This window comes from Hemicordylus capensis, chromosome 6, assembly GCF_027244095.1.
Source record: "Hemicordylus capensis ecotype Gifberg chromosome 6, rHemCap1.1.pri, whole genome shotgun sequence".
NCBI classification, from domain to species: domain Eukaryota; kingdom Metazoa; phylum Chordata; class Lepidosauria; order Squamata; family Cordylidae; genus Hemicordylus; species Hemicordylus capensis.
The window spans coordinates 123,240,990-123,312,807 of record NC_069662.1 but is presented as its reverse complement, the minus strand read 5'-3'; the positions used below and the strand labels follow the sequence as shown (position 1 = coordinate 123,312,807).

General features: G+C 44.9%; 2 protein-coding genes across 3 annotated transcripts in view; one reads left to right on the top strand and one right to left on the bottom strand.

Moving 5' to 3' along the window:
* The first annotated feature begins 25,790 nt into the window (after nucleotides 1-25,790).
* TSPAN13 (tetraspanin 13) lies at nucleotides 25,791-57,196 on the top strand. The gene is made up of 8 exons (XM_053266085.1): nucleotides 25,791-26,073; nucleotides 26,763-27,074; nucleotides 27,763-28,122; nucleotides 34,212-34,379; nucleotides 43,131-43,211; nucleotides 45,515-45,628; nucleotides 46,632-46,742; nucleotides 55,919-57,196. Exons 3-8 carry the CDS (start codon nucleotides 28,060-28,062, stop codon nucleotides 55,991-55,993), a joined length of 612 nt encoding a protein of 203 aa, XP_053122060.1. The 5' UTR covers nucleotides 25,791-26,073; nucleotides 26,763-27,074; nucleotides 27,763-28,059; the 3' UTR covers nucleotides 55,994-57,196.
* Nucleotides 57,197-66,509: 9,313 nt separating this feature from the next.
* The window catches only part of AGR2 (anterior gradient 2, protein disulphide isomerase family member), a 17,004-nt gene continuing 11,695 nt past the window's right edge, over nucleotides 66,510-71,818 (bottom strand). For both annotated transcript variants that reach the window (XM_053264006.1, XM_053264004.1), the window contains exons 6-8: nucleotides 70,765-70,828; nucleotides 68,506-68,589; nucleotides 66,510-66,808 (exon numbers count right to left, since the gene is read on the bottom strand). In XM_053264006.1, the coding sequence (XP_053119981.1) occupies nucleotides 66,759-66,808; nucleotides 68,506-68,589; nucleotides 70,765-70,828 (198 nt within the window). In that variant the 3' untranslated portion in view covers nucleotides 66,510-66,758. The remainder of the gene's footprint in view (nucleotides 66,809-68,505; nucleotides 68,590-70,764; nucleotides 70,829-71,818) is intronic.

Genomic DNA, 71,818 nt, shown 5'->3' with positions numbered 1-71,818 from the left:
CAGCAGCACCCTTACTTAGCAGCAAGCATAGCCATAAACTCAACTAGAGCAACTTCAGTCACATTTTTACTGATACAGCATGCAATGCAGATTGCAGAGCTGATGCACAAGTTAGTCTCAAATCCAGACATGGATCTCTTCATAGGAATCACCAAGAAATATTACACACTCACGGGAAGAGAGCTGCCACTGTCAATTTCTCACCACAACACTATCTCTCAAACAAACCCAACCACAACTCAAGGGTGGTTCTCACTTTGAGATCCAGCAAAACTAGGTAGTTATAGCAGCACTAGCACAGCATATTATACTCAGTGCTAACAAAAGAAAACCACAAAAATCAACTCTTCTTTCCTCCTGTCCTGATCTCTGCTTCCTGGTCCCTTTGAATACATTTTGAGGCTATTCTCATGATGGGGGGGGGGACCGGGCTAAGGGAGCCCAGCCTGCTTTTCCCCCATCATGAGAACCACTGGGTTCACAGGTGCGCCTGGTGGTTCAACGGTGGCTAGCCCGCCAAAATAGCCCTCCCCTAAAATGGGGTTAGTAGAGTGAGCACTCCGCTAACCCTGTTTTACCGATCATGGGATGCTGTGGTGATTTGCGAGAAGCCTCCTGGCTGGGAGGCTCCCCAAAATGCCCTATGCACTCGCACAGGGCATTCTGGGACTTCCAGGGACCAGGAGGCCCCTGATCCCCACCACCCCTACCAGTTCTGTGATGGAGCTGGTAATCATGTGGGTGGACAATCTGGCCACCCAGGGCTTGCCTCCTGATCGTCTACAGGGAGAGTGGGCTTTATCTGCTCTCCCCACAGAACTGTATTAGGCTCTACACATCGATCATGGGTAGAACCTCATTGAATTTGAAAGCCCCTTTTATGTTCCCTCTCCCTTGAAACAGGCCGTTTATTTAAAGAGTGTTCTGTTCTGAGCTCAAAATGCTTGAAACAGCTTGTTTTGAGTCAGTGTTTTGCCGATGAAATGTTCTGCACACCCCTAGATTTTAGTAGGCTTTTTCATGGCCCTGAATTGACATGATTTTGTTTCATAAGGTGCAAAGCTGTATTATTATTTTAAAAATATTTAAGTACCTCTTTTCAACAATAACAAAAGTTCTCAAAGTGGTTTATCTTACAAAAGATATAAGACAAATTGGAATCAATTGCTCTTTGATTAAAAATTATGAAATTGAAATTAAAAATTATGAAATTAAATTTTCCATTCAAGTTCAATGATGACATGGCACCAGCATGGTCACTGAGGAGCACTCTGGTAAAGTAATGGCCTCTGCCATTATTACTACCCAAGGTAGATCTCCTCCAAACCTGTCTGGGAATGTGCCTTAGCAGTGGCAACAGTTTATAATGCAACGTCGCTGCTGTTGCATGCAGTGACACAACATCAGGGGAACATAGGAAGCTGCCATATACTGAGTCAGACCATTGGTCTATCTAGCTCAATATTGTCTTCATGGACTGACAGTGGCTTCTCCAAGGTTGCAGGCAGGAATCTCTCTCAGCCCTATCTTGGAGAAGCCAGAGAGGGAACTTGAAACCTTCTGCTCTTTCCAGAGTGGCTCCACCCCCTGAAGGGAATACCTTACAGTGCTCACACCTAGTCTCCCTTTCATATGCAACTAGGGTGGACCCTGCTTAGCTAAGGGGACAAGTCATGCTTTCTACCACAAGACCAGCTCTCCATGGCATGGACACTGCATAATTTGGTTGTCTTTGTTAAAGATGACAATTACCAATGCAGTTACTGAAGAGTGCTCTGAACCACCACTGCTAAGGTAAACCACCATACACACAGAAGTGTGGGGAGTCTTACCATGGCAGTACTAGCTTGGATTACCTTTTGGCAGTCACGCTGGTGCTTGGCTTCTTTCTTTGCCTAAAATGCAATTCATCTACTCCGGCAGGAGACACTGCTTCATAGGTAGGAAGAAAAATGGCTGACAGCAGCATATCTGCTGCCACAGCTAAACAAGCTTAGGAAGGTCCTTGACTTAAGAGCCCTCACAAACCCAGTGGCAGCACTACAAATTCCCATGCTCAAGTTTGTTTCTTGGAGTGCAGAAAGTAGAGTGCAACCAGCCCGCCTTGCCAGAAGTACAAAGAGGGCTGTGTAGACACCAAAAGCCTTCTGGCTGTGCCATAGTGCCCCTTGCAAAAGTGCCCAAGTGTGAGACTAATGTGGTCTGAAGCTACCAGGTAGTGCAGACTCTAGAAGGTTCATGTCCCTTTCTGAAGACTCTGGAATGGCCACCATTGTGCATGGTCTGATAACTCCTCAATGCCTGCAGCAGGGCTACTATAAAACTAACTTGTAGTTGAAGCTGTTCAAAATGCATCAACCCAACTACAGATGCATACAGTACCAACTTATTTCCAAGGTGCTGGTTTTTATCTTAAACCAAGGATCCCTAATGAAACATTTTCTCACATGCAAGCAGTTCGTTCAGGTTTGGTTTGACTCTGTTGTCTTTGATGAAATGATGATAATAAAATAATGTAAGAATGGATTTTAGTTTCATTCAGTTTGAATTGGATACCTATTTTGTCTAGATTCCACGCTTCTAAACTTCAACAACATGCATGAAACTCTACCTAAGAAATGTCTTGCTTTCATTCTAGACTCTTTGTGCCCTCTAGTGTACGCTATGAGGTGGTACATGCAGATCACATATTGTGACAAACCACCTGAATCTCAAATGCATCACAATTGTTTTTCTATGTTGGTCTTTGCTATCAAACTAAAATAGAAGCAGCAGTTTTTGCATAGTGTATCATACTGTTGTGTTTGGCCCGTCTACCACTGTTGTTCTTAGCCAAGTGATGGCCTGAGCGGGAAAGGGGAGAGCTGGTCTTGTAACAAGCATGAATTGTTGCCTTTGCTAAGTAGATCTGTCCTGGTTTGCATTTGAATGGGAACTACATGTGAGCACTATAAGATATTCCCCTTAGGGCAGGGGTGGGGACCTTGGCCCTCCAGCTCCAATAATTGTGGCTGAGGATTATGGGAGTTGTAGTTCAACAACAGCTGGAGGACCAAGGTTCCCCACCCCTGCGTTAGGGGATGGGACCACTCTGGGAAAAGCATCTGCATGCTTGCATGCAGAAGGTTTCAAGTTCCCTCCCTGGCATCTCCAAATAGGGCTGGAAGAAGCCACTGCCAGGCTGTGCAGACAATTCTGAGCTCAATTGACCATGGTCTGACTCAGCAGAGGGCAGTTTCCTATGTTCCTATGGGATGGCAAAGACTCTGTTTCAAAAGACAGCCCTCGAAAACAAAGGATTATAAAAAGCACAGCTGCGCATATGCTTGTTTCACTTAGTTACAAATTAGTTGAGCAAAGCATTTTGCTTTGTTTGCTTAATAATTCATATCTTTGAGAGTAGCTTACTTCAAGCAGAAGCTCACTACAAACAAGCAGAATGGGAAATGAAAGCAGACCAAACTCCTCTGCCTCTGAAGAGCTGTCTCATAATCCTTACATACTCCAACAGTTTTCACTTGCCACAACAGATACTCTCCATGACAGAACACCACTCCATCTTAACAACTCAAAGCTACAGCATTAATCTGCTGGGTGGTTTTCATAAACTTAAGCACACCCATGTGGGAGCAGTAAACTCCACTGAATACAGAGGGAAGAGAATGGTCTCTTAGATCTCTGGAAGCTTGTTAAAGAGGTGGTCTGTGTGATGTTGGCTCCCCATTTCCCCTGCACGCCTGTTTCTCTGCCACTCTGACTTATGCTTGATCCTCCTTTTTGATGGCATATTTTCCTAGTATTCTAGCATCTGTGATTCCCTCCCCTGCCCATGAACCCATATGATGGTTCCTTGTTGATTGATTCACCTGTCTTTTATCTGTCCTGAAGATTTACTTGACAAGGGACTGACTCTGCTCCCTCAGCATCTATGGTACTCACCAGCTCTTACCCACAGCAGCAGATAAACCTACCTGCTTACCTCTTTAAAGACCCATAGACCAGCCCAATGCCACTCTGCATGGAGATTTTACAGACAGGGCTTTTCCCCCACCCCTGAATCCACTCCTAATTGGAGTGCGCCAGTCTACATATTGGCTGGATGTAACCTGACCTCCCTGCGGGCTATCAGGACCAGGACAGACAGGGCTTGGTTTTTCTTCTACGGGAGGCTGTGAATTCTGGCTTAGCCTGAGCTATGTCTGGGGTTTTAAAAAAATCCTCTATTTCCAGCAGCTTTTTTGGGGGGGGGGAACAACTCCGGGGCTTCTGCTGCTGGAGGTGCTCATGGCTATGCGAATGGTACATCTAATCCCTTGAATTAAAATGCCTCAAATTTGCTGTGAAGCAGATTTGCTCTTCAGATATCCGAGACATAGAGCCATGTGTGAAAAACCTCATGATGTATAGCTGCTTGGCTGTGCTGCATTATAGTGCCACCTGCAGGCCTAAGAAAATCAAAGTAGGAGCAAAGTGACTACCCAGATATGAGTAGGGTCTGTCACAGTTGAAGCATGAAAGTGTCACTTAAATAGCATATTTATTTTTATTTATTCGATTTCTATCCCACCCTTCCAAAAATGGCTCAGGGAATTTCTCTTACACAGAGAAATAATAAATAAATAAGATGGCTCCCTATCCCCAAAGGGCTCACATTCTAAAACAACACACAAGATAGACACCAGCAACATTCACTAGAAGTACTGTGCTGGGGGTGGATAGGGCCAGTTACTCTCCCCCTGCTAAATTTATTTATTTATTTATTGTTATTTATTATTAAAACTTTTATACCGCCCTTCCAAAAGGCTCAGGGCGGTTTACATTAAAACACCTTAAAATCAGTTAATAATTAAAATAAAAATTATAAAACATAACAATGATTAACAATTAAAAACGTCATAAAACTACAATTAAACAATCAAAACAATTTAAAAACAAATTTTTTAAAAGCTGAGAAAGCCTGGCTGAAGAGATGTGTTTTCAGGTGTTTTCTGAAAATTGCCAGAGATGGGGAGGATTGTATCTCAGCAGGGAGCGCATTCCACAATCTCGGGGCAGAAGCTGAAAAGGCCCGTCTCTGTGTAGCCACCAAACGAGTTGGTGGCAACTGGAGACGGACCTCCTAAAGTGACCTCAGCGGCCGGTGGGGCTCATAGCGAAGAAGACGCTCTCTTAGATACCCAGGGCCTAAGCCGTTTAGGGCTTTATAAGTTATAACTAGCACTTTGTATTTTGCCCGGAAACCTATTGGCAGCCAGTGTAACTCCATCAACAAAGGAGTAATGTGGTCTCTCCGAGATGACCCAGAGACCAACCTGGCTGCCACATTCTGGACCAACTGAAGTTTCCGGACTATGTACAAAGGAAGCCCCATGTAGAGCGCATTACAGAAGTCCAGTCTGGAGGTTACCAACAAATGTACCACTGTTTTGAGGTCACTGATCTCGAGAAATGGGCGCAGCTGGCATATCAGCTGGAGCTGATAGAAAGCACCCCTGGCCACTGCCTCAACCTGAGAAACCAAGGAGAGACATTGATCCAGAAGTACTCCCAGACTGCGAACCTGTTCCTTTTGGGGAAGTGTGACCCCGTCTAGAACAGGCAGATCAAAATCGTCTCTAGAGTTCTGACCCCGCACAATAAGTACCTCCGTCTTATCTGGATTCAGCTTCAGTTTATTCTCCCTCATCCAGCCCATTACTGCTTCCAGGCAGGCATTTAGGGAGGATATGCCAACTCCTGAAGAAGTTGACATGGAGAAGTAGATCTGGGTGTCATCAGCATACTGGTAACACCCAGCTCCAAATCCCCTGATGATCTCTCCCAGCGGTTTCATGTAGATTTTAAAAAGCATTGGAGAGAGTATGGAGCCTTGAGGAACACCATACCTAAGCTCAGATTTTGAAGAGCAACAATCTCCAATCGACACCATCTGGAATCTGTCCGAGAGGTAGGAGCGGAACCACTGAAAAACAGTGCCTCCCACCCCCAACCCCCTCAGACGTTCCAGAAGGATACTATGGTCGATAGTATCGAAAGCCGCCGAGAGATCCAAGAGGACCAACAGAGTCACACTTCCTCTGTCCATTGCCAACTGGAGATCATCCATCAGGCCGACCAAGGCAGTCTCCACCCCATAGCCTGCCCGAAAACCAGTTTGAAATGGGTCTAGATAATCAGTTTCCTCCAAGACCGCCTGGAGCTGAGAGGCCACCACCCTCTCAATTACCTTGCCCAGCCATGGGAGATTGGAAACTGGCCTATAATTGCTCAACTCTGAGGGATCTAACGCAGGCTTCTTTAGAAGAGGTCTAATAATTGCCTCCTTAAGACAAGGAGGCATCCTGCCCTCCATCAGAGAAGCATTTATGATTTCTACCATGCCGCCTACAACAGCCTCCCTGCTAGATAGAACAAGCCATGTTGGACAAGGGTCAAGAGGACAAGTGGTAGGCCTCACCGCTCCAAGCACATCCTCAGGAGTCACAAACTGAAATTGATCCAGCCGAATCGTATAAGAGGAGTTGTCGGACACCTCCAGTTCAGACATCAGATTAATTGTGAAGTCTCCATCTAGGTCGGCCCGAATCCGAGAGATTTTGTCTGCGAAAAATTCATTAAACACACCACAGCAGGTAACTGATGCCTCCAAATTCTGGTTCAAGGGAGAGGGAGCAGATACTAGTCCCCTGACAACCCTGAACAACTCCGCTGGACGTGAACTCAGAGATTTTCCTTCCAGAAACCTGACGACCGAGTTGAACCATGAAGAATTACAACATTAGTAATACACTGTTTTAACAAGGCACCCCACCCCTAAAAAGGCAGAAATCGTAGGGAAATGGTACCAGGTACTAGAGAATAGGCACTCAGTTCAAAGTTTGGGCGGGGGGGGGGGGGGCTTGGCAAACTTGATGGACTAACATTCTACTTGGGTGGACCCTGAGAAAGTCACTCTGCCAACACTATGCAAATACCGGGGCTGAAGAGGTGGCCAAGGACAAAATAGGAGGGCTCTCATCCTGCACCTCAGTAGTTCAGTGATTGTCAGGATGGAGCAGGGACCTGCAGGCAGCCACCATAAACTCACACACTCAACAGACGAGTGGTTGTCACGTCGGAGAGGAGCAGCATACACCCTTCAGCTACATGTATTCTGTTTTCTGCTTGTCCAGCATCATAGCTCCGAACTGCAGCTGTAGTTGAGGAGAGTTGCTTGGCTCCGTCCCCTGACTGCAGCACAGACAGAGAAAAGAAAACGGACCTTTGATCCACCTGGCTCAGGATTGTCAAGAGAGGAGAGCTGGTCGTGTGGTGGCAAGCATGACTTTTTCCATTAGCTAAGCAGCGTTCGCTCTGGTTGCATTTGAATGGGAGGCCACATATGAGCACTGTAAGATGTTCCCTTTAGGGGACAGAGCTGCTCTGGGAAGAGCAGAAGGTTTCAAGTTCCCTCCCTGCAGGGGCGTAACTATAATAGGGCAAGGGGAGACAGTTGTCTGGGGACCCAGTGCTTTGCCCCCCCCCAGAGGCAAGGCACATGACTAACTCCCCCAGCTGCGCACCCGCCCAGGCTTCCTTCAGTTGTATTCATCCTCTGAAATTGATGTAAGTGTTAAGAGAGGAGAGCTGGTCTTGTGGTAGCAAGCATGACTTGTCCCCATAGCTAAGCAGAGTCTGCCCTGGTTGCATATGAATGGGAGACTTGATGTGTGAGCACTGCAAGATATTCCCCCTCTGGGGATAAAGCCGCTCTGGGAAGAGCAGAAGGTTTCAAGTTCCCTCCCTGGCTTCTCCAAAATAGGGCTGAGAGAGTTTCCTGCCTGCAACCTTGGAGAAGCCGCTGCCAGTCTGTGAAGACAATACTGAGCTAGATAGACCAATGGTATATGACAGTATATGGCAGTTTCCTATGTTCCTAAGACCTGGAGCTACCAGAACAGCATGTCTTTCTCTAGTACCATTAAATGACTTGCATCATCCACACTTTACAAAACCTTAAAAAAAATAATTTAGGATGATGATCTATTGTACCACATAGGTGTTTTTTAAATATATATAGATATGCTTTTTGTTACCACTATTCAGCCTCATTTAAGATTTCTTTACTTCATGAGCTGAGCTTCAGTGAGGGGGGGCATTTTAAAATCTTGCCTCAGGGCCCACTCCAACCTTGCTATGCCCCTGCCTCCCTGGCTTCTCCAAGATAGGGCTGAGAGAGATTCCTGAAGCCTTGAGGAAGCTGCTGCCAGTCTGTGTGAGTCAACATTGAGCTAGATAGACCAATGGTCTGACTCAGTATATGGCAGCTTCCTACATTCCTATGCCTATACTCACTAGCAGCGGCTCTCCATGTCTCTCCCGGCCCTGTAGATGCCAGGGAGTGAACCTGGGACTGTCTGAATGCAAGCATGTAGATACTCTTCCATGGACATGGCCCCATTCCCCAAGGGGAATATCTTCCAGTGTTGTCACATGTAGTCTCCCACCCAAAATGCAAACTAAAGCAGACACTGCTTAGCAAAGGGACAATCGATGTTTGCTACCACAAGATCAGCTCTCCTCCTCCTAGAGACAAAGAAAAGAAAGGTGGGATAGTGGATCATTTTAGACTCAACAGAATCAACTATCTAACTGCATCTCCTATCTAAACACTCTTCTGGTTCTTTTACAGTTTTGAAGCTGTTGGAGACCCCGTACCCCAACATTAGACCCAGAGGTACCAACCCAGAAGTATATGGAATTCAGGCCTGTGTCTGATTCCATTTTATTAAGGAATGAATTATTGTCTGAACTTAAGGTGAACTGACACCCAGGTCTCATGACTGCATCTGCTAACTGCTCTGTGAAGAAAGAGGCAATCCAGCATTGTATTGTGAAATGGGTACTCAAAGAGACACAAAGGCCAGGCCCGAGCGATCCAAAGGCTAAAATCTAACCTACTATCAGATAATGCCTGGAAGAAGTGAGAAGCTGAGCTCTCTCTTCCTCCTGCAGGATCTATGTTAATCCTTGTCAATGATTGCCCTGCTATGCCCAAAGGGGATACTCAATTGCTGTCTATTGAAATTCCACTCTAGGTAAATGCACACAAAGAAAACACCTATAGATTTTAATTCTTACTTTACTAACACCTTTTAACACCTTCTGGGACCAAGCACGAGAAATCTGGGGACAAGAGAAGTTGCCCATTTGTAGCTCAGGGATGCAGATTTGCTTTGGGCAAAGTAGAATGTCCCCCCCTGCCCCTGCATAAACAGCAGCTTACAGAAGATGGGATTGAGATCTCCCTGGACTGAGCTAATATCCTGAATAATTAAAAGACAATATACAGCGGGTAACAGCAAAGTGTCACCTATTTGGGGACCCAGGAAGGCTGAGGATATTTTGAATAGACTCGATGGAGATCAAAGTAAGATACAACTATAAAGAATGAGGCTTGCTGGACAGAGTCAGCAATCTTGCCTAACAAGCACACTTGCTCAAGAGCCATCCCAGAGTTTGCTGCTAAGCTGCAGGGCAACAAGCAGGAACTCTGTCCATGGACAGGAACTGTCTGTGACTTCTGCTGCGCAGTGAGAAGTCAAGACTTCCCCAGCCATGGTGCTCTCACTCTCTGCCTCGCTCTGAGCAAACTGCCTGCTTGACCATCGCTCTCAAACTCCTGTCTCCAACTACAGCCTCTCTCCTTCAGCTGAAAGCCCACCACTCTCAAAGCCTCTGACCCTGGTAATATGCTGCTCCACAAGCCTTGGATCCCTCTTCCTTTTTCCCTACTAATCATTGCCATCCCTTTCCTAAGCCCTCCCTTCTTCCTCTGCTTCTCTCTAAATGCTTATTAGGATTTGTTAGATTGTTAGAAAGCTGTAATCATGATTGCACACACATATGTTAGTTAGGCACATTACACTACACTTTGAATCGGAAACATGTTTTTAATGTGGATTATTTTATCCTGATGAGCAACTTTCTAGAGTGTGTGTGTGTGTGTCTCTCTCTCTCTCTGTTTGCGCTCCCAGATCCTACATGGTCACCATCTTCAAGAACCAATTCAGTCTGTGTATGATGTGACTTTGCCTCTTTCCCTCTGAGCATATACAGAGTGTGAAACCAGGTGTAGTTCACAACAAAGCCTGAGAGAAAACACGCCTTTTCAAACCATATGGCTGCACAGCAGGAAGCTTTCTGGGCTGTTAAATGCTTTCCCAGCTTCTTCTAGCTTATTAAGCAGACCTTCATTTTCAATTTGCAATGTTTTATTTAACCGTGGGCAGGTCTCCTTTGCTGCCGCTCTATCAGCTCTGCCATATTGCTGGGTGATGTCAGCCTGTCACCACCAGAAGAGGCCTAGACCACAAAGTCCATGGCAATCTGCTGTATCTGGCAGTGCTGCACTTGTCACCTGCGAGGCAAGCTGCAATGCACTTCCAGCCCAACAGCCGCTCTGACAAGTTGATATTTCCCAGGGCTTCAGTCTAATGCTAAAATAATAGGTGCAAAAAATAAGGCAAATACAACTTTCCAGAACCCACACAAATGAGGCCACATTGAACTTAACCTACTATTAAACCCCACTCAAACCTTACATTTGCAAAACCCCAAAAGCAACAGTAGCAGACAGGACCAGCCTATCCACTAGGCAGCCCTCGGTGGCTATCTAGGGCAGGGATTCCCAATGTTAAGTCCCCAGGTGTTATTGGACTTCAACTCCCATAATCCCCAGTGGCCTTTGGTTGGGGATTATGGGAGTTGAAGTCCAATAACATCTGGGGACCCAACACTGGGAATCCCTGATCTAGGGCACCAACTCTTTGGGGTTGCTTCATGCCTGCCTTTCCCTCTTCAAGAAACCACTGATATGTCTGACTTACTCGAGTGCCTATTCACCCTCCTCCATGGAGGGGTAGTGCAGGGGCAAGAAATAGTGAGTGAAGCCAACCTTGGCTTACTTTGCTCTCCCATCCCATCCTGAACTCCCTTCTGTCAGAAAAACATCCCTACTGGATCAGGCAGAAGGCCCATCTAGTCCAGCATCCTGTTTCACATAGTGGCCCATCAGATGCCTCTGGGAAGCCCACCGACGAGAGATGAAGGTGTCCCCTTTCTTCTACTGTTGTTCCCTTGCAACTGGTGTTAAGAGGGATTCCGCTTCTAAGCCTGGAGGCAGCCTATATAGCCATTAAGACTAGTAGCCATTGATAGACCTGTTGTCCATAAGTTTGTCCAAGCCCCTTTTAAAGGCACCCAAGCTGGTGGCCATCACATCCTGTGTCAGAGTGTTAATTATGTGCTGTGTTTAAAAGCACATAATTAACTGTGTCGGTCCTAAATTGCCTGGCCTTCAGTTTCATAGTTTTTCACACAGGGCTTTTAAAGCCCTTTACCTTGCATCTCCTCTGGAATGGAGGTGTGTGCTTACATATTGGGCAGATTTATCCCAAAGTCCCTGTGAGCTATCAGGGAGCAGTTCACACCCAATTTGGGCTTTTCACTATACATGGTGTAGCCCAATTTATATCCGGGGTAAAAAAAAATCCACTTTTTGTGTCAATTTTTTGGAACATCTTCTGGTTTGCAGTAAAGCCTGGCAATAAACTTGTGGTAAAGCCTGCTGTGTGAAGGACTCCCTGGTTCTAGAGTTATATGAGAGGGATAAAAAAATTGCACTCTCCACTTTCCCCACTCCATGCAGACTTCTATCATGTCTTCCTTTAGTCACCCCTTTTCTAAACTAAAAAGTCCCAGGTGTTGAAGCCTTGCCTCATAAGAAAGGTGCTCCAGGCCCCTGATCATCTTGGTTGTCCTCTTCTGCAATTTTCCAGTTCTACAATGTCCTCCTTAAGATATGGTGACCAGAACTGTTTGCAGTACTACAAATGTAGCCGCACCACAGATTTGTATAAGGGCATGGTAATATTAGCATTTTTATTTTCAATCCCCTTCCTAATCGAATAAATAAAACAAATAAATAATAAATAAGGATCCCTAGAACGGAATTTGCCTTTTTCACAGCTACTGTGCACTGACTCGCCACTTTCAATGAGCTGTCCACTATGACCCCAAAATATCTCTCTTGGTCAGTCACTGACAGCTCAGACCCCTTCATTGTATGTGTGAAGTTGGGTTTTTTTGCCCCAATATGCATCACTTTACACTTGCTTACATTGAACCTGTAAAATCTGCCATTTTGTTGTCCACTCACCCAGTCTGGAGAGATCATTTTGGAGCTACTCACAATCTCTTTTGGATTTCACTACCCTAAATAGTTTAGTGTCATCTGCACATTTGGCCACTTCACTGCTCACCAAAACGTCCAGTTCATTCATGAACAAGTTAAAGAGCACTGGTCCCAGTACAGATCCCTGGGGGACCTTACTTCCCTCCATTGTGAAAACTGTCCATTTATTCCTACCTTCTGTTTCCTGTCCTTCAACCAGCTACTAATCCACACATGAACCTGTCCCCTTATCCATCGTGGCAAATGAGCAACCTGCATGTCATAAGTTAAAGCCAAGGCTCCACACTTCTTGCATGCAGGGTGGATGGGAGACACCAAAGTAAAACTTTATCTAAGGAGACAAAAGCCCTAGGGGCCATCCCTGGTAGCAGAATAACTTTATTAGGCCCAGCTATGGAAAAACTGAGCAAGCTTCAAACTTATCAACATTCTTCAACAGGCTCAATATTACGCCCCCACACAAAAAAAGTTATGTGTATGTCCGAAAGAGATATTAGGCCTGATGAAATTGTTTAATATAAAATGGAAGGTGTGTCTGCACACCATACTTGGTGCAAAAAGAATAATGGTGGGTTGTACCGAAAAATGGCTGCTTTCCCTTTGAAAATATAGCTCTCTGACCAAGCCACTCTCTCTCCAAGCACCCCACCAAGCTTCCCCCCCCCGGCCCTGCCACCCAACACCCCTCTTCTCTCTCTTTCTTACCCACTCCCTGACCCCAAACAAAAACAAACACAGGAAGATCAGACTTACAACAGCCAGTGAACTCTCCCAAGCACTGCAGAGAGCTTCCTCCAACCCTATCCCGCTAACTTCCTGTTCTGCTCTTACTGGCTGGAACAGCCTGCTCATCAAGCTGCTCTCCAGCCAGTCTGATTGCTAGGGGGCAACAGCTTGCCCCTGCCCCCCCCCCAAGTCCATAAAAATGGGTGAAAAAAATACAGTTCCTTTTCGCTTCAGGGGCTTTATTTTCAACCCAATTTTTACTTCTTTGAGTGGGTGATGCTGACAGCTGAACGGGGGGGGGGGGGCACCATTGGGCCAACGGGTTCAAAGAACCCGGGCCGTGCCCAATCATGGGCCGCACCTCGCAGCCCCAATATGCTCCCCGCATCTGACTTCAGCCGCAGGGGTGCTGGTTTAGCTCCCGAGTGGGGGCTGCGCAGCCCCCGTTCAAGAGTTAAATGGCCGCTACATTCGCGGTGCGGCCAGGAGCGGCTCTTCCCTGCTAAGGTAGGGAAGAGCTGCTCCTTGCTGCACTGCAAATGCAGTGCCAGCCTATGTAGCTCTTGTAGGGGCCGTGCGGCCCCTTCGGGAGCTAACTAAGGCAGCCAGGAAGGCTTCCCAGGGAAGAGCCGCTCCTGGCTGGATTGCGAACGCAGCGCCAGCCTTCATTTAGCTCCCGAAGGGGCTGCGTGGCCCCTTCAGGAGCTAGACTCCATCTGCTGCCGAACGGAGCCTTGCGGCTCCATTTGGGAGCCAGACCACGCCCCCACATCTCTGATGTCAGATGCGGGGCGTGGCTAATCCCATGTCTGTTGTCAGGCATGAGGGGCGGGGTGAGCCGGGCCCCTGCCGTGGCCACACACGGGCCACCGGTGGTCACGCTCCGCCACTGGAGCTGAACCACTAGGGAGCAGAAGCTGGAGTAGCTAGATTTACAGCTGTTCCAGCCATGAAGTTAGGCAGGGGAAGGAGGGGTTGGAGCAAGCTCCCTGCTTGGGAGAGTTCTCTGGCGGTTGGTACGTCTGATATTCTGGTGGGTCGTGTTTGTTTTTGTTGAGAGGGAGGCATAGCCCCCCCCCCCCGCCCTTCCTGGCCAGCTGCCCTTGCACTGACTAGAGCATACAATCCTTTGTAAGGAAGGCTGCAGAGGTAGGAAGCTTCCAAAAGCGGTAGTAAAAATGTAGTTTACATTATAAAGCTGGTGATTAATCTTAGGTGGTGCATTAAGTCTATTTACATATCTAAATGCATAAATATTTCAGAGGCAATCCTTAGAAGACAATGTGAGATGTGTTACCAGATCTTCGGTGAATGAAGGTAAATAAAGGAAGGGCTAGGGCCGTGGTGAAGAGAGGAAGGATTTAACCTTTCCTGTGCTATTTTCTTGGTCTGAGTAAGTGCTCCCTTTCACAGAACTATTTCCCTGATGTGGGTGGGGGGAAGAGGGGATAGGTACCACCCATAACTTTATATGGTTCTCTTTCACAGGGCAGATAGCACTGCTGGGAGATTTCCATTTGGGAAATTATATGGTTTAAATGCTTCTCCATCAGCAACACAGCCACAATCCAAATTGAGTTCCCATGCACACTTAAAAGAAAAAAGACATAATCATGGATCCCCCTGTGTTTCATTTAGTTGTGCCCTGAATACTAGGGCTGTGGAAAGCTTTGGGCTAGAATTTTTCTCTGAAGAGATGCAGACCACTTTGGCTAACCAAATTTGGCTTCAGTTAGCCAAATTGATCTGAACTGGGCTGATTCATTTCAGGCCCAACTGGGATGAATCAGGCCCACTTCACTTCAGGCTGCTTTGGGCCACTTCAGCAGTCCTCCCCTGGGCCCCGTGCTCCTTATGAGCATGAGGTAGCTCCAGCTGTGGCAATTCAGCTTCAGTTTGAAAAGGACTGCCTGAAGATATTTTCTTCTTCTTCTTGCTGTCCAGGGAAATTTGCAAGATGCTGCAGCAATGGCAGCTAGTGGGACTGTGGTGAAGGAAGAGTATCTGTCTGCTGCCTACCTAGTTGGCTTTCCTATACAGCTACAGGGCCGGCCTGCCCACTAAGCGCCCACAAGGCACCAAGTGGGCTGGGGCGGTGACACCCTGGGTCACATGAGACCCAGGGTTGCCCCCCTTGCCCATGGCCTCTGCCCCACCCATGCTTCCCATGTTCACACCTCCAGGCAGACCAATAGCGTGGCTGATAGGACAGGCTGATGGAACCATCATCCCAGTCAATAGTAGCAAGTTATATGCACATTTTGGTGCAGTTTCCAACAGTGGGAAAAGTAATATTGACACAGTGAGAAGGAAAGGGGGTCTTAAATGGATGGTCAGCTTCTTAGTTTACTGTGCAAATTTCTACCCAATATAGTGAAGGTTTCCCACCCCCACTAATTTAAAACAATCAGCAGTCTCAGAAATATTGCCTATAATTGAAACATCCCTACTAAAGCTGTACACAACTGAAACCATTCAGGATGGTTATGAATCCCTTTGGATCATAGTTCTGCCCTGTGCCTCTCAAAATAAAATAAATAAATAAATAAATAAACCACACCAAAAGAACCGCCTCATCATTTGCCATGCAATTCATTCAATGATCCCAGAGCAACTGTAGAATTACAAAAGAAAGGTTCCTGCGTTTTCCCATGGAAGAGACGATTCAGACTGTTCAGACATTGTCCGGTTGCCAGCGATGCTATTGAAAGACAATAAAGGGGCATGAAAGAAGCAATGACCATGCGTGAGACAGAGCAGGGACAAAGAATCTCAGACAAAGCAAGTAATGAGAAGAATACAGACGGTGCAAAGCCTGCTTGTACCAGCAACGTTATTGGGCAACAGAGCTTGCTACACATAAAATAGTGAATTCGAAAGTAGTAGAGTATCAAATACATACTCTAGATGCATTTATCTAGAGTATTAGCACCTTTGACTTAAAAATATTTGTAGCTGTGACAGCTTGCAGCTATGAAATACACTATGTAATGGTAACCACAGTGATATTCCAAGTGATTCAAGTGGACTAATGATGCGTCTCTGTTGCTTGCTTCTAGCCACGTGTGTGGTTGCATGCCAGAAGCTGAAACAGAGCTAAATTCTGTGTGTCCACAAGGCCTTTTAACCATAATTTACTAATCCTACCCAGGGTATGTATACAACTTCATGGGCATTGTTTTGAAAGCTGGGAACATGCAAGTCCACTCTAGGAAATGAAACAACAAGCAAGAGAAAAATTCCCCAATAGCAGTTTAACAACCAGTATTCCCCAGCATAGTTTATCTAGAAAGAATTCCAGATGCCAGAACTATGGCCAACTTCCTAATGAAGCACCAGTGCTGTGTGAGATATGCCAGTGCTGCTGCTGAATTCTTAATGCAGCACCATGTGTGTGGGATTGTGATAACTTCCCCTTCGTCCACAAGTGCTCTGTGCTATCTGAAAGTATGTCTCTGAGGGCTCCACAACCTTCTGGGGCATATTTTCAGTGCACGGAACACTTCTGAGAGGAGGGCAGGTTGTCAACATGCTTCCCCTACATGTGTGCTGGTGCTGCATTAGTCAAACCCAGTCTGGATAGGGTCAGAGCAACTGGCCCTATCTGTCCCCAGCACAGCATCTCTCCAGTGGCTGTTGCTGGTGTCTATCTTATATTTCTTTTTTTGATTGTGAGCCCTTTCGGGGCAGGGAACCATTTGATTGGTTGGTTGGTTGGTTGCTATGTAAACCGCTTTGAGAACTTTTGTTCAAAAGTGGTATGTAAATATTCATCTATTGTTTGTTCAAACCCAATAGCAACACTAAAGTAAAGTAAAGTGTGCTGTCGAGCCAGTGTCCATTCCTGGCGACCACAGAGCCCTGCGGGGTTTTTTTGGTAGAATACAGGAGGAGTTTACCATTGTCTCCTCCTGCACAGTATGAGATTATGCCTTTCAGCATCTTCCTATACTGCTGCTGCCCGATATAGGTGTTTCCCATAGTTTGGAAAACATACCAGCGGGGATTCGAACCAGCAACCTCATGCTTGCTAGGCAAATCATTTCCCACTGCTCCATCTTATATAGCATCGGTGCTTTGTTAGTCAGGATGCAGGCTTATGTTTTCCATCACCAGCTTTTCTAGCTTCACTTCCTGGACTCTACAATCCAAGCCAAAGAAATGCAGCTCTCCACAAGAAGTGACCCATGTCAATGAGATATATTCCAGATTTCTCCCACAATTGTTTATAACCTGATATGTATAACCTGTTATAAAAGCAGTGGGACTTATTGAGTTTAGACCTGAAACGTTAGCTTGCTTTCTCCCCTCTTTTGGAAGAGTGAGAAAAAAGATTGTCATTCATGAATAAAAACTAAAGCAGCTCTTAATAATGCATTGACAATGAAAGGGAATCGGGGCTAGGGATGACAATGCTGAAAAATTCAGAATGATGACAAAGAGAACATCTCCTGTTAACGAAGCAAAGAGGCACCTTTGGAAGTGGTGGCTTTCTAATATACAGCAGGTGGAGAACAACTGTCCCTATACATCCCAGCATAGCATCCCTCCAGTGGCTGCTGCTCCTTTGTTGTTGTCTTGCTTAGATTTTGAATCCTTTTGGGACAGGGAACATTTTCTCACACCTTTTGCTTTGTAGACTGCTTTGAGAATGTTTATGTTCAAAAGCATTAATATTAACAACTACAACACCTCCCCCCCTCCCAACCCCCCCCCCACCAGTTATTTGATCTCTGATTTTTTGCTAGATCTACTGAAACCTCTAAACACAGGAAGAATTAGGCTGCATGAAAGGTTATGAAATCATGTAGATAACTCTTTCTACACTGCATTGTTTTTGGAGGGTAAGCAGTCTTAAAATGTAAATTTGTCTACTTCTCCTGTATTTCAATGACCTTGCAGATAAAGGGTAAATTTGATTTATCCTTTATCTGCAAGGGTAAATGTTGATTTGTAAAGGGTAAATGTTGATTTGTTGAGATTTCCTCTCAAGGTATCGTCCCCACAATGCCTTTCACATTATCACATCCAGATATCCTTTTAAACAGGCTCCTTCCCAGACCTGATTCCTAAATGAAATAAGGAGTAGTAGCAGCAAATCTGGTGTTCAGAACTGATTACTTTTGTGATCCTCCAATATAAAACTTTTATATTGGAGGATCACAAAAGAAATCAGAAATCCAATATAAAACTTTTATATTGGAGGATCATTTTTTAATATATATTTTTATTGTGATATGATTAGGAACATAGGAAACTGCCATATACGGAGTCAGACCATTGGTCTATCTAGCCCAGTATTGTCTTCACAGACTGGCAGCGGCTTCTCCAAGGTTGCAGGCAGGAATCTCTCTCAGCCCTATCTTGGAGAAGCCAGGGAGGGAACTTGAAACCTTCTGCTCTTCCCAGAGCTGCCTCATCCCCTGAGGGGAATATCGTGCAGTGCTCACACATCAAGTCTCCCATTCATATGCAACCAGGGCAGACGCTGCTTAGCTATGGGGACAAGTCATGCTTGCTACCACAAGACCAGCTCTCCTCTATGGATAAGTAAATAGGACTTCTGATGAACCACATCACACTATCTTTTAAAAATTCATTTAAATGCAATTATGCATTTAAATGAATTTAAATTTCACACACACACACACACACACACACACACACACACACACACACCCATTTGGATCACTACCACAGTGCTGAGGGATGAGAGCTAATGTAATTGTTGCCCCAAATTGCTAGTTGCCCAGCTAGGGAACCTTAATAGGTAAAGCCAAAGCTAGGCCACCAGATTCCAAATGGTGGCACCAGGAGAAAAATGGGGGCATGGAAGGGTGAAACTGGGAGTGAACCTTGTCCTGCATGTTAGTTTTCTGAAAGCAATATATTTCACATTAATGGTCCCATCCTAAACCTAAATGGAAGTGATCCCACAAGGAACTGCTCTTTATCTATACCGATGTGTTGTGTGTTGTTACCAGCCATGCTTATTCTACCTGCTTCTCAGGAGCTTCCCTGTTTACAGCTGCATCTACAGCCTTGGAAATTTGCACTTTGGATATGCTCAGGAGCTGCACCGCAATGTGAGTTCTCAGTTTATAATACACATGGGGACCGGTCACTTAGTTGGCAGTGGGCTAGTTGCCCCTAGATTTGGCTTCAAACAAAGCAAATTGGAATGAGGATCCAGATGCACACCCCTTCCCTACACTGGGGACCCCAGCTAAGTAGACTCGAGAGTTAACTATAGCAAGTTAACTGGCATCCAAGGCCACTCTAAACTTAGTGAACCACCTTGCTCCCCTCTCTCCTTTCACAGGAGATAACAACATGCTACCATGCTGATTATGCCAAGCAGGAAGAAAGGTCGAAAAGGTCGGGAAATTATGTTCTCCCCATCACAAAGGAGATGAGTCAGTGGCGTGGGCCTAGAGGTGTATTTTATTGAAATTATTGATAGGATTACTGGATAGCCCTTCCCAGCACGGATATTCTTTCACGCACCTGCATACTCTTGTCATCACTATCAGCCTTACTTACAAAAAGCAAACCCCACATTATTACACCCAGGAAAGAACGATCAGAAACAATGCATTCCATCCAGGCCCACCCTGGCCCCTCTAATCAGCAAAGTGCAACAGCAGGAATGTGCCCTCAAGGCACTTTTGGGGATATATGTATTCCCAGTTCCATGGCCCAGTGTGCTCCCTTGTACTTTACACTGGGGACTCCATCAGACGCTCCCTACGATCTTCGTGTTCCCTTGTATGCTATACTTGGGATTCCATCCTGTGCTCTCTTGCACCCGGAAAAGAGCTTGAAATCACTACCAGCTTGGGCAATCTACTGTCCACCTGCCATTACTATTGGGGGTATTCAGCTCTTCGTGCCATCGCCCAGATTGGTCCTTTTGCCGATCCATCTAGCTTGCCTCACACCCATAAGAAGCTGGACCCACAGAGAAGCCTTTCTCGTTGGCATCTCCCCTCTCTACTAATCTTCGCAATTCTCTTGCTTCCCCGCCATGCTGAGAAGCAAGATTCTATAGCCCAGAAGTCCCGTCATCCAGATCAGGTGAAGGTGAATGCTTGCCCCACTCTTGGGCCTCTTTCTTAAATCCAAGCTATCCCTATCTCTTAAGCCTCTTTCTCTTGTCCTCCTGGGAAACGTACACAATTAGACTTTAAGCTAACATGACGAATTGCAGTTGGTTTATTTAGAATTGTATTTTTATTAGACTTTAAGCTAAAACCCCTCATTGTGGTTAAATATATTTTAGATATTAATATTGCTTTAATCACACAATTCTCTTTTCTATATCTCCATCCCCATCCCCAAAATAAATTATTTTGATTCTGAAACCATATCCTGCCTCAATCCAGTCATTTCTTGAGTTTGTACAAATTAAAACTGGTGGAGCTGACCCCTTTAAGAGCTGATTCCCCCACAAAGCCTGAACATTGGGGTGCTGACCAAACACTCCAGGGCCAGTTCCATTAACAGTGTATATAGAATTATGATGATTAATAATACATTAAGTATGTGATACCTTCCTTCAAGCTATCCTATGGATTCATAGGGTAGCCTGAAGAAACTTATCACAGATTTGTGGGTGGATGATGGGGGGAGGCGAGCTACTTGGGGTGGGTGCCTGCACTCTTCCTCCCTCTGGCATGACCTATGAATTGGATTGGGTTCAAGCCGCCTCTATATTGTTTCTAGTGGTAACTATGTGCTGTGGGCATGGTATTGATCACTACGCTTCTGATGCCTATCTAGCTCCTTTAGAAAAAATAGCAGCCAGTCCAAAATAGAAATCCCTAGTTGGTCTAAAAAAAACCCTTATGTTCAATAGTACAGTGGCTTCTGGCATCCTACCAGGGTCAATGCCCAACCAACTTTGTCATGCCTTTTTAAAAAATGGAAGGTCTTCTCACCGAGAAAATCCACTGAGAATTTTTTATTTTAAAGGTAAGTTGGCCCTCTGCCATGGCTGCGTGCACATGTCATCCTTTGCTACCTGCCCAAAGGTGAGTGCATGAATAGGAAAGAGGAGGAGGGTCCCTCTGCCACTCTGCAACCCCATTGGCCAAAAATGTAGCAGGAAGAGGGCAGGGGAGAGCATGCGGTACAAACAGGTCCTGATTGGAAACTTAAGAACCTGTGGCCAAACTTCATAGCACAAGGGAATATGGCCCCAGCTTAACTCTGAACTACGCATTAAAACTTATTTTCTTTTTATTTCTGCTTTGACTACTATTGTACTAAGTTGTGGGGTCCTACACCACATTCTCCTGCACTTAAACTCGCAGTCTGGAAAGGGCCCTGCAAATATTGGTAAACACCGTTGTCTTTCCCCCCTAGCAAACAGTTTGCTAGTAAACATTAGTTTTTTTCAGTAAACTAATGCACTGTAAGTGTACAGATACCCTGCTCCTATTCAATTTCTATATCAACTCAATGGTGGCCCAGTTCAGCAATATTGATTTTCACCAAAGTTTCTGGGGAGACATATAGCCACCCTACTATATGCGGATGACACAGCCATCCTCTCAACTCCCATTGGCCTCAGAAGAGCATTGAGAGCCCTGAAGCTGCACTGTAAGGAAGATTGTCTGGAAATCAATTATCACAACACTAAAATCATGGCCATTGCTAGGAGGCCCAAGATCCACTCTTGGAGGATTGAGGGACATAAGAACGAACAAGTGGCTCATTTTAAGTACCTAGGCATAGTCTTTCATTCTGGTGGCTCTAGAAAAGCCCATGGAGAACATCTGGCCTTAAATGCACAGAGAAGCTCCTCTGCCATCCTTCAATTAATGCGTACAAGAGGAGGCCACTACTTTCCCATAGCTCTTGAACTGTTTCAAGCCAAGTCATTAGCTCAACACTCAACTGGGTCCTTTCCCCAATATTGTGACCCTGGAACGTGTACAATCCATGCTCCATGTACCAAGATGTGTCTCCAGTGCCACCCTACGCCTGGAGGCAGGCCAGATCAAGATCAAGGCTAAGGTGTGGATGATGGCCACTCTCTCCTATTGGCTTAGACTATCCTATTGCCCAACTGGTCTTGCCCCTCTAACCCTGCATGATGATTATCAATATAGTTGGGCTCAGGCAACTGAGGCGAAATTAGCTTTTCCACTGTCCCTGCTCAACATGGGCTCACTATCAGGCAAAAGCAACTATTAAACAGGGCATTACAAACATGGAGCACCAAACGGACCTCAGTAGTGTCTCAAAATTGTATATCAGTGAGGAGCTTAGATATACTGCCTCTCCTGCAGCATGTCTCACTCATCTGGAGGTCCCAAACCACAGAAGGGCATTCACTTTGGCTCGCTGCCACGGTCTCCCCTCAGCAATGCTAGAGGGCTGTTACAGAAAAATCCCACTTGCAGAGCGATTATGTCCCTGTGGCTCAGAACAGATTGAAATTATTGAGCATGTCTTTCTATACTGCCTGTTTTATAGAGACAGTCGTGTCAACCTTATTCTCCCATTGCTAAGCAAGTTCCGGGGACATTCAAGACAATTCTACAGTTTTCTGTTGCTTTCTGACACTAACCCTGCCATTACACATAGCATTGCCAAGTTCTGTGCAGCTGCGATTGGCATTCGTCGAAGGATGATAGTCTGTGAGCCCCCTTAATCCGATTCTTGATGACTCTGGATTGACCTTGCACTTGCCCGTGCCTCCATACCTATTTTTTATTGCATTGTACTGCACTTTATTGCATTTTACTACATTTCATTGTTTTTCTTTTTTTAATATAATTTTAAATCTGGACTTTTACAATTTTATACTCTCTTTTTTATTTGGGGGGGGCATTTCTATAACAAAAACTGTATTATTATATTTTATCTCTTAGCTCTAGTAATTTAGCTTATTTAGTTTTAACAGGTATAGTATATCTATTTTACTTTTTAAACTGTAATCATTCTTAGTTCTAGCCTTTTGATGATATGTACTAATATATATTTTAACTTGCCTTTTTAAACTGCAATCATATTTAATTTTAGATTTGTCAAGATATGTACCATCATATCATCATAACAACATCATATAACATGTAATTTTTAACCTGTATCAATTTTATGCTGGTCTCTGACCATAATAAAGGATTGATTAATTGAAGTGTACAGATATTCAGGACTCTCAGTGTTATCTGGACTGTTTGCAAGTTTGAGTCCAGAGTTCAAAAGGGCATTAAGTATTTTGTGGAGCTGAAACTCTGGAAGTTTATTGAAGAGAGTGAAATCCTAACAGTACTAAATTTACCTTAACACCCCTCCCCCCGCTTTTAAAAAGCATTTGAACTCTGTACAGCCTTGGATATGCATATGGAGGCAGGTCAAAGAACCAGATAAACAGCATTTCAGGCTCAGATGACCATACATCTCGTGTCTTGGCTGTAGCGTACTGTCAGTCTGAAGAAATGTTAAGAATCTTTTTCTCTGGGTTGCTTATCACTGTTGATAACCAGATGGTAAAAAATGTTAGATATTCTTATGGCATTCCTTTGTTAGATAGGTTGCCCTGCTCAGAATGGTTAGTTAATGGGGGGCGGGCGGGGAGGAGAAAAAGAGTGATGGTTGCTCTGAATTGAGATTAGATCTGCCCTGGACCTTTCCGGGATCTGCTGCCTGCTAGGAGTGCTTCCACTTCTTCTTGCATAGGAACATAGGAAGCTGCCTTATACTGAGTCAGAGTGAGTAAGTCTATTGGTCCATCTAGCTCAGGGTTTCTTAACCGTGGGCCCTCAGATGCTGTTGGACCACAACTCCCAGAATCCCCAGCCACGAAGGCCATGTCTGGGGATTCTGGGAGTTGTAGTCCAACAACATCTGGAGCCCCAACTTCTGGATATGACCAGAAGTTGCCGGTGCGCCTGCACGTGCTGGCATGGGCGCGTGCACCCATTGTGACTTCCGGTCCTATCTGGAAGACAAGGGCAATGGGGTGGCAGGGAGGCAAGCTGCTGCCCTGCTGGGCTTTTAAAAAAACTGACGCCGGCGGGGGGGAAAGCAGCGGGAGGGGTAAGTGCACCCTCCCCCCACTCTTAAGGGGAGACCCCTGCAGCCTTCGAACTGCCCAGCCGCGGTTCCGTGCACATCCTTAACAGGCAGTGGCTCTCCAAAGCTTCAGGCAGCAGTCTCCCACTCCTACCTGGAGATGCCAGGGGTTGAACCTGGAACCTTCTACATGCAAGTAGATATGAATACAAATACGACTAATATTTACATACTGCTTTTCAACAAAAGTCCCCGAAGTGGTTTACATTGTATGTTTCTTTTTATTGATGGACTGATACTCTTAGGACACTTATTTTGTTCTTTGTTCCTTTTTCTTGCTTCCACCATGAGACGGTTAATACAGGTTGCAGGCTTTCTATCTAAGTGTGTAACTCCTTAAAATAAACCTTTACTGATTGTGGCCCTAAAGCAATTGTCTCCAGATCTCCCTGAGCCCGTCAAACTGGGTCTCTCTGCTAAATAAGGGGTTGGTTCAAATTCTCCTCTTCACTTATAACTGAGGCAAAGACACCTTAAGTATTCAGTACTCTCCTAGTCAAAATCCTAGTTGGCAGTGCTGTCCCCTGGAACCTCTCAAAACTGGAAGAAGAAAGAAGCACGCACACATAGCACCATAAAGGTGACAACGTGAAGGAGGCGCAGAGTCTGCCTTGAGCCCCTCCCCTCCCGGATCTTGTGCGCCAGTGGGGGGGGTGGTCATCGGGCGGGGCGTTTTTAACAGTATTTGCATATTTTTACCTTTGTCTCCACACAGAACAACCAATGGGCGGCCGTGGGTACGCTTGGCCCGGCCCCCTTGAGGCTCCTGAGCGAGTGCAGGCGACTCCTATCCGTATCCATCAGCTCGCTGGGCAACGGGGTTTTTGCCGCTGCCGCGCCCCTTCCACTTGCTCCTTCCTTTCCGCCTGAGGTGCAGGAGAGAGGGAAGGCTCCCAGTAGGCCAGCGAAGCAGCAGAGCGCGGGCGAATCTCTTCTACGAAGGGCTAACAAGGGCCGGCTGAATTTGCGACCTGGAGGCGGCTGCTCTAGCGGCAGCGAGGCAGTCATAGTCAGGGGTTTCCTTAGGGTAGGGCAACCAACCTAGGCCCTGCTCTTTGAACCCTCATGAAAATTAACTGGAAGCTCTCCCTTCCATGGCTGATTCCCCCCAGGCCCTGCTCCCACAGACAGCCCTGGCCACAGTGGTGCCCCACATGAGTAGTCTCAGACTATGCCACCAAGCCAGGCTGTGGGAGCAGCAGGGGCATTCCTAGCTCAAGTTTGAGGGTGGGGAGAGGAGAGGTGCCATACCCGCACCCCAGCGAAGCAAGGCGGGCCAAATCAACAGCTTGTTCCAGGCCAGAGCAACCAAGAAGGATGGCAGCAGTGGATGGCAGGATGGTGCCTGTGTGGGATGGGGGCCTGGCACCTGCTGCCCTCGTCTGTGCCCCTCCCCACAACTGCACTGAGGCGACCACCTCACCCTGCCTCATGGAAGGCCCACCCCCCTGGTTATGAAAGGATTTTATTTTGAAACCTTGTGCTGTGTGTAAAAAGGAGAGAACACAATTGTGGGTGGCAAAAGATGTGTCTGTGTGTGGATGTATTCCATCCTTGCTCCTTTGCAGAATCAAGGTGACAACGTGAAGGGGGCGCAGAGTCTGCCTTGAGCCCCTCCCCTCCCGGATCTTGGGCGCCGGCGGGGGGGGGGTGGTGTTCATCGGGCTGGGCGTTTTTAGCAGTATTTGCATATTTTTACCTTTGTCTCCACACAGAACAACCAATGGGCGGCCGTGGGTACGCTTGGCCCGGCCCCCTTGAGGCTCCTGAGCGAGTGCAGGCGACTCCTATCCGTATCCATCAGCTCGCTGGGCAACGGGGTTTTTGCCGCTGCCGCGCCCCTTCCACTTGCTCCTTCCTTTCCGCCTGAGGTGCAGGAGAGAGGGAAGGCTCCCAGTAGGCCAGCGAAGCAGCAGAGCGCGGGCGAATCTCTTCTACGAAGGGCTAACAAGGGCCGGCTGAATTTGCGACCTGGAGGCGGCTGCTCTAGCGGCAGCGAGGCAGTCATAGTCAGGGGTTTCCTTAGGGTAGGGCAACCAACCTAGGCCCTGCTCTTTGAACCCTCATGAAAATTAACTGGAAGCTCTCCCTTCCATGGCTGATTCCCCCCAGGCCCTGCTCCCACAGACAGCCCTGGCCACAGTGGTGCCCCACATGAGTAGTCTCAGACTATGCCACCAAGCCAGGCTGTGGGAGCAGCAGGGGCATTCCTAGCTCAAGTTTGAGGGTGGGGAGAGGAGAGGTGCCATACCCGCACCCCAGCGAAGCAAGGCGGGCCAAATCAACAGCTTGTTCCAGGCCAGAGCAACCAAGAAGGATGGCAGCAGTGGATGGCAGGATGGTGCCTGTGTGGGATGGGGGCCTGGCACCTGCTGCCCTCGTCTGTGCCCCTCCCCACAACTGCACTGAGGCGACCACCTCACCCTGCCTCATGGAAGGCCCACCCCCCTGGTTATGAAAGGATTTTATTTTGAAACCTTGTGCTGTGTGTAAAAAGGAGAGAACACAATTGTGGGTGGCAAAAGATGTGTCTGTGTGTGGATGTATTCCATCCTTGCTCCTTTGCAGAATCAAGGTGACAACGTGAAGGGGGCGCAGAGTCTGCCTTGAGCCCCTCCCCTCCCGGATCTTGGGCGCCGGCGGGGGGGGGGGTGGTGTTCATCGGGCTGGGCTTTTTTAGCAGTATTTGCATATTTTTACCTTTGTCTCCACACAGAACAACCAATGGGCGGCTGTGGGTACGCTTGGCCCGGCCCCCTTGAGGCTCCTGAGCGAGTGCAGCCGACTCCTATCCATATCCATCAGCTCGCTGGGCAACGGGTTTTCTGCCGCTGCCGCGCCCCTTCCACTTGCTCCTTCCTTTCCGCCTGAGGTGCAGGAGAGAGGGAAGGCTCCCAGTAGGCCAGCGAAGCAGCAGAGCGCGGGCGAATCTCTTCTACGAAGGGCTAACAAGGGCCGGCTGAATTTGCGACCTGGAGGCGGCTGCTCTAGCGGCAGCGAGGCAGTCATAGTCAGGGGTTTCCTTAGGGTAGGGCAACCAACCTAGGCCCTGCTCTTTGAACCCTCATGAAAATTAACTGGAAGCTCTCCCTTCCATGGCTGATTCCCCCCAGGCCCTGCTCCCACAGACAGCCCTGGCCACAGTGGTGCCCCACATGAGTAGTCTCAGACTATGCCACCAAGCCAGGCTGTGGGAGCAGCAGGGGCATTCCTAGCTCAAGTTTGAGGGTGGGGAGAGGAGAGGTGCCATACCCGCACCCCAGCGAAGCAAGGCGGGCCAAATCAACAGCTTGTTCCAGGCCAGAGCAACCAAGAAGGATGGCAGCAGTGGATGGCAGGATGGTGCCTGTGTGGGATGGGGGCCTGGCACCTGCTGCCCTCGTCTGTGCCCCTCCCCACAACTGCACTGAGGCGACCACCTCACCCTGCCTCATGGAAGGCCCACCCCCCTGGTTATGAAAGGATTTTATTTTGAAACCTTGTGCTGTGTGTAAAAAGGAGAGAACACAATTGTGGGTGGCAAAAGATGTGTCTGTGTGTGGATGTATTCCATCCTTGCTCCTTTGCAGAATCAAGGTGACAACGTGAAGGGGGCGCAGAGTCTGCCTTGAGCCCCTCCCCTCCCGGATCTTGGGCGCCGGCGGGGGGGGGGTGGTGTTCATCGGGCTGGGCGTTTTTAGCAGTATTTGCATATTTTTACCTTTGTCTCCACACAGAACAACCAATGGGCGGCCGTGGGTACGCTTGGCCCGGCCCCCTTGAGGCTCCTGAGCGAGTGCAGCCGACTCCTATCCATATCCATCAGCTCGCTGGGCAACGGGGTTTTTGCCGCTGCCGCGCCCCTTCCACTTGCTCCTTCCTTTCCGCCTGAGGTGCAGGAGAGAGGGAAGGCTCCCAGTAGGCCAGCGAAGCAGCAGAGCGCGGGCGAATCTCTTCTACGAAGGGCTAACAAGGGCCGGCTGAATTTGCGACCTGGAGGCGGCTGCTCTAGCAGCAGCGATCGTCAGGGCGCGATGGTTTGTGGCGGCTTCTCCTGCTCCAAGAACAGCCTCTGCGCCCTCAACCTGCTGTATACGGTGAGTCGCCGCAGCCCGCGCTTCCCCGCCGAGTCTGTGGCCGTGCCCGGGTATCTCCTTCGCGGCTTTGTGTGCCTGTGTCCCCACGCCCCCCCCCCCGCTCCGAAGGTAATTTTTTCTTTTCTTCCCGGTGGATCAGGAGGCACCTCCTCAGGCCTGAGCGGTCGTCTCCCTATCTATGGCAGTGTGTGTAGTGGGTCTCTCTGCATTTGTGTGTAGAAGAGTGCAAGTGATGACGCCTTCCTAGCTGGCCCTGGGAATCGAACAGCGACTAAGCTAATGGGCTTGCCATAACCGGATCACTTCCATTCCCTTTGGGTGCACCTGCCGAGAAGGGACGAGGGAAGCGAGGTTGCCTGGTTCTTGCAACAGGAAAGAGGCCTGGAAGCTGCTAGAACCTCTCCATTGCTGTGTCTTTACCCCTCTGTATCGGGAACAGTCAATCCTGTGCATATTTACTCGGAAGTAAGCTCCACTGTGTATAGACTTCGTCCCTGGTTAGTATGTTTAGGATTTCAGTCTAAACCTGGACAATAGCTCAGCACTCATAGCCTGATGTATATCTTGAGTGGCTCAATAAACTCTGAATGCCTGGGATTGTGTCTCTATCTCGTGTTGTTAATGAGATTGCCACCTTTTGTTTCAGGCAAGGCTCCTGTGCCTTTCATATTGGGCCAACAAGCTGACTGACACTGAACACTTATTCCCTGTCATGGAGACATAACAAGGGGGGGGGAAGAGTCATTGAATATCTGCCTGTTATGTGGTTGTTAAAGGCACAAATGTCTTGCCAGAGCTTTCAAATAAAAGAAAGAAAAAGGCATGAACTGAGAAACCTTCCATAATATGTGTGTCTTAACTAAGTAACATGTCTCTGAGCAGATCAACCTTTCTTGGTATTCTTGTCTGAAAACCTCTTTTGTGACATTCTTGTAGAGTTTACTATGACAAATGTACTACTTCTGTTTCTGAGAACATCTTAAAAAAATGTTATTGGCTGACAACTCAGCCTCTTCTTATTCTAAATCAGGTAAAGTGAAGTACTTTCCCCAAGTTAAGTAAGGCTGCTTAAGAATTATTCTGATATGAGGTGTGTTTTCACTGCTGTGGCAAGAATAAATTCCATAATCCATTGAAACCATCTGGATTTTTCTCTGTGTTTCAACTCAGGCTATTGGACAAAGTTTAACAAGTAGTAATAAGTTGAACAGTTCTTATTCTTGAACTTCTTATTAAATTAGAGTGGGATCAGGTGTTAGGAATGCTGTGCATACAGGTGGATTGAAAATAGGCCAGCTGTTAATAAGCATATTTTGTGTTAACATGCCCATATATATTCTGTTTTCTTAAAAGCAGAGGACCTTACTGATGCTTTGCAACTTCCAAGCCCTTCCTAGGTTACAGTCTGCTGTAGGATCTGGTGATAGATACTAGCGTGGCCTTTAAAAGGGATTAAACAAATTCATGTCATCGTTTTGGGGGAAGAAACAGCAGAGGAGGGCTGTTGCCTTCAGTCTCTGTTGGTGGGCTTCACAGAGGTATTTGGTTGGCTATGGTAGGAAACAGAATGTTATTGCAGATTTGATGGACCTTTTGGTCTTATCCAGAAGATCTTTTCTTAGTCTGTGAAATGTAAGACTACTATCCGAACTTATTATTGGTGCAACCCACATTTTATGTTGAGTTTTAGTTTCACATCGTGGTTAACTTGCATTACAGTTTGCATTATGCAATGTTATAACTTCATTTTTGTATTTATTGGTGTAACTTCATTTTTTTAAACACATGTCATAAATAGCTAAGCTTAATGTTTGCATCACATTTTTAAAGGCCGTGGCAATTTTTTCTTTGGATCTAGGAAAAGGTAAAGTGCGCCATCAAGTCGATTTCGACTCCAGGCGCCCACAGAGCCCTGTGGTTTTCTTTTCGTAGAATACAGGTGGGGTTTACCATTGCCTCTTCCCGTGCAGTATGAGATGATGCCTTTCAGCATCTTCCTATATCGCTGCTGCCTGATATATTACCAGCGGGGATTTGAACTGGCAGCCTGCTTGTTAGTCAAGCATTTCCCCTCTGTGCCATTAGGTGGCTATTGGATCTAGGAGCCAACCCCCCAATTTAGGAACTAGGCAATGGACACTTGAGAAAATTATCGGACTTAGCGATAGACATTGTGGAGGGGGAGGGTAAATGGGCTTCTCTTTAGCCCTATGTAGATATTTTGGAGAACCCCCACGTTCAAGCTGACAACTTGAAAAGCAGGAACGAATACATCAAATATTTATATACCACTTTCAACAAAAGTTCCCAAAGCAGTTTACAAATAAATAAAAAAATAAAAAAAATAGTCTCCTTGTCCCCAAAGGAAGGAAATCCCGCCCTGCTGCTGTCACTCACCTCCGGGATCCACTCTGACTGTGCTGGGGAAGGAGGAAGTGCTGCAGGCATAGGGTGTGGCTCCGCTGAGGTTGCTGCTCACTCATTCTTACAGCACTTCTCCTGTTGGACATCAGTGCAGTAAACATGAACCCCAGACTCAAGGGGCTGTGACAGAGGCAGGGCGGGACTTCCTCTCTGAGCATGGTAGCGTTCCGTAACGACTGAATAGGGCTTTTATCCCCTTTAACAAGTAATGTATTTAGAAGAGAACAAAATATTTTATTAAATAACTCTACTTCTGAATATCCTAGTCTAGGCACCCCAGTTAGATTTCTAAGCACCATGGCTCCCTGGGTCCTGGGACTTGTCAAGCCCTGCATCATTATGCTGTTGGAAACAACACCTAATTATGCTATTCATCCAACGATGTAGTCATTCCCAGCACATTCTTTGTGTTACCTGGAATGCCATATCATGTATCGCATAACACATAAACAGGTGTATGTGTCAGGTGTTGCTGATATATGGGTATCTGTGTGATAGGGATTTCGTGGGATACAAGAAAGTCATAGTGGAAAATGTGTGTTTTGTCATTGCATGGCAAGAGAGGCATCCCTGTAAATGAGTAAATACTCATCTGCAGGGCATTTGATTACACAAGGTGTGTATTACACTGGTCAGTTTGATCACGTCTTTATGCCCTTGGAGCAGGGAACTGTAGTAGCTGAATAATAAGATCAAGCAGATGAGTAAACGGGTATCTGAACAGTACTATAAATTTCTAGGGACTTGCAGGTGCTCACTGAAGTTGTTTGATGCTTATAATTTGGCAATGGTTATCAATTCAAGGAAAACATTTCTAAGCACCTAGACTTCTATTATTTATATCTTGACCTTCCTTAAAGGGGGAATGTTTGCTTCCAACAGCCTTGTGTAGTAGGTTAGGCCAAGGACCTCTGTGAACATTAGAGCTAAGCTGACTCTGCATACTGTGAGAATGGCATCTTCTGCAAGAAGTTCTGGAATATACCTGTTTGGTCATGTGCCACTTCAGTGGCACCCTTTAAAAAAATTGCATGTTAGAACAGCTGCTTAGTTTGACCAGCTCTGGTTCCTTAGCATCTGCCCTTGGCTGGCTTTATTTCTGAAGGACAAGCTCTTTTGCTATAGTTGACATACTGGCAAGCCACCATGAGTGGAGTGCTCCATCTACTTTCCCCAGCAGGCTTATCCACAACGCTGTAAAATAATCATGCACAGGCAGGTGGAACATTTGATATCAATAATGAATAGAGCTAAGACATTCCTTTGACTCAATTGTTACATTTTGGTGAGAGAGGGGACCTTATTGTCATGAGTGGCTTATGCAACTACAGAACTGGATTAGGCAAATGGTTAGAAGGTTACATATTTCAGATTTTAGTTAGATTATGTTGCAGGAACGGTGTTTCCACTGTGTATTAGTCAGTATTGCCTACATGTCGCTTACATTTGTTTGGTTTTCCACTAAATGCATTTCTTGTTTTAATGAATGTAGCCCATACTGTGCAACAATCTTAGCATTCCTTAGAGGAATTTTATGTTAAAGAGCAATGTATCAGTAATAATATAACTGATTGTTTTGAATCCAGATGCAAAAGAGGATATACTTCTAACTCTACTGCAACCCACTTATAGATACATCTAACTGTGCTTAGGACTGTAGCCACTGGCAAAATAGATTTCTTGCCCTCGATGTGTTATGATTCAGCCCCCAATGATAAGTGGAAATGGTCACAACTTAAATTTTGAAGTACTGAAATACTTGAACTTGAATGAATTGAACAGCAACCAACTAGCTATAAGGTCTTGGGCAGTTTCCAAGAAATCATAGCACTTGGTATGGTTGATCATTTGACTAGTAGAAACTGGTTTTAAAAAAAATATCTAATTGATTAAAGACTTAAAAGAGCAAGTCATACTAATGTCAAAATTCCAAATGCATTATTATTTTAAAAACGGTGTATGTGTGATATTCTAAAAACTGATGAGTTATCCCTGGTTTTTATCCTGGAGTCCTTTTGGATCAAAGTCACCAATTTTTAAAAAAAATGTTTCTCCCTGTCTTTAAATGGAACACTCCTTTTCCTCAATATTCTAGTACAGATCTAGTTGACCTGGATTTACTGTGCTTTGGCATCTGTCCTTGCTCTTAGAGAAACACAGGAAAGGCAGGAGTTTCCTGCATTAAAAACATGACTGACTAAGCTTCTAGGTGAGCTAAATCTGCCTTTTACTTGTTGGAAAGGGAAGGCAGCTGCTTACTGAATGCTTCCAGACATAAGAACTTGGTGAGTGAAGCCTGCCTTCCTGTTAACAACACTTGACAAGCAGTCCTAACAAATGATACATCTTGCGTCAAGTCCAGGTCTCTCTGCCTCAACGTCAGCAATACAGAAAATGCTGAAGATAACACACTGGTAGCAAAGTCTGCAGGATGCCTCTGTGGTGTGAGATTTCTTGTTTGTGCAGCTGAACAGTGAAATAGGCTTTCTGCATGGATTTATCACTGTGCATTTAAAAAACCAATTTTCACTTGCTCTTTGGTGCTAAGACTCTTCATCTTGACTTCCTTCCTAGTTACATAAACTCACAATATATTATTCATACCACAGATCCACTATGCAGGGCTTTCAAATAATTCCATAAAATATACTGGCCTATAACAATTTTAGGCACTCATACAGCAATCCTAGTTATTTGCACATTGGTGGCTTGAAAGGGAACCAATCCGCTTTCAATCTTCAAAAGTCTTCCCTTTCTAGAGTAGCGTGTCACAGTTAATCAGCTAAATGTCTTTTTGCAAGGCTTATGTTGGACACAAGCATATATAAAACAAGAAAAATAGCCATGAAGGCTATTCTTTCCATTTCTGTTCAGTTCTTATTTCGAGCTTTTGGATATATATTTGGACAACTATGGCCTGCAACAAAATATTGTTATTTCTCTGGTGTGAAAAAAATGGTGAAACAAGTTTATAGTGTGACTGCATGTATTCATGTATTTTGACTGGCAGATTAACAAATTCATTGTGTGCAAATGGGTCAAACTCCTTTCCCCTCAGAAACACACAGATGTGAAATGGCTGAGAAAAAATGAGTTCTAGACACCTTTCTGCCTCAGAAGCAGTTGGAGCTTCGACTGCCTTGAGAGAGTATTCTTCAAGCTGAGAAATTTCTTTCTTTTTATTCTAGCCCTCCTTCTTCCCCTCCTTGCCACTTAGTTCGATTAGCTCCCCCCACCTGTCACGTTCCCTCTGAGTATGAACATTTTGCTCCATTGAGTAATACTGGGGCAATTTGGGGTGTCTGTCTGTCTTGGTGTGTACCTTTAGGATTTTTTTCTTCAGATTTTTGTGAAACCGACACATCTGTGGGTTGCCCCAAGTCTGCTGGTACCTCCCTCTTGCCTGCAGGTACTCTGATTATGTGTTCATAAGGATTATGACAGTTCCATCTCTCTCTCTCTCTCGCTATTTATTTATTTATTTACCCACCCACTAGTTCTGAAGAACTACTGTATAACCCAGCCCTGTCCATGTTTACTTGGGAATAAGTTCTTGTGAGTTCAATAAGTACTACTCCTAAGTAAACCTTTGACCTATACTTCACTTTGGTGTTTTTATCTTGCTTTAAAAAAAATAACCCTTTTCACTTTTGATTTCCTTCCAGTTGGTCAGTCTGCTGCTGATTGGAATTGCAGCATGGGGCATAGGCTTTGGCCTCATATCCAGTTTCCGAGTTGTCGGCGTAGCAGTTGCAGTGGGGATATTTCTCTTCCTGATTGCCCTGGTGGGATTGATTGGGGCCGTCAAGCACCATCAAGTCTTGCTCTTCTTCGTATCCTTTGATGTGGAAACTTTTCAACACACTCCCTTCCCCCCCACCTTGAAACTATTCTGAATGTCCCTACTTTCTTCACTTCACCTGCCTTAAATGCTTCTTGTACAGCATTGCAGCGTCATTTAAAGGAGGAAAGGGGTTTCAATGAAGTCGTCGAAAGTTCAAGAAGCAATTATTGCATGGTTGGCCTCTGACAAAGTTATGATGTTGTTGGATGTGGGATGGTAAGGCAAACATTTCTCCGTCTGTAATAAGTCACAGTCAAGTGGTATAACTTTGGCAGACCCACTTCAGGGACAATGAGGGCAAGGGCTAGTCCCTCTGGCCCAGGAGTGAGTGAGTGTGTGTGTGTGTGTGTGTGTGTGTGTGTGTGTGTGCTGGTTGTGTGGTAGTGGTGGGTGTGTATTTTATATTTGATGCTACAGTGTTATAGCTGATTTAAGAGCTGGGGTTGCTGAGTAGAAAGCTTCTGTTTTAAGACATGGGTGAGTTTGGTTCATAATGTGTTTAGGTTTGTCTAGAGATGGGGGAGATGGGATGTATCGACTGAATATGGGGCGGCTATTCTGGTGGTGGTGGGGAATAGAAGCAGTAACATTGGCAAGGCAGCAGGCCACGATAGGGGAAGGGATATCAGAAATTTAATAGCAGTTTCCCCTTCCTGGCTGTCCTGCCAGCTCTTTTACTGTGGGGAGCAGTGCCAACCACCCACAGAGAATTACCTTGCTCCTTTTGTAATGCTAGCTCAGTCCAACATTGTATGTAGGCAGCCCCACGTAGAGTGCATTATAGTAGTCTAGCCTAGAGGTTACCAGCATATGCACCACTGTTTTAAGGTCACTACTCTCCAAGAATGGACATATCTGGCGTATCAGCCGAAGCTGATAAAAAGCATTCCTGGCCACAGCCTCAACCTGAGAAACAAGGGAGAGTTTGGGATCCAGAAGCACTCCCAGGCTATGAACCTGATCGCTTAGTGGGAGTGTAACCCCATCCAGAACAGGCAGATCTATACTATCTGTGTATGTATCACAGAGACTTGGTTGAGGGAGGCTGGTGGCCCTGTCTGTTCCCAGCTTCTCCCTCCAGGGTACTTCTTCCAGGGTATATAAGATGTATCATTTGTTAGAAGAGTAGGTGATGGGATGTGGGCAGAGAGGCAGAGTGTCTGTGGTCTATAAGAATAACATTTCCCTTACCAGGATCCCTGTCAAAGTATCTGACCATATTGCATGTGCGTACTTTAGTTTGGGGACCAGGGATAGACTGGGACATCTATTGGTGTACTAATTACCCCACTACCCAACGGAGTCCTTAACTGAGCTGATGGACTTAGTCTCAGGCTTGGCGTGGAGTCTCCCAGGCTTGTGGTGGTGGTGTGAGGCTTCACTTCGGGACAATTTGTCCAGGGTGGCTCAGGAGTTGTCATGGCTCATAGCGGGCATGACAACTATGGACCTATCCCAAGAGGTCTCAGGACTGATGTACATTGCTGGTCACATGCTTGATCAGGATGGTGTTCTGTGAATGGGGACTCCTGTGATTTCTGCATTGTCATGCACAGACAACCATCTGGTTAAGGTTGGATTCACAACCACATCTTTCCTCCACAGAGGTGAGGTGCCTGAGAATGTGAATGAGGATAGTCTGCCCAAGAAGGTTATTGGATCCAATAGGATTCCAAAAATCCTATTGGAAGGATTTAGTGTTTGCTCTGCCGGTGATCCTGTTGAGACTCTGGTGGAGAATTGGAACAGCAAATTTACCAGCACAGTAGACATGATTGCTCCTAAGCATCCTCTCTGACCCATTTCAAAACTCCCCCCCCCGCTTGGTATATGGAAGAACTGTGGGGGCTGAAGCAGCAAGGCTGGAGTGCAAGTGGAGAAAGACTCTACTTGAATCTGACAAATTACAATATAGACTGCATTTGAAGACCTATGTTCAGGCAATACGTGTGGCAAAGAAGTGATTCTTTTCTGCCTGTATTGCATTCACAAGCTCACGCCCAATGGAGGAGTTCAGGGTTGTGAGAGGGCTAGTACATGCCCTTCCTCCCTGGAATCAGAATTTTGAACCATCAGTTATCAGTTCTTAGTGGATAAAAGCTCTTATATTCAGGCCGACTTAGACTCACTTCAGTGTCTGATGTGGAAGTGTCCAGCAACTTTGCTTACATGGTTCAGTTGGATCAGTTTCAGTTTGACTCTTGCTGATGTGGATAAACTGCTTGGAATGGTGTGGCTTAACACCTGTTCTCTTGACCCTTGTCTGACATGGCTTATACTATCTGGCTGTGGGGTTGTTGTAGAGATATTATAAATGCTTTTCTGAGGGAGGGCAGGATGTCCTCCTGGCTTAAGGAGGTAAACATTAGATCTCTTCTGAAGAAGCCTGCATTGGATCCCTCAGAGTTGAGCAACTATAGGCTTTTCCCCAATCTTCCATGGTTGGGCAAGCTTATTGAGTATGTGGTGGCCTCCCAATTCCACACAACCTTGGAAGAAACTGATTATCTAGACCAGGGCTGCTCAACTTCGACCCTCCTACAAATGTTGGCCTACAATTCCTGTAGTCCCTGGCTGTTGGCCACTGTAGCATGCATTATGGGAGTTGTAGCCCCAAAACAGCTGGGGGCCCCAAGTTGAGCAGGTCTGATTTAGACCCATTTTAAACTGGCTTTCGGATAGGCTATGGGGTTGAGACTGCCTTGGTTGGCCTGATGGAGTATCTTCAATTTGGAGTTGAAAGAGGGAGTATTACTCTGTGGGTCCTTTTGGATCTCTTGGAGGCTTTCAATACTATTGACCATAGTATCCTTCTGGAATGTCTGAGGGGGTTGGGGGTGGGAGGAACTACTTTGCAGTGGTTCCGCTCCTACCTCTTGGTCAGATTCCACATTCTTTCCTTTGGAGACTGTTGCTCTTCAAAATCTGAACTTTTATATGGTGTCCCCCAAGATGGTGTCCATGTTGACTCCAGAGCTTATTGACATTTATATGAAACTGCTGGGAAAGATCATTGTGAGATTTGGTGCAGGGTGTAGTCGGTATGCTGATGACACACAAATCTATTTCTCCATGTCAGCATAATCGGGAGAAGGCATAACGTCCCTAAATGCCTTCCTGATGGGCTGGATGAGTGATAACAAACTGAGACTGAATCCAGATAAGATGGGGGTACTTGTTGTGCAGGATTGGAACGCTGAAGACTAATTTGTTCTGCTGGTTCTGGGTAGGGTCACACTTCCCCAGAAGGAACAGGTACACAGTCTAAAACCTCCCTGCTGTCCCAGGTTGAGGCAGTGACCAGACGTACTTTTTTAAAGCTTGGGCTGATATGCCAGCTGCATTCGTTTCTTGAGATAAACGGCCTCAGAACAGTAGTAGATATGCTGGTAAGCTCCAGATTTGACTACTGCAATGCACTTTATGTGGGGCTGTCTTTGTATGAAGTCCAGAAACTGCATTTGGTACAGACTGTGGTAGCCAGGTTAGTCTCTGGGTCATCTCAGAGAGACCATACTACTCCTATACAGAAAGAGCTACACTGGCTGCCAGTAAGTTTCTGGGCAAAATGCAAGGTTCTGGTTATAACCTATAAAGCCCTAAACAGCTTAGGCCCTAGGTATTTAATAGAATGTATCCTTCGCCATGAGCCCATCACCCACTGAATCATCTGGAGAGGTTTGTCTGCAGTTACCACCAGCTGGTCTGGTGACTACACAGGGATGAACCCTCTCTGTTGCTGTCTCACCTCCCCATTTCGGAGAACTTTTAAAAAATCTCTAAAACACATTTATTCACCCAAGCTTTTTAAACGAGACCTGTATTTTAAAATTGTTTTAAACTTTTAATTTGTTTATGTTGCTGTAAACTGCCCAGAGGTGGAAGTTTGGGGCAGTCTACAAGCTTGAGAAATAAAATAAATAACTGGTTTTCTTGAAATTGTTAGAGATCATTGATATGGAAGGCTGGCTTATTTCTTATTCATAGAGTGATTTTATTTTTTTTACTCATTCTAAGTAATCATATGTGTTCTGCTTATTGTGGTAATATTGATTTCTTGTTCCATTTCTAGTTTTAATTGTCTTAAATTTTCAATCCAATTAGTTTTTCTAAAGAGCTTTGTATGTATTTTATGTTTAGAATGCATGCCCTTAACACATAAGACCAAAGCAACTAAAAATAAAAAAATAAAACTATACAAACACAATAATATTACTATCATAAAAATTAAAAGCAGAATTTGAAGCAGGTTTTGCACACAGTCCACCCAGATTCTGATGGAATTCTGCTGTTGCCTTTTTGGTTGGCTATAGCCCGGGGGAGATTAAACAGGAAATTGGCCACTTCTTCAGCTCAAGCTGTAGCAGTAGAGAAGAACATAGATTCTTACAAGGAAATGCCAACATGGCTTTCTGGGCTCCACCTTCCTTGAGTAATTGCAGGAAAACTTTGTTATATCTATTTTTATGTATTTATTTTTACATTTCTATCCTACTCTTCTTTCAAGGAGGCCAGAGCAGTGTACATGGTTATGTTTATCCTCACAACAACCCTTTGAGGTAGGTTAGGCTGAGAGATGTGTGGCTGGCCCAGAGCCACCCAGTGACTTTCATGGCTGAGTGGGAATTTGAACTTGAGTCTCCCCGGTCCTAGTCTAATACTCTAACCATACCAGACTGGCTCTCTTCCACACCACCCATTGCCAAAGCACCCCCTTGCTTTTCTTACCTGTCTTCTTTACATAGGAAGTTGCCATATACTTAGTCAGACCATAGGTCCATCTAGCTCAGTTCTGTCTGCACAGACTGCCAGTGGCTTCTCCAAAGTTGCAGGCAGGAATCTCTCTCAGCCCTATCTTGGAGATGCCAAGGAGCGAACTTGGAACCTTCTGCTCTTCCCAGAGCAGCTCCATCCCCTGAGGGGAATATCTTTCAGTGCTCACACATCAAGTCTCCCATTCATATGCAACCAGGGTGGACCCTGCTTAGCTAATGGGACAAGCCATGGTTGCTACCACAAGACAATTCTCCAAATGACTTTGATGGATTTCAGCTGGGACTGAAGCTAGGGGCTAGTGTTGATATTATGGCATGATCTGTTCTTGCCACAGACAGTGGAATTACCTGTGGACTGGCAGACAGGTTTTGACTCTGTCCCCAGTAACAGCTCCATGACTTTCTCCCATAAAGTCAATGGAAACCATTCAGACTAAGGAGACAGAATAAGAATTACTTAACTAGAATTACTAAATCGTATGGTGCATGTTCCTGCTGTGTGCTTTTAGTGCTCTTTATTATTCCAGTGCTCAAGGGTTCCTGCAGTTATATTCAAATGTATATCAGCTAATTTGTAACCACTTTATACGGTTGCTGTGTCCTCCAGTATTTGGAACTGGAGCCTATACATGGTTTTAGCAGAGCCTGTGTGAGTAGATAGGTGCCTTTGAATGCTCAATAGCAATGAAGTGGTGAGTTTATCTGGGAAAACAGGCTTACTGGTCTAGTGACTTCCATAAAATGGTTGCAGAATTTTTATTAGTCCAGTTTCAAAAGTGTAATATTAAGGCTACACTCTTGGTCTGTTTTCCAATATTATATGTTGTTGTTTTTTGCATTCTGATTAGAATCAGAATGACAGTTATACCTTGAACTCTTTGGAGCAATAAAAAAAAATTTAATACATATTTCAGAACCCAACTTCATGCCTGTTTCCATTAACTTTCCAAGTTGGATCACTGAAGGCAGGGAATATTTGAACAGAAGGTGTTGCAACACTCCCTTATTATATAAGCATTGTACTCTTCACCTATTGCCTTTTATCTTGGGTTTAGCCCATATTTACACTGGGTTCAGCTGTCATTTGGCTGAGATCAAGATGGTAATGTAGACAACAACTCATCCACAGGGCAAAATTTGCCAGTCCAGCGTTTCATTGATATGAGTGCAAAACCCCCATCATGGATTTGTTGGCACTCAAAGTAAAAAGACAACAGTGATACTAATTGGAAGAAGACACACTACAGTTACCTGTTTGTCTTTGAAATTCTCCATTGAATAGCACATTTCAACTCCTTTCATGTATTAAACAAATGTGTGAAGTAGGTTTGTAGTGTGTGCGCACACACACTCTCTCACTCTGATTTGGGTATCCAGTCACAATTAAGTATTCCTGGAAACTTTGCATATTCAGGTGGTGGTGGTTGCTGTTAGCACTTGCAGAATGTTATTAGCACTTGCAGAAGCATCAGTGGCACTAATCTCCAGTTTGAGCATCCATAATCTACTGTAATTTTTGGAAGAAATGCGATGGCAGGTACACTTTTAAAAGTTGTTTAAAGGCGCCTGCGGTGTTTACTCTCAAATAGAGGTAAAGGAGGCTGTTGAGGAAGAGGAGGTGGTGGCCATGAAGGCTTTGGTGAGGCCAGGCTCAGCAGTTTGTTTTAAGGTGGACTTAGCAGTCTGTTTTAAGATGGCTCCACAGACCATGGAGGAGGAGGGGTGGAAGTGGAGCAAGCTTGGGGAAGAGGAAGGGGGTGGTGGCAGTAGCAGCAAACAAGGCAGCCTGGCCTTCCTCACCGAGGAGGTGTGGCTGCAGCACAGCAGGGCCCTCCGACCGATGAGAGGCTCCACACTGCGGAGAGGGCCTCAAAGCAACAGGTTCATCCCCCACCTTTTCTTGGCCATATTTAATTGGTTTCACTGTGGCATTTACAGTGATGCAGCATTTCTGATAGGTTTTTTTTAAAAATCCGGCCTTTCCCCTTCAGTGCGGCATTAATGCCGATGTGGCGCTTCTGCACAGAATCATGGTAGACCTAATCTGATCTCATCTTGCTTGGAGCTGCACAGCTTTGGCCCTCCAGCTGTTGATGGAGTACAGTTCCCATCATCCCTTGCTGTTGGCCACTGAGGAGGGAGATGATGGGAGCTGTAGTTGTGCAGCCCTGATCTAAACACCTGAATTGAGTTTGGTGCTCCTGGAATGTACAGGATTTCACCTTCTCAAACTCCTTGACAGTTTTGATACTTCTGCTTCTGCCCCCACACCATAAAACATCTGGCATCCAACACATCAAACACAGTTTCCATGGATTCAGCTTCATTCCATTAAATATTATATTTGCTCTATCTTTAATTCTCTCCCTTGGTACTAAAAGCACCTCCTGATGTGTTGCAGATGATGGAACTGCTTGTTCCTTCCTAAAAGGAAGTTCAGTTAATATTTACAGGTACCCTCTGGAGAAGGGAGCCATTGTCAAGCAGGTCTAGCAATGAAGTTACAAAAAAGATCTATCTAATTGCAATGCACTGGCCTCAGTAACGGTATTTATGTGCTTTAGTAGCAGAAGACACAATTCATTTCAACACTGACGTCTAAAAAACAAAAAATGGGGACATATTCAGTTGCTGTGTGTTCTGATACTAGCATGAATTCAGATGTCTAAAAACAGGGAACAATATCATGTCCTCTCTGAATGCCTGCTTGGAAGCAGTAATGGGCTGGATGAGGGATAACAAACTGAGACTGAATCCAGACAAGATGGAGGTACTTATTGTGCGGTGTCGTCACTTGGGAAGCGATTTTGATCTACCTGTTCTAGATGGGGTCACACTCCCTCAGAAGCAACAGGTACGCAGTCTGGGAGTGCTTCTGGATCCACACCTTTCCCTCATCCCCCAGGTTGAGGCAGTGGCCAGAAGCACTTTCTATCAGCTTCAGTTGATACGCCAGCTGCGTCCATTACTTGAGGTTCATGATCTCAAAACAGTAGTACACTTGTTGGTAACCTCCCAAACTTGATTACTGCAATAAGTTTCCAGGCAAAGTACAAAGTGCTGGTTATAACCTATAAAGCCCTAAACAGCTTAGGCCCACAGTACTTAAGAGAGCGTCTTCTGCATGATCCCCATCTTCCACTGCATACATCAGGGGAGGCTCGTCTGTGGCTACCTTCATGTCGTTTGGTGGCCACCCAGGGATGGGCCTTCTCTGTTGTTGCCCTGAGCCTTTGGAACGCGCTTCCCGTGGGAATAAGTGTCTCCCCGTCTCTAGCAGCTTTTTAAAAGTGTCTAAAGACTTTATCTTTTCACCCAGGCCTTTTAGCTTTTTAACTTTGTAACTTTTTAAATTTTGGATTATTTAAACTGTTTTAGTATTTATTTGATTTTTTGTTTGTTGTGAACCGCCCTGAGACCTTGGGTTGGTGCGGTATAAAAATGTGCTTAATCAATAATGGAAGAGGCCTGCAGACCATAGCAAGTTGTCTTGATTTCAGTGAATTGCTTGTGAAAAATGCTGCTTCATTCGTAGCTTGTGAGGTCCAAGGCCTCCTCAAGACACTGTGATGCTGAGGCTTTGAAAGTGTAATGCCATTCCCATTAACTGACATGGGGTAGCATGTGACCTAGAGGACTCACGTGCTGGAAACTTCAACAGAGACCTCATTGAAATGAATGTAAGATCCAAAGTGCATGTGTGCCCTTAAGTTGCTTATTTTTGTAGAGCTTGTGCAGGAGATCTATTAGATAATGCATCATACGTCAGAGATGTCGGCTACTTTTTATGACATCCAAAAAACCTTTTTCTGGGGTGGCCATTTCATCTGGCACTCTCTAGTCAGAACCAAGAGAACCTAGCTTAGGGGGCAAATATTCCTGTTTTGTGCTATAGCTTTGTGTATGTGATATTTATATCCCTTCTGGAAAATGCAGTGTTGGTGACCTTAACTATATGACTTCAGTATATGATTATTCTCTTGCTAGTATTTATTATACAGTTTTCCGTCTCCTGTGCTTGCCTAACATTGAACCAGCAACAGCAGGTAAGAAATATACAGCGATTTCTTTGAAGCCTATATGATTATTGTGAGGAAGCCAATTCATAGCTTCAATACATGGCTTACCGTGTGTGTGTGAATAAGTAGCTATCGTGTTTCCTATAATATATTAATAGTGAACTTGGTGGCCCTTTAGCCACAGACAGAGTAGGAGATTTTGTAAACCTGGCAGACTTCTGAGATAAAAAGAAAATATATTTCTTTGGAAACTTAGAAGAGAGAGGGGGAAACGAGCCTGTGATGTGGCCACGTTCTGTTAGCTAAATAGGTATAAAATATAATATATAAAATATAATTATATAAAAGGGTTCTCTTTATACTCCAGAAACACAGAAGGAAGTCTCACTCCTTGTTTCACCCATGGATCTAGGTGGGGCAAGGAGCACCCTTTTAAAATGATAATAATGAAATAGACATGGTTGGATGGAGGGTGTTATGGAGGAGATGCTGCAAGAGGAATCCTTACTCATTAAACAAGCCAGGGTTTTTCAAATGCATTATGGGATTTTATTTAAGTACTAGTGATTTTCGGCCCATTAAATAACGGGCGCTAGTGCAGTTGTGAGCTCCGGGCCCCCGCCACCATTCCCCCTCCCGCCGCTGTCGCCCGCCTCCATGCCGCAGCCGGTCTCCCCGGCCGGGCAAGGGCCCCAAAGTTTCCCCCCTGCCCGGGTTCGGCGCCGCCGCCAGGCCTTGGCCATGGCTCCGCCGCCACCTCGGCCGCACCTCAGCCACTTTCCCCCGCCGCCTCTTTCCTTGCTTTGTGGGGCTTCCTCGGCTTCTTCGCGGCGGCCGCTTCTGGCTGTCCAACATGGCCGCCTGGTGCTGGCGGTCGTGTCTCCCTCGGCGCGTTCTGGGCATGTGCTCCAGAACAGCCGAAGGAGGCACGGACACACGCCTGGGTGTCCACGGACGGACACCAAGGCTTTTATTATAGAGGATGTATGGATTACAGGATAAACTAAAATAAAATGCCTAGGGATATAGAGCAGGCCAACCCTCATGTCGGGGACATATTTTTGGGAGGCAGCAGGCTTCAGAGGGAAGAGGAATTGAGCAAAAATTCCCCCGTCCCTCTGATGCCAACACTGTATTAGTCTGGATGCCAGCCACTGTAACTTAGAGTTCCTTTCCTCAGGAGGGATTATAACTAAAGGCTAAAAATAAAGTAACAGGTCTCAAGACTCACTCCAAACACTGCAGGCTCCTCTTAGAAAGACTAGTCTCTCTAGAATTAATTTCCAGAATTGCCTCAGAAAAATAACTGTCAGAATGCAACCATCCCTCCCTCCTGCACTTCAGTGTTCTTCAAATAAAGCCCCTCTGTTGACTGGCTCCAAGACTGTCAATCTTCTTGACCGATTGGATCACCTTTGTTACAAAGCCGCTAACAATTTATAGTGTCCTAGAAGATGTGGGTTGGAAAAAGAGACACGGGAGGTTTCATCAGAGGAAAAAGCACTTTCTCCAATCATAATCAGTTATCCTCTCCTCAAGGACTCTTTCAGCTGCAAAAGGAGAGTCCCTAATTGCTTAATGTATACCGGAGTGCATAGGTAGAGGTGTGTGTATGTAAACATAGTTGAGGAATGTGGATCCTAAAGTGTGTACCCCCACCCCTAATTTTCTGTTCAAAACGATCCCTTTTTAGCTCAGGCAAGTTTAGGTTAAAATATCCCCTTCACCACATTGTAACACTCAAGACTAGACGAGCAGCTTAGGAAATATATTTTTGGAGTGTGCTTTAGTAGGAAAGAAAGTCAATGCTTGGGATTATCAGGTGATAAATTAAAAGCTATTGAAGAGTTCTGATATGGTTCTGAACTTCTGGTATGAAGTTCATGGCCGAGTGACGTTCGGTCAACTTTGGTTCAAAAAGGATAAGTTGGGAAAGGTACAAATAAATGGGCAAATCAAGTGGTCTTAGAAACAGAGCACAGTTTGTGAAGGAAACCTTTAATGACCAAAGCTTTTGGAGGGAGGGAATGATTCACTTCTCAAACTTGGGGAAAAAATTGAAGTGTCTACTGGTACAGACAGGAGACAAGCTTAACCTAATCAGGAGCATGTAAATTTGTGAGTGAAAAAAATAAACGGCTGTTCCCTTCATGAAACTATGGGAAAATGTTAGTTTATCTTGATGGGTTGTTTAAATAAACTGGGCAATCAGGAGCAATTTGTGAAAATTTGTTATGCAAGCATAGTGGTATATGTGAACGATGTCTGCAAATAAAATACAACAAATGTGTACCACCTACTAAATAAAACAACTTCCTTGTGTCTCCTAGAGCAAGCTTCTAGAAGTTGGATGGAACAACACAAACAATGCAAAGCAGGATATTGAGAGGAATCTGGACTGTTGTGGATACCAAAATGTCAGTGATGAGACCACATGTACTGCTGTAAGTTGACAGTTGGGTTTTATGTTCTGCTCCCAAGTCTAATTTAGAATAACTGGACACCTCGCTTGAAGCACTTATAGCGGCCTTTGTGAGGTCGTGCACACGAGCAGTACAGGGGCAGGTTGTGGGAAGGCAGGGATGGACCTACCTTCCCACAGATAAGTGAGCTCCTCGCTGGCGTGCCCACATGATCTGCACTGTGGATCCGTGACTGCCAGCACGGTCACTGGAGGCCAGGAAAACTAGTCCCGGCCTCCAGGAATCCTGGAGCAGGATTCCTGGAGGCCGCAGAAGCAGCACATTGCATTGGGTGATTCGCCCATGAGTTGGGTGCTCTAGGTGCCCAATTTTGTGCATACTTGGGCTGCCCTAGCCTGGGTTGGGCAGCTCATGTGCCCTGCCTGAGAGAGAGAGAGAGAGAAGCAGTTTACCTTGCATCGTTGTAATTGGCAGCTGACATCACAAACATCCTAAGCACAGCACTGGTGCAACAAAAGAAGCACGGTTGTAGCACCAGAGTTTCAAGCCACCACTGTACTGGTACTAGTGCATGGGCAGAGAAGGCTCTGCAGTCCTCCGAACTATGTTTTCAGGTGACACTGAGTGCTTCCTGGAGAAAGGCAGGTTTTCAAAACATGCCCCCAGCAGTGTTGCTGAGTGAGTTGAACTTCTCAGAAGCACCAGTGCTTGTCCCGTTGCACCAATGCTTTTCTAGTCAGGATGCTAGCCAGTGTTTCATGCCTGGTTAGTTTTAGAACCTTCATAGGACTTCAGCAATGCAATGTAACCATCCAGTTAGCACCCTCCTATGCTTCTGGTATCGTGTAACTATGACTGATTTATGGAAAATGACATGAGTTTGGATAGGATTTTCTTAGTATCTGAAAACTAATCATTGACACCAGGGATCTGTCAAGTGATCTGGCTATTGAGATATAAGGAAATGGGCACCATCTTAACATAAAACATAATATCTATGTTTTAAACTGTGTTTGATTTACAGAATTGTGTTCAATTACGTTCATGCCACCCCTGTGCACCTATACTGAATGCGTACTCAGGAATGGTCTTGAGATATGTAGGGGGTATTGGACTCTTCTTTAGTTTCACTGAGGTAAGTGTGACCTTTATTTTATGAAGAGCTATAGTCAGTTTTTCTGAAAAAGTCTTTATTGAAAATTAATGTCACATTTAAAGAATCTCTTTTCTGGGTTTCTGAATAAGTGTATTTGCTGGTCGAATGACTGTAAACAATAAAAATTTGATTTGATTAAGTGCAAAAATGAACATAAGAACAGCCCTGCTGGATCAGGCCCAAGGCCCATCTAGTCCAGCATCTTGTTTCGCACAGTGGCCCACCAGATGCCGCTGGAAGCCACAGTTAGGAGTTGAGGGCGTGCCCTCTCTCCTGCCATTACTCCCCTGCAACTGGTACTCAGAGGCATCCTGCCTTTGAGGCTGGAGGTGGCCCACAGCCCTCTGACTAGTAGCCATTGATAGACTTCTCATCCATGAAGTCATCCAAACCCCTCTTAAAGCCATCCAGGTTGTTGTCTGTCACCACATCCTGTGGCAGAGAGTTCCACAAGTGGATCACGCATTGTGTGAAAAAGTACTTCCGTTTGTTGGTCCTAGACCTCCTGGCAATCAATTTCATGGAGTGACCCCTGGTTCTAGTGTTGTGTGAGAGGGAAAAGAATTTCTCTCTATCCACTTTCTCCACGCCATGCATGATTTTATAGATCTCTATCATGTCTCCCCGCAGTCGTCTTTTTTTCTAAACTAAAAAGCCCCAGTTGTTGTAGTCTTGCCTCATAAGAAAGGTGCTCTAGGCCCCTGATCATCTTGGTTGCCCTCTTCTGTACCTTCTCCAGTTCAACAATGTCCTTTTTAATATGTGGTGACCAGAATTGTACGCAGTACTCCAAGTGTAGTCGCACCATAGTTTTGTATAAGGGCATTATAATGTTAGCCTTTTTATTTTCAATCCCCTTTCTAATGATCCCTAGCATGGAATTGGCCTTTTTAACAGCTGCCGCACATTGAGTCGACACTTTCAACGAGCTCTCCACCACGACCCCAAGATCCCTCTCCTGGTCCGTCACCGACAGCTCGGATCCCATCAGCATAAACTTGAAGTTGTGGTTTTTCATCCCAATGTACATCACTTTACACTTGCTAACATTGAACCGCATTTGCTATTCTGTCGTCCACTCCCCCAGTTTGGAGAGATCCTTTTGGAGCTGCTCACAATCCATTTTGGATTTCACTACCCGGAAGAGTTTGGTATCATCTGCAAATTTGGCCACATCGCTGTTTACCCCTGCTTCTAGATCATTTATGAATAAATTAAAAAGCACCAGTCCCAGTACAGATCCCTGGGGGACCCCACTTCTTACTTCCCTCCATTGTGAACTCTCTCCATTTATACCTACCCTCTGTTTCCTGTCTTTCAACCAGTTAGCAATCCACACATGTACTTGTCCCCTTATCCCATGACCGCTAAGTTTCCTCAGGAGTCTTTGATGAGGAACTTTGTCAAAAGCTTTTTGGAAGTCCAGGTAGACTATGTCAACTGGATCACCTTGATCCACACACTCGTTGACACTCTCAAAGAAGTCCAAAAAGTTGGTGAGGCAAGATTTACCTTTGCGGACGCCATGCTGGCTCACTCCCAGCAGGGCCTGTTCTTCTAGGTGCTTTACAATTTTATCCTTGACGATGCTTTCCATCAATTTGCCTGGAATGGACGTTAGGCTAAACCAGCCTGTAATTTCCCGGATTGCTCCTGGATCCCTTTTTGAAAATCGGTGTTACATTTGCTACTCTCCAGTCCTCTGGCACAGAGCCCGATTTCAGGGATAAGTTAAATATTTTAGCAAGGATGTCGGCAATTTGACATTTGAGTTCTTTGAGGACTCTTGTATGGATGTCATCCGGCCCTGGTGATTTGTTAGCTTTCCGTTTTTCCAGACAGTTTAGAACATCATCCCTTGTCACTTCTATCTGACTTAGCTCTCTAGCCTCCATCCCTAAAAAGCCTGGTTCAGGAACAGCTATATGCTCAGTATCCTCTGCCGTGAAGACAGATGCAAAGAACTCATTCAGCTTCTCTGCAACCTCCATATCCTCCTTAATAATCCCTTTCACTCCCTCATTGTCTAATGGTCCAACTGCCTCCCTGGCAGGTTTCCTGCTTCTGATGTACTTAAAGAAGTTTTTGTTATTCCCCTTGATACTTTTGGCTAAAGGTTCCTCAAACTGTCTTTTTGCCTCCCTTATTGTCACCTTGCATTTCTTTTGCCAGAGTTTGTGTTCCTTTCTGTTCTCTTCATTTGGACAGGCCTTCCAATTTTGAAAGGAAGTCGTCTTCCCTTTTATGGCTTCCTTGACGGTACCCGTTAGCCATGCTGGCATCCTCCTGGACTTAGTGGTACCTTTCCTCCTTTTGGGTATACAATCTAACTGGGCTTCTAGTATTGTGGTTTTGAGTAAACTCCATGCACTCTGGAGCGAAGTGACTCTCCTGCTTTTCCCCCTCAGCTTTCTTTTCACCATACTCATTTTGGAGAAGTTTCCTCTTCTGAAATTCAAAATGTTTGTGTTAGACGTTCTTGGTGATTCTCTCCCCACATGTATGCTGAATTTGATGGCACTGTGGTCACTGTCCCCTAAAGGGTCGATAACACTGACGTCACGAACCAGATCCTGGGTGTCACTCAGAATTAGATCCGAGGTCACCTTCTCTCTCGTCAGTTCCATGACCAACTGTTCTAGGGCACAGTCATTCAGCGTATCTAGAAATTTGACCTCTTTGTCCTGACTTGAATGTGAATTTACCCAGTCTATGTGTGGGTAATTGAAATCACCCATAATTACAGCCCTGCCTCTCCTTGACGCCTCCCTGATTTCCTCCTGCATCTCCCAGTCACTGTCGGCATTTTGATCCGGAGGGCGATAGTACGTCCCCAGTAGCACGTTTCCTTTCCGGCCTTGTATAGTCACCCACAGGGTTTCTGTGGAGGACTCCAGTCCACTTAGGTTTTCTAGCTTGTTAGATTCTATCCCTTCTTTAACATACAGTGCTACCCCTCTTCCAAGGTGCCCTTCCCTGTCCTTTCTATAGAGTTTATACCCAGGGATAACAGTGTCCCACCGGTTCTCACTGTTCCACCATGTTTCTGTTATGCCCACTATGCCTATTTCTGCGTTAGCAACCAAGCACTCCAGCTCACCCATCTTGGCTCGGAGGCTTCTGGCATTGGCATACAAGCACCTATACACTGAATCTCTCCCCTGATGTATGCTATTCTTTTGACTCTTTGACCTGCTGGCACAGGTTCCCATCTGCTCTTTATGCGGTTCTGCTCTGTCCCCTTCTGTTTTATCTGAATTCTTTGCAGCCTCACACTTTAAAGGATGGCTTTTGCCAAACAGGATACTGCCCAGCTCCCATCGGCTGTTCCCCAGGTGTCATTTTAAAAGCTGCTCTGCAACCTTTTTGATTTTAAGCACCAGCAGTCTGGTTCCATCTTGGTTCAAGTGCAGCCTGTCCCTTTTGTACAGGACTTGCTTGCCCCAAAATGTATCCCAGTGCCTAACAAATCTAAACCCCTCCTCCCGGCACAAACATCTCATCCACGCATTGAAACCCCTCAGCTCTGCCTGTCTCACTGTACTTGCGCGTGAAACAGGTAGCATTTCTGAGAATGCTACCTTGGGGGTCCTGGACTTCAAAATGCTACCTATCAGCTAAATTTGGCTTCCAGGACCTCCCGACTGCATTTCCCCACATTGTTGGTGCCGACGTGCACCACGACAGCTGTCTCCTCCCCAGCACTGCCTAGGAGCCTGTCTAGACGCTGCAAAATGTCCACAACCTTCGCACCAGGCAGGCAAGTCACTGTGCGGTCAACACACGGATCACAAATCCATCTCTCTATCCCTCTAATGATCGAATCACCAACTACAAGGAGGCCCCCACACCCCAGAGGAGTATCCCCTGTGCGAAAGGATATGGGCTCATCATCCACAGAAGGGGTCCCTTCTAAAGGAGCATTTCCCTCTTCCTCAGACCGATGTCCTCCTTGCCCAAGACCTTCATTCTCCCTGACAGCAGAGGAGCTACCAGCCCTGGAGTGGGATGCCTCTATCACATCCCTGAAGGTCTTGTCCACATGCCTCTCTGTCTCTCTGAGCTTCTCTAGATCTGCCACCTTGGTCTAAAGGGAACGGATTTGTTCCCTGAGAGCCAGGAGCTCCTTGCACCGAGCACACACCTATGACTTCTGCCCATGGGGCAAATAGTCATACATGTGGCACTCTGTGCAATACACTGGGAAGTACTCCTTCCCCTGCTGACCTTCTGTCTTCATACTGTTTTTGTTGGCTGTTTACAGTATTTAAGGAGCTTATTGTCAGTTGATTAGATAGTTTATTAGGATAGGTCTCAGCTGTAATGGTCAACTATTTAACTGTCCAAACAGCCTTTCTCAAGGATACGACGGAGGGATATGTACTTAAATTCTTTTCTCCACCAGGCTCCTTGTGATCCTTGTGATCGCAGGGGCTTGTTCCAGGCTCCCCCACACACTTCCCGCTAAACTCCTGCAAAACCCCTACGTCCTGTTTGCTATCCCTGTTCGCTATGCTCTCAGGCCTTCACCTCATATGTAGAGTAGCCTTCCAACTGTCACACAGGATGTGAGTCAAAGGAAAGGAATGTGGGGCCTCTCCCAGCCCTAGCTGACTCCACCCCCTCCAGGCAGCCACTAAGTAAACACTGGAGTTAGGTAACCCTAAGAACTCCTAGCCCTGTGATATCTTAACCCTAACAAGTGTCACACACACACACACACACACACACACATGCACGCACGTTAAAGAGAAACAGCCCCTGCAAAACTCCCCTCTTCCTGTTAGTTTGTGTGAAGGGGAAAAGGCTAGATGTTTAGAAAGGCTTGCTCACCTTCTCAGCTGTGTCTGCTCTTTCCAGAGTAGCCTTCGAACTTCCCAGATAGCCTTCCAACTTCTCAGCTGTGTCTGGTCTTCCCAGAGTAGCCTTCCAAATGGTAAAATTCTCCTTGTTACTTAGCATTAGATAGATGGCAATCTTACCAAGAGATTACCATTTGATGAATAGTCACCCAAGATGTTTCTATAGATACTTGTATCTAGTTACTTGTGTAGCCCAGTTTTAATAAATAATTGTTTGTGTTCAAAGAACATTACTAATTGCCATAGAAGTCACTGAGACAATTGCAGTCCGACTTAATTTCATGATCAAATCAGATCCTTAATTATTATTATTATTTTTACATTTATATCCCGCTCTTCCTCCAAGGAGCTCAGTACTACATGTGAGAACACCATGCTGATACTACATACTTGAGTTTCTCTTTCACAACAACCCTGTGAAGTAGGTTAGGCTGAGAGAGAAGTGATTGGCCCAGAGTCACCCAGCTAGTATCATGGCTGAATGGGGATTTGAACTCGGGTCTCCCCGGTCCTAGTCCAGCACTCTAACCACTACACCACGCTGGCTCATTAATGCAAACTTACCTTGTAAAAATAAGCAGTGGAAGAGCAGTGAGAGAGAAGTTGAAAGGGAAGCCATGCCTCACACCCCACACAGCCTTCACAGTCAGAGTTTCTGTTGCCAGGACAGCCAGTGATTTTTCTACTCAATTATATATTTTTGAAAAATTATGTGGAATTGTTTTGGACATAGATGTACTGAGCAGCTTTTCATGTCTGCCTTGCAGTTAAGCCTGAGGAGGTGCCATAGTTCTGTGAGAGGGCTCATGCTTTCCTGGTTCAAGAAAGTTCAGGAAGAGCTGGAGGTTCAGTCCCAGCTGAAACGCTTGAGACCACTACAAATTTGTGTAGACAGTATTGAGCTTGAATCTGTATAAGATAGTTTCACATATTCAAACAGCTTTGAGTGTATTTTTAATTTGGGGGGAAGATTTGAAAAAATTCAGTGCCTTCCATAGCACCCTGTCCCTAACCCAGAGGTTTGCATGGGAAGACTTACACATAGAGGAAGTTCTAATTTAACTTTTTGTCTGAGCATTAGATGCTCTGCATCCCTTCTGCGGCTGCTCCGGTACTTTGGAATAGGCTCCCTATCAAAATAAGAGCTTCTCTAGCTCCAATTGCTTTTAGGAAAACCCTCAAGACACACCTGTTTTCTCAGGCTTTTAACTGAAATTAATTTTAAACTGTTTGTTTGTTTTTATCCCGTAAATAGTGTTAACTTTTTTATTCTGTGAAATGGTTTTGTTTTTACTCTGAGTGTTAAATTGTGTACACTGCCTAGAGATGCACATATCAGGCAATATATAAATATGCTAGATAAATAAAAACTTCCTCTCCCCCATAACACTAGCATAGCATTAGTCCGGATGTTGACCAATAAGTCTTTACCACTGAAAGACAGTGAGAGACGAGACATGATGGGTGCCACTGATAAGAAATGGTGGCACTAAGAAGTGCTAGAATAGTATAACACTATTTGACTTCATGTTCAGATGGCACATTGTAAGGAAAGAGCAAAGTTAGTGTATGCAAGTTAGTTTTGAAGGAGGCTGATGGACTGGAGTTTGTCATTCATCTGTGCTCACGTTATATCAAGGGTGCATAGATGTGTGTGGAGGGGCAATCTATATTTGGTCAGTCGAAATCCGCATGATGTGTACAGCTATATGCATAGGTGTGCATGTAGCTGTACAGCAGCTCTTCCTGCTATTATAAATGCTGCTTTTCCAGGGTTCCCAAATTTGGTCCCAAAGGCCATGAATATCAGCATGGTGTTCTCACATGTAGGATTCTCCCAGGTGTATGTAGAGAGCCCTACATATGTGAACATCATGCAGATATTCATCTGAACACCTGTAGATAAGGGTTGGGTCCTGCCGTCATGATTCTGGTCCCTTCTGCCAATGCATTCATTCAGAGGCGTAACTAGCAGAAATGGCGCCCAGGGCAAGCACTGAAATTGCGCCCCCCCCAACATTTGACACATCTTTCAGAAAACCATAATATTAGCTCACACTGCCAAAACTTTTAAAACTAGCTTTCATTTCTGAACAATAATGCATTTCCCCATAGAAACCTCAAATATACACTTGTATAGGTGAAAAATCAAGAGAAAATTAAGTTGAAAGCCTTGCCAGTACAAAGAGTGGAGGGAGTTTTCCACTGCTTCTGAAATCCCATTGAGTTCAGAGGGCAGCAGACTTACTTTGGCGGCAAGACAGTTCAACAACAACAATGCAGGCAGCTCCAACCTCCCAAGGAAGCCCAAGTTCTACATTTTGCACCATGCACATCTGCTGCATTAGGAACTTCCTTTTCTGCATGAGTTATTTTGCTTTCTTTTAAAAAATTGGAAAGGGAGGAAAAAAGCCTATTTCCCCTCTCCTTTTGTTTCTAAAGACGAAAGCACTACAATATGAATTGCTTCCCATTGCAATTCAACATCCAGAGAAGAATCAGAACTTTATAAGATTATCAAACAAGCTTTTAATCCTGAGAAGAAGAAGTACCAGGTAGTTCAACGCTCCACCCACCATTTTTTTACTTGAGTACTAAAGCACTCAAGGGAAGCTTTCCGTAGCTGTATCCTTCCCAGCAGAACGGGGAAAGTGCTGCTGCATAAATAATTCCAAACTAACGTTACTTACACACAACAAGAAATGCATTTTTAAGGTTGGTTTAGAGCCTACTCTTCTCCACATCATAGTCCAAACTCTACCTGTTAGGTGTTTTTTGTGTTGTTTTTTAAAAGTTCCTTGAAGATAAAGCAAGGGAGACTTGGGCTAGTCTGCCGTGGCTCCTGGCTTCATTCAAATACAGAGCGACCAGGAACTCAGCAGCGGACCAATTAGGCTCCTTCTCCAGCGAAATCTAAGCTTCCCCCCACCCCAAGAGGAGTTAACCCTTTCCTTATTCTGAGGCAGAGGGTGGGGAGGGGAGCTCCAAGCCACGTAAAGCAGCAGGAGGAAAGGAGGTGAGGCGGCGGCAACTAAAGGGTGGGGGAAAGAAGGAAAAAATATCACCACCAGCAGCAAAAGCCAATGCTCTGGTTTGCTTCATTTTGTTTTTCCACACCCAGCAGCAGAGAGAGAAGGACAGAGGGGTGGAGAGAGCACGTGTGTGAGCCAGCGAACTTGAGCAGGAACTAATTCTCCCAGCCTGAGTCTTGCGTTTTGCCTTCCCATTCCTCCTGGCTCTTCTTTTGTGTAATGGTTTGGAAGAGAAAAAAGGAGCCAAAAAAGCAGGAGCTGGGCAGGCAGGGGAAAGGGAAGGGAGGAGCTGCGGTTGGTGCTCCTTCGCCTTCCTCCTAGGGCTCTCTCCCTCCTCGCCAGCTCACATAACTCTCTGAAGTGGGTTTTAAAATTATTTTTTTTTACAAAACTTACTGGTTGGCTGGAATGATAGGAGGAGAAGCTTCTATACACTCAGTACACCGGGCATCTCGTCGGATTAAAACACATGACTGCCTCTGGCTGCCTTTCCCCCTCCCTTTCCGCTTGTCCAGAGCAACAGGAGAGCGCCCACCCTGCCCCTACAAATCTTCTAACTGGCGAGTCCTGCGGGCGCCTGTGCAGGGGGGGGAGGGGCTGCTTTTTTAAAAAAATTGACTTCTGTCTGGCGAGTCCCGCGGGGCGCCTGTGCAAAGGGGGAGGGGGGGTGAACTCATAGCCAGCGAGGCGCCCAGGCCAGTCAAGAGCTCGTGGTGTGCCGGGGCGGGGACTGGAAGTGCGGAGTACTAATGCTGCCTGTGACGTGACGATGACGAAGATTTGATTCGACTTCAAGAAACTTTAGGCGCCCGCGCACCAGAGCAGAGCAATGGGGGGAGCGCAGGGACCGGGGGAGGGGGCGCCACGTCACCATGCGGGAGCGGTCGGACTGCTCTTCACTCTGCTGCGGTTTAAAAAAAACAAAAAAAAGGAAAGCCAGGGGATCGGCAGGGGCACTTTTTGGCGCCCCCCCCACGGCCAACCAGGGTGGCGCCCGGGGCACGTGCCCCCTGCCCCCCCTATCGTTACGCCTCTGCATTCACTCACCCTGGATATGTCATTAGAACAGGACTGCGTGTTCATGGGTAACACTACAGTTCACCTGAACAAATGACTAGTCAGGCGTGCTGAAATATGTACAGGGTTTTTTTGGTTTGTTTTTTTTATAAATGAGGCAACAATGTAGTGAATGTTCAAACTTGATTACAATATCCCGTGAAATGTAGTAAACAGTTAATTCTTTTTTTCTCCCTCACTTCAGATCTTGGGAGTCTGGTTGACGTACAGATATAGAAATCAAAAGGATCCTCGTGCAAATCCTAGTGCATTTCTTTGACTTGGAAATTTTCTCAAGGAACTGAATATTTCTTTTCCTGCCTTTTTCAAAAATGAATTCTCCACTAACTGGCTGCTCTTCATGTTAAGTGTGGGTTTGCACACTTGATACAACTACACAGCTAGAAATGCCTCATATTTTTGATGTATTCCCCTTGGATCAAATGGCTGGAAATATTTTTGTCAACTATGTTACTACTGGGTTTGGGGTGGGGGGAAGAATCCTTGAGGAATGTGGATAGAAAGTTCAACTATTGCAGTCTTGCTGTAACTATTTGGTTTTCCTGTCTGTTGGTTTGCTGTTGGGTTATTTTTTGGGGGGGGGGAGGGGAATCTCTGATACTTCATTTGTCAGAAATACTTAATCTCTGTTTCTTAAAAGAATAGTTTAATGCCTAGAGCTGTGTATTTCATTTAAAATCTACTGTAAATTACTTCAATGCTGCTGGTTCCCACTGTGGTATTTTGGGTTAAAAAAAAAGAACAACCTAGAAATCACTTGGCATCTGGAAACTCATATCCCACCTTTTGATTATTCCCTGTTCCCACTCCCATTCATTCCAGTAAACATTAATATGTGAAAACCTGGGTATACAGGTTCCTTTTGTTGTCCTTCAATTTCAGAATTGCTACCATGATTCCGTTCCAGAGCTCTTTCAGCATTTCGGGGCATGAACCGATTTCTGTGTGTGAGCTTTCTCACCCACTTTAATACTGGAGGCAGCTCTGTGTACACAAACCCACTGCTTTGGAGTGGCAGGATGCTGTTCACAGCCATTGAAATTCACAGTAGATTTGTCATTGAGTTAGGGTATAGAGTATAGTTGGTGTTCTTTAATATGTATTGGAGCAGTAATAACAGGTGAGAATAAAGAGAAATGTGAATTTTCCTTGTATACCTAATAACTTTTATTTGAATGAAGTATGTAATTGAAATGGCTCAAGAGAGGAGAATGTTCAGTTAAATTGACATACAATTGGTCTCCAATGCCTCAAAAGGTCTCTTTACTATTTTTGCAAGTAGATTGATAAATTAAAGTTGTAACTTAACTGTGATACTGATGTTGGTCTTTAGATTTAGCTAATTATGTATGTTTGTTGATATCTAACATACTTGGTTATAATTGTGAATTAGAATACTGAAGATCTATCGTTGTAGTGCTTCAGTTTGTTTGTATTTAAAAAAATAAAACTTTTGTGATGACGTATGTTTGAGATTCAGGGTGAGGCACATGTCCTGTAAGATAGAGTGCACTTGATGAATAGCCTAAGGTGAAAAACAATGGAAATTCTATTCAAGATTGTTGTCTTAAAATAAGGTGCTGTGTGGACTGTAAAGGTAAAGTGTGCCATCAGGTCGATTCCGACTCCTGGAGCCCACAGAGCCCTGTGGTTTTCTTTTGGTAGGATACAGGAGGGATTTACCATTGCCACCTTTCAGCATCTTCCTATATCACTGTTGCCCGATATAGGTGTTTCCCATAGTCTGGGAAACATACCAGCAGGGATTCGAACCAGCAACCTTCTGCTTGTTAATGATGCATTTCCCCTCTGCGCCACTTGAAGTGACTGTAAATGATCTTAATAGTGTAACTTTCCTCATATAAAAGCAGAATTTTTCCTCATATAAAAGCAGAATTTTACAGAAGTGACTGTAAATGATCTTAATAATGTAACTTTCCTCATATAAAAGCAGAATTTTAGCAGGAGCAGGTTTCAAGAAGCACAAACAAAAAAAGAAATGCAAGAAGAGGATGCAAGTTTTCTGATAGGAACAGTTCTATAAACTTGTTAAGGAACTAGCTATGGGAAGCCTTCATTGGGGAGGTGGTAATTTAGTGTTTCAAAAGTTCTGGGTTTGATCTTATGCTTTCACACTGTGGTACTCTCTGGGTGGGAACACCTTCTGTGAATGGAACTAGAGTTCCAAAAGTCCTATTCAGCGACCACAACTCTCCTTCCATTCTGGGAAGTTTCTCATGGCCATGGAGTGCAACAGCAGAAAAGTTTAGGATCTAACCCATTGTGTCGACTTCACAGGGGACAACCCAGTTATATGCACTGAAGTTTAATGGAAGGCCTCTGCTGCCACATATTCTCAAGCTGTCCCTTACTCTTGCCACCTAAAACCTAGTGTGTGCTTTGGCTGGGAAAAACTACTACAGGAAGAGAAGCAGTTTTTGGCTTTTGTTCTCTCACCCCCACTCCCCATCACATTCACATGTTCCTCACTTTCCTTTGCATCCCATTGGGCTGGGTCAAGCAATTTTCTGGCCCACGTAATCAAAAGTGGGTGTGCTGAGAGCATGGAAATCATGATATCTTTTGAAGATGACCTGACATTCTCCTGGCTTGTTTGTTTATATACTGCCTGTGTGTATCTCTAGGCACTGTACACAATTTAAAAGACAACAAATATAAAACAGAGTGTAAACAATTTCATGGAATAGAAAAGTTAAAACAATGTCATGGGATAATAACAGTTATGTCTTGAGAGTGTTCCTAAAAGCAATCAGAGAGAGAGAGGTGCTCTTAGTTAGACAGAGCATATTGCAAAGCCCCAGGGCAAACACAGAGAAGTCCCGAGTCACCACCAAACGAGCTGTTGGCAACTGTAACTGGACCTCCCCAGTTTATCTTAATAGGCAGCAGTATTCCTGACAAAGAAAGCGCTGATAAAAAGTGCTCCTGGCCACTGCCTCAACCTGAGAAACCAGAGAGAGTTCTGGATCCAGGAGCACTCAAAATCTATGTGCCTGATCTTTCAGGGGGAATGTAACCCCATCCAGAACAGGCATATTTAAACTATTTCTTGGGTCCTGACCCCCCACAGTCAGTACCTCTGTCTTATTTGAATTCAGCTGCATTTATTATCCCTCATGAAGCCCATTACCACCTCCAGGCTGGCATTTAGGGAAGTTATGCCATTTCCTGATGAGGTCGATCTGGAGAAATAGATTTGGGTGTCAACAGCATATTGATAACACTCTGCACTATACCTCCTAATGATCGCTCTGTGGTTTCATATAGATGTTAAAGAGCATTGGAAACAGTATGGAGCCTTGTGGAACTCCACACTTTAGCTCGTGCTTTGCAGTGCAACAGTATTTATCATGTGTGAGGGCTGATTGTCCAAATTCCACTCAACATGTGCTCCAAATACTAGTTTAAGCATTCAGAAAAGATATCACAATAGGCATCCTTTTGGTGCATCCCTCTTTTAATTATGTGGGCTTTTTTTGAGGGGGGCAGGGGAGGGAAGTATGCTTGTCACTTTGTCTTAACTATTCCTCCCCTATGCTCTTAATTTCTTTTTAATCTAATCCTTTGTACAATCCTCTTTTTTTGTCTTCACATCAATGACATCCATGCTGTACTTAAATGAGGTGCTTGTCACCTTCCTGGAAGCTATTTTCCTAATCCTAGATGTGAAGAGGAGCCACCTAATGATGCAGCAGGGAAATGACTTTCCTAGTGAGCAAGAGTTTGCTGGTTTGAATCCCCGCTGGTATGTTTCTCAGAATATGGGAAACACCTATATCATGCAGCAGCGATATGGGAAAGGTGCTGAAAGGCATCATCTCAAACTGCATGGGAGGAAGCAATGGTAAACCCTTCCTGTATTCTACCAAAGAAAACAACATGGCTCTGTGGTCACCAGGTGTTGACACTGACACAAGGGCACAACTTTACCTTTTAGATGTGAAGAAACTGGTGGTAGTAACCTTATTGATGAAAGAAGGCACACTGTTGATATGCAAAAGCACTATCTTAATTTAAAATAGCTTTCAGCATGGAGCCTTTCCAAGTCCTGACCTGACATTCAAATCTCCTTTCAACTTTTCTCATTCATCCATTTCCACCACCACCACCCTTCCCCTAACTTCCTTACCTCCTCCATTCCACCTCTGGGCTTCTGTGACATCACAGCACTCCAATGATGAAGATAGACCGTGCAGATTGAGTAAGTACATCAAATTAATTTTGAATGGAGGTGCCACTTTAGGGCCTGGTAAAAATTTATTGCAAATCTGTGAGCTGAATTTTTAAATACCACTGGAATAAAAGCCCTTGGCAGCCATTCAAACTAATCTGAAGAGAGGATGGGAGCACACTGGCTAGCCACACCACCTGGTGCTGAATTGTTTCATGGTCATGTTCCCTACTTCTCCTTGTGCGCAGTGCTTATCTGCAAAGGAAAATTTCTCCCCATGGAAATTTTGCAAAGGAAAATTTCTCCCCATGTTCTGGAAACTTGGAACAGCTAGGGTTCTGGAATGAGGGGAGAAATTCTCCCCACATTCAATATTTTGCTTCAGCAAACAAGGGCTAAACACAAGAGTGGGCCTCATGGCTATCAAGCAGTAGGCCCCAGCCACCCCGCCCCAGCCAGCTTTCAGTGAACAGCTAAAGAGGACCAACGTGTCATAACTTAGTAAATATCCCAAATTCATTTGGCGTTGGTAGTTCAGAAGCCAAGATACAGAGCTGGCTTGAGCCAGGCCAACGTGAATATGAGTGTGCTGGCAGGCCTGCCCCACAAGCATTCTTGATGGAAAGATAAGGCAATTAATGTTGCTCTATTAGCTGACCATGTCCTATCTGCAACTTTAAAACCAAGCATGTTAACTTGTTTCTAGTGAAACAAAATTGTTCCTATCTGAGATACCTCAGGTATCTCTAAACTATGTGTTGTGGGGTGGGTGGGTGGGTATAATGGTATTGATAAAATTCAGTTGGAATGGGCCATAAGTTAGAAGTGCTTTCCCTCCTGCAGAGATCCTGGTAAGGCATGAATACATAAACAACTGCAATCCTGATATTTAATAGATGACCATTCTTTGGTTACACATTATTAGTTTACATGCTCTGATGTAGAATGTGTAATATAAAGAGCAGACAAACCAAGCATTAACTATTCAACAGATTTATGTAAGATCTCCTGTGAGGTAATGGAGACTTCCCTGGCACTCATAGCTCATGGAAAACATTGTTTCAGTTTACTTAGTTGTTTAAATGCACACCTTTCCTCTTTCCAACAGGAGTGGCTTCTGTGTCCTGATAGAACCATTATTTTGATAGGACTGGTTTTAGCCAAAATGGAACTGAACAGTGGGACTGAGAACTTGAGGCTTTCTATTACCAGTTGAATGAATTACCTCATTAGTCCTCTGTCCAAAAGCTACTGTTTTTCAAGCGGTCATTTTACTTTAGTGCATGAAAGAAGAGCTGAAGCATAGGGGCTCCTGAGGCTAAGAAATTCTGTAGGAAACCAGACTTTTTATAAATGGAATATTGTTTTTGAAAATATCCTTTGTATTTCTATGCATCAGCCAGTGGCCATGTTGACTGTAGTGCTTTCTTATTTTTTAATGAAAAATTATTATACACAACACCATAAAAGCAAATTACACAGAGAACATAAAAGAGCCTAAAAGCACTGAAATAACTAACATTGGAATCCCTTCAGGATTGATTGATTGATTATGTGCCGTCAACTCTTAGCGACCACATAGATAGATTAGCTCCAGGATAATCTGTCTTCAACTTGGCCTCTAAGGTCTCTCAGTGGTGCATTCATTGCTGTCGTAATTGAGTCCCTCCACCTTGCTGCTGGTTGTCCTTGTCTTTCCTTCAACTTTCCCCTGTATAATCCATATCAATCCAATACAAAACAACTTCAACAAATTAATAGATGAATTCAAGAAGTAATAAACAATACTGTACTACACTTAGAATGCTGGTATCCTGCTCTTGACTGAAAGTTAATTTAAGTGCTGCTGAAAAAATTCTACAGTTTTTATTTTACCTTGTTTAAAATGGTTATTTCTCACTTCTTGCAGTAATGAACAAATACAGTTCTTGTCTGCAATTAGTAAAATAATTTCAACCAATTGCTTGGATCTTAATTCTTTGAGGTATCCTAAAATCATTACTAAATTACCAGAACTCTTCAAGCTTGCTGATTTTGCTTTCAGCACTCCATAGATTATGGGAAACACCTATATCAGGCAGCAGCGATATAAGGAGATGGTAAAAGGCATCATCTCATATTACATGGGAGGAGGCAATGGTAAACCCCTCCTGTATTCTACCAAAGACAACCACAGGGCTCTGTGTGGTCGCCAGGAGTTGACACCGACTCGACGGCACCTTTACCTTTACTCCACAGGTAACACACCCTTCCTTTTATAGATAGAGATTTTCATCCAGTGCTCTCCATCTCTGGGTTCAGTATTCTGGAATAGTGGCTTTTAAGCTGCCACACCAACTCGCAGTTATCTCACATAAATATTATAATTCTCACTTAACATTAGGAAACATCTTTAACCTTACTCCAGCATATTTCCAAACAAACACAAGGAAGCTTCCCAGTACCTATTATGTTTGAAGAAACTTAATTAGCTTTTGATAAATTTTATACAGCTTCCCTTTAGTTTTGCTTTTCTAGTGGCCCCCCATTTAATTTCAGTCATCTGAACTGAAAACAACAGTTTGGAACCAAAAGTGTTTTAGGTATCGCACATCATGAATGCTATTTTTCAAACCTAGATAGCTTCCATTGTTTCTAGAACCATAAATCTCCTTGTAATTGCTATTGAACCTTGATTACTGCATTCAGTGTCCCTACAGCTCCCTGGAAGGAGTCTTAATATGGGCTTCCAGCATGGTTTCTTCTAAGCCAGGGTTCCCAACCAAGATGCCCTTGAGGCCTTGAAGATAATGGAGTTGTAGTCCAACATCTGAGTTGTAAACCCCTGCCTAGGGCAAAAGAAAAGAGGGAGGAGAAGTCTAAAGAGTTCTTAAGGAGAAAAGGTAAAGTGTGCCATCAAGTTGATTATGACTCCTGGTGCCCACAGAGCCCTGTGGTTTTCTTTGGTAGAATACAGGAGGGGTTTACCATTGTCTCCTCCCACGCAGTATGAGATGATGCCTTTCAGCATCTTCCTACACTGCTGCTGTCTGCTATAGTACCAGCAGGGATTCAAACTGGCAACCTTCTGCTTGTTAAGCATTTTCCCGCTGTGCCACTTAAGGTGGTCTCTTAAGGAGATAGCGCACAATTAATTATTGCTACCTACAAACTGGATTAAGCAAAAATATGTTTTCCAGCTTGCTCTTCTATTTTAAGCACAAGAGATTTCTGTAACTCTTCTTTTGTTGATTCACCATCATTTAATATCCTGATATCTGTCCCAACTCACCATTTGCTTAACCTTTGCCAGTGATTATATTGCATAAATCAGACTATGCCTTACGTTACCTGCATAAAAGCTCAGCTTGACTTCCTGTCTGAAGCTTCAGAGAGAATTCTTACCCTAGCAGTTGCACAAATATACCTAAACAGTAGATGTGCCTTTGGGTGGGGAGAAATTTTTAGGGGGGAAATGCTTGTTCCAATCAAGTTGACTGTTGGTTTATAGTCACCCAGTTAGATAGATTGGCAATAGATCTGGGAAAATACTTCTTCAAGAATAATTTATGGAATTCCCTGCTGTAAAATGGTGGTGGCTGTTGGCTTAGATGACTTTAGAAATAAGTTAGGAGGATAGGTCTATCCATAGCCACTAGCCATAACAGATAAATAGAACCTGTAGGTCAGGGACTGAAGGCTGACCAGCCTGAGGCCCTTTGGCTGTTGGACTACAACTCCCATCATCCCTGGCTACTGGCCATTGTGCCTGGAGGTGATGTGAGTTGTAGTCCAACAGCAGTTATAGAGTATCAGCTTAGCTCTATTCCTGACCTAGGTTCAGAGGTAGTAGCCCACTACCAGCTGTAGCTCTTTGCCTTCATGTCGCACTTGTGCATTTCTTCAGAAACATCTGGCTGGCCAATGTGGGGAAATGAGATGTTGGGCTTATATGAACCTTGGTCTTATTCGGCAAGGATGCTCTTATATACAGTTTATATGCAGAACATTTTTGCTGTGTACTAATTTTATGTTGTGACAAATTGCCCACCATTTATTCTGTTCCTGGTCCATCTTTCTAAACATTGTGTTAAGTTTAGCTTGAGCAACTGCCCAAATACTGCAAGCATCAGTATGACAACTGTTAGTCTTTATTTCTACCCTGCTGTTGTCCATTTAAACCCTAATGCTTGAATTCAGGCTGCACATGAGTAATTTTAACCTGATTTTTTTTTTTTTTAACAAGTGTTATATACAGTTCCCTGTCAGGGAAGATACAATACTCATAATGCTGCCAAATCTCATTATTGGCCAGGTTGTAACATAGATCTATGGTGTTATCTAGTGAGCAATAGGGAAGTGCACGAATCATTTTTTAAAAAATTCAATTTGCACGCAAACCGTATCAACCCCGATTTGTTTTGGGTCCAGATCTGCCCCCCATCACCCCAGATTCAATTTGTACCCAAATTTTCTGAATGCAAATTGATTCGGGGCAAAAAAAGGGGGGTTTCAGGGGCAAAAGAGTGGTGTGGGTAGTAGTGCCCAATGAGTGGAAGTTACCACCCAGATTTCAAAGAAATTGGGCAAAGGGGTGATTTTTAAACATTTTTTGGAAGTTCATGTGTGAAGTTCACAAAGTTGTTTGTTCATCATCTTTGGTGCAAAATGATGAATGAATTTCGAATCCACTCTCATTTCCCACCAAAGAATCTATTCTCAGAATACCTCAAACATTGAAAACAGCAAAACCCAGTACCCCATGGGCTTGTGGTTTGGGGAGCAGTTAGCACCCTATGTACACTACATCACAACATGCTCTGGGTGACCCCGGTGCCCTCCAAGTGGAGTTATGGGACTGGTCAAATCCCCGTTATTCCCTATGGGGGGGAAGCTTAAAGATGCACCAACTTCAAAAAATTGTTAAAAATCACCCCTTTGCCCAATTTATTTGAAATTTGAGTGGTAGCTTCCACCCATTGGGCACTACTACCCAACCCACTGTGGCCACAAAATGGAGGTCCAAATCTGGTTGATTTGTTTTATACCTGAATCTGGGCAATTGAGCACAGGGGCGATTTGTTCTGTTTACAAATCGCCCAAATCAGCTAGATTCAGGTACAAATCATTTTGTACGTGAATCAATTCACACATCTCTAGTGAGCAGTTATTAAAATGGGATTAAATGTGCCTCGTGTGGCTGAGATTAATTAGTTAGCAAGCAGAAGCAGTTCAGCAGATTTCACTGTGTAGGTACATGCTGAGATGTTGCTTATTTTAACCCTTCAGCTATACTGTGAAATAAAGATGTGCTTCTGGCTCTGAGTCTAACAGTGCAGTTCTGTGCCCTGTTACTCATTAAGTTGTTTTGTGTTCCTTAAGACTTACATGTCAGTCAATACACTGCAGTGACTCTGTGTTCTGCCGCCATGGGGAGGAGGAAAGGGAGAACTAGTTTGATTTGCCTTGTTTGCTTACTCTGGTGTACGGAGGAGAAAGTTAGGAGGGATGAAGCATCAGATCCATACCTCTGACAAAGCTTGAGGCTCCTGGGAGTGACTGCGTGCATTGTTATGCCTTTAAAAAAATTTTTCCTGCACTCAGGAAGGGGGGGAAGGAATCACTGCTGAACTGAGCTACAATCCACCTCCTCTCAATTGGCAGCTACACTTTAAGTACCAGATGTGGCTACTACTACTGCCACTTCGCTTCAGTCACCTCTGCAGCTGCTGCATGCAACTCTATGTTTATGCCAGTTGTAAAACAAGTAATTTTGGCCAGTTAGAGGCCAAATGTGTCATGAAGTCATTGGGAGGAGCAAATAAAAAAGCAAAAAAGTAATGTTGCATGGTTCTCTGATCATGGCAGCGTGCCACTGCTTCCCCATTCCGAAGTCACATTTCTGAAATGTGCACGTGCCTTGCAAAAAACCTTGCAGGTTTCAAAACCTGGGCACAGAGGAGAGCTTTCCTTGAACTCATGAATAATGTGCCCTAACAATTGCAAGTGAGCAAGATCACCCATCACTAGTTAGAGCTTGAAACAGATTTCTGCTGCTCTCAGAGACATCACGGATCTATTTCAACTGTGTAGGTGTGCTGGAGCGGATGGACAGGTCCAGCAGTCACTCTGTCCACCGCCACAGCCAGGGGATGGGAGAGTAGGCCTGCTCAGCTCACCCCTCCCGCCCAGCCGCCACTGCTCTGCTGCACACATGGTGGCTGAAATTATGGGTGGGGGGAGATGGAGATTCGGTGTGGCAGGGCAGGCACAGGGTGGCTGCAGGAGGCCCCCAAAAGTAGGTTGAGAGGCTTATGGTGGGGGCCGTCTGGGTGCCACAATTATCTAGGTGCGCCCCTGAGGGACAGTGAAGAGTTGATTCATTGGACCTGAACACAAACACCCTCCTGCCAATCCCCGCTACATTATGGCCTGTCTACAATTGAGTTGTATACAACTGAGATTTGTTCTCATTTGTCATTACTGCCTTTCCTTAGCAGTATTTCTACCAGGATGCTTTCCCAGGGTATTTTTTCCCTTGGGAATCTTAAAAGGTACTTCTGTGTAAGATCACAGATGACAAACCGCACTTTTATAAACACCATAAAGATTTTTTTTTTTAATCCTGATTTACAGAAAAAAGCAGTTTTTAATGCATATTTTATAAAAGAATCAATACTTAAAATGCCACACAGTACAAATAGTATTTATAAAAATAGTTCTCCAGTTGTAAGTTGTGCATACATTTCGATATGCATATCTAAGATCCATCCCAATATATATTCTCTTCGGTGACATCTCTTTTAGAATGTGTTACAAGTTGAAGACCTGATAATTGGTTCATTTTCTTTCTTCACAGTTCAGTCTTGAGCAGTTTCAGGGCTTTCTGCATATTTGAGTACACTAGGCATAGACAGACAGAAGTTAGATTTTGTACAAGTACTCTTGTGGTTTTTTAAAAAAATTTACATTTATATCCCACTTTTCTTCCAAGGAGCCCAGAGGTTATGTACCTAGAGGGTACGTGGTTATCTATGCATTGCATTCTCTTAATTAAGCAAACTGAAAAACAATTCTTGCACGAAATGTACTTGCAATGGTAGAAATAAGACAAGATATTAATGGTCCACCAATAATTCTGATGTGCAACCCGATGACATAGATTTAAGGATGCTTCTCATGCTGCCACTTCTATATGGAGGCTACTTAATTGTTCCATGCAGAATCATTAAATGTGGATTGGCCCCACCAGGTGAGATGCAAAGCTGCCACCAGAAGTGCTTGGCAGTGGTATGGAGGCAAGCCACACAGCAAGAGCTCTATTTGTGTGTGTCATGTTGGTCCAAGTAAATATTTTCCGGTGTGGATCAGCCCTTGGCGGTGATGTAGCAAGGAGCAGTCCCTAGTTCCATTTAGGTGACTAAAATTACATTTCCAGTTTGAATCCCAGGCAAGCAGCATTTGGATGTGGATCGGATTTGCAGAATAATAAAGTGTTCAAGCTTTAAAGTGATCAAGCCCTCCCATTTCCTCACGAACTCTTTCAAGCCTCCAAGACCAGTTTTTATGTATCTTCCAGACACCACAAGACCAGGGGCATAACTATAATAGGGCAAGGGGAGACAGTTGTCTGGGGGCCCACTGCCTTACGGGGGGCATCAGAGGCAAGTCACATGACTGACTCCCCCAGCTGCGCACCCGCCTGGGCTTCCTTCAGTTGTATTCATCCTCCAAAATTGATGTGAGTGTTAAGACCTGCAGTATGTCTTTCTCTACTACCATTAAATGACTTGCATCGTCCACAATTTACAAAACCCTTTAAAAAATAATGGAGCTGAGCTTCAGTGAGGGCGGGGCCCATTTTAAAATCTTGTCACTGGGCCCACTCCAACCTTGCTACGCCCCTGCACAAGACTATTGGAAAACTAACTTTTTGAAAATAACCTTGAATATGACAACTCATACAATACAGTGGCCAATATTTGCACAGCAGTACACCAGTGTTAGAGACACCGGCTGGGGATCCTGCACATTGTGAAAAGCAGCCCTTGTGTATCACAATGACTCAAAGCATTTGTGCAGTGTTACGTCCACAATGGAAGTTGCTGTGCAACTGCCCAGGGCTTTGGGGCTGCCTTTCATATGGCACAAGAGCTTCAGCAGGTCCCCAGTGCTGGTGTACCACTGTGCAGAAGGTCAGCCAATGTGTACACGGAGACATACATGAATCAGATGCGAAGAGTGACTATGTGTGGTATGTTTGGAGGAACAGGTGTTTGCAATGATCCAATGCTTCACTTGTGTTTTCTCTGCAAATTTCATAACAAGAAACCCTGTAAGCTAGGCCTCTATTATGCCCACATAGATAAGCGCAACCCACTAGGCTATCAAGCCTTGTCTAATGCTACCCAGTTATTCTGTGGCCAAAATGAGATTTAGATTAGGAATTTCCAGCTCATTCTTGTAACCCCTACAATTCACCAGCCTTTTAAGGGGTTCTTAATTATTCTACAGGCAGAGGATATTCCCACTATTGGAAACCTAATCTCTTTGTTGCAATTCTATGGTGAAAGGTCCAATAAGAAATGGAAAATACTTACATAATGCAATATCTGAAGGCTCATAAGCGTAGAGGCGATTGGAATATCTTCCAGTAATATCTGCCCTAACTGTCAGTGAAGGATCTGGAGGGGAAGAAAGAGGAAGTGTTTTCGTGCAGTTATCAGCTAAAGAGGTCTAAAAGAGAATGGCCTCTACTTTTCTCAGGCAGAGCATGCCAGATCAAACACATAATTGTCATTTCCCCACATGATTAACCTTACAATAGTCTTTCCCTTGCAGATTCCCTTGTAACTCCTAAATATTAAAAGATAAAGTGTGCCGTCGAGTCGGTGTCAACTCCTGGTGCCCACAGAGCACTGTGGTTGCCTTTGGTAGAATACAGGAGGGTTTGCCATTGCCATCTCCCACAGTATGAGATGATGCCTTTCAGCATCTTCCTACATCACTGCTGCCTGATATAGGTGTTTCCCATAGTCTGGGAAACATACCAGCGGGGATTCGAACTGGCAACCTCTGGCTTGCTAGTGAAGTCATTTCCCTGCTGTGCCATTGACAGAATACAAAATTGTGTGTTTTAGAAAGATAGAGGCATATATTTAAAATTAGTCACACTGTTAGAGCTTATGTAGTTTGTCCCTTTACTGACTTTTGTTTAACAGGACACACATTTCAAAGGGAGTTTTGGCAGGGAGCTATGGAGCAGCATGTCAACAGTGATATTATAAGAACTACCCAATAAGATACCTGTGACAAGCATGCCAAACAAGATGCACTTGTTTTGTATGAGAGTACTGATAGAGCTAGCAGCAGGAGAGATTGAGTTTTGCCAGCAACCATACAGTTTAGAAGTAGTTTGAATGCTAGCAATACCTAGATGTCCTTACAATGCAGATGCTGTCTGGAGAAGAGAGTGATGCACACTGATCTCGCCTCAAAGAAAAATGCCTAATTGCATCTACAAATTTTCCACGTACTTCAGCCACCCTTTTGTTCCTACAGACATAACTGTTAAAGGGGATGCAATGTTGTCCTTGCTTCCGACCTCCCCCCATGTTAACATTGTACATAAAGGGCTAATGCCCTTGCACATAAAAATTGATGCCACATGAAGTCCACTTAAATCCCTTTCCTTGGGGTCAGTTAGAGCTGGCTAAAATATATAACTGCCAATTTGTTCCTCTCTAATAGTATCCAAGGCCTGTTGCCTGTCTTGTGAGGCCACCTTTGTTACAGAGAAATTCAAATTTGTATTTTTGGTCAGGGGTCAGCATTCTGACCATGATGGCCGTTGGAAATACCAACTGCTAATTCCCCAAGACCACCTCTGTCTGTACCCATAAACTTCATATGGGAGTGGTAGAGTGACTCTTGGGGCCACGCTATGTAGGGCAGTTTCCCAAGGGCCCCCGAAGTCTGGTGCTGACCAGTGCTGGATTAACCCATTTGGCCTTCAAATTTGTAGGGCTTTATGCCCTCTGTTCTAGAAAGTTAGCCTTGGGTCCATCATAACTTTGAACTGCTTCTGGTGGGCTTTTAGGTGCACACTCTGGCTATGTGATGGGTGTGTGTGTTTTGGCTATAACACTTTGGCCGCTTATGCATGCAACACTAAACCAGAGTTGAAGGGGCCAGTGGTTGCCAAACCTGAAGTCTGAATGCAGGACAGCCCCTCTGAACTCCAGTTCCATGTGCAGAGTGACACGAGGTTCCGCCCTCCAGTTTGAACATTCATTTTGTAGTGAGTTTCACCACCCTAACCCAAGGTTTAATGCAGCCTTCGTTACATTTGAATTCTGAACAGCAGGTTGTGTTCCCTGAAACCAGAGTTGAGGGAGGAAGCTCCTCCCTCTCTGACTGGCTGTGTAGGCTGTCCTTCATGCAAGAAGGAAGGCTACACAGCCAGCTCCCCCTCCTAATTGCAGTCAGGGAAGTTTCAGAGACACAGTTCTCCTTTACATCTGAATTCGGATGGGAGAGCAGGATGGGGAGCAGAATCATGGTTCCGCGTTATGTGCAAATATGGTCTTTGTATGTTCTCTCTCATCATTGCCTTGCATAGCAGGATTGCTAGCTTTTGGCAGATAGGAATAACTGGCCATTACAGTAGTGTCCTTTACTACATAAAAAAGTTTGAGGTGTCACATCATAGTAAGTGATCAGTAGACATATTTTTGTTTTTCATGCTGAAAAATATGAAGTTTTTGTTCAATAAGCTTTAATGCCCTTCAGCTTGATGGTCTATACAAAATGGACCAGAAACAATTTTTCAAACTGGTCTTTGAACTGACTACACTCACCTACAAACAGGACTCTGGGAACGTACTGACCATCAGGCGAGAGATGTTTGTCTGTGGTTTCATACTAGAAGACAAAGTAGAAAGTCAAAGTTGAGCATTCAGCTTAAGTCACAGAGAATAAACACACATATACAAATGCTTAGCATTGCCAGTCAGCTCATCATAATGCGGCACAGGGCAGTTGGATGGCTATTACACACAATTATCCCATAGGCGGTGTGCCGGTTCAAACAAAATGTGCATGCTTCCATGTCCTCATTACATGTGGCTGGGTCAGAAAGGTATCTTCCAAAACCAGCCCAAGGGATTGGTCAGCATTGTGGTATGAAACAATTGGTCTCATGGCATAGTCCAAGGGCACTTTGCTGAAGGGAAGAGAGCTGGTCTTGTGGTAGCAAGCATGACTTGTCCCCTTAAGCTAAGCAGGATCTGCCCTGGTTGCATACGAAACGGAGACTAGAAGTGTGAGCACTGTAAGATATTCCCCTTAGGGGATGGAGCCACTCTGGGAAGAGCATCTAGGCTCCAGGTTCCTTCCCTGCCTTCTCCAAGATAGGGCTGAGAGAGATTCCTGCCTGCAACCTTGGAGAAGCCGCTGCCAGTAGACAATACTGAGCGAGATGGACCTATGGTCTGACTCAGTATATGGCAGCTTCCTATGTTCTATGTTCAATTGAGCCCCTGGTGGTGCAGTGGTAAAACTGCCGCCCTGTAACCAGACGGTTACAAGTTCGATCCTGACCAGGGGCTCAAGGTTGACTCAGCCTTCCATCCTTCCGAGGTCGGTAAAATGAGTACCCAGAATGTTGGGGGCAATATGCTAAATCATTGTAAACCGCTTAGAGAGCTCTGGCTATGAAGCGGTATATAAATGTAAGTGCTATTGCTATTGCTATTGCTATTGCTATTGCTAAGCAGGTAGGTCAGTGCTTGGAGGGAGACTGCCTGAGTCCTCCATGAATGCTGTCTGGAGTTCCATCATGGAAGACAAGATATAAATGTAACAAACATAGGGTCTGTTTATCCTATGTTTTTCCTCCATGGATAATTTTTG

Bases quoted from the DNA above. Each gene is read 5' to 3' on its own strand.
- TSPAN13 (XM_053266085.1), top strand. From the start codon at position 28,060: ATGGTTTGTGGCGGCTTCTCCTGCTCCAAGAACAGCCTCTGCGCCCTC. The intron at 43,212-45,514 runs GTAAGAAATATA...TGTGTCTCCTAG, and splicing joins CATTGAACCAGCAACAGCAG to AGCAAGCTTCTAGAAGTTGG. The intron at 46,743-55,918 runs GTAAGTGTGACC...CCCTCACTTCAG, and splicing joins TCTTCTTTAGTTTCACTGAG to ATCTTGGGAGTCTGGTTGAC.